General features: G+C 36.3%; 4 protein-coding genes across 4 annotated transcripts; 3 read left to right on the plus strand and 1 right to left on the minus strand.

Moving 5' to 3' along the window:
- The first annotated feature begins 17,171 nt into the window (after nucleotides 1-17,171).
- On the plus strand, nucleotides 17,172-20,042 carry LOC129741359 (trypsin-7-like). The gene is made up of 3 exons (XM_055733083.1): nucleotides 17,172-17,226; nucleotides 17,854-18,587; nucleotides 19,584-20,042. Exons 1-3 carry the CDS (start codon nucleotides 17,184-17,186, stop codon nucleotides 20,040-20,042), a joined length of 1,236 nt encoding a protein of 411 aa, XP_055589058.1. The 5' UTR covers nucleotides 17,172-17,183.
- Nucleotides 20,043-20,262: 220 nt separating this feature from the next.
- LOC129741360 (uncharacterized) lies at nucleotides 20,263-21,136 on the plus strand. The gene is made up of 2 exons (XM_055733084.1): nucleotides 20,263-20,719; nucleotides 20,790-21,136. The coding sequence occupies exons 1-2, from the start codon at nucleotides 20,263-20,265 to the stop codon at nucleotides 21,134-21,136; spliced, it is 804 nt and encodes a 267-aa protein (XP_055589059.1).
- Nucleotides 21,137-21,497: 361 nt separating this feature from the next.
- On the plus strand, nucleotides 21,498-21,878 carry LOC129741361 (uncharacterized). Its single transcript, XM_055733085.1, has one exon. It carries the CDS (start codon nucleotides 21,498-21,500, stop codon nucleotides 21,876-21,878), a length of 381 nt encoding a protein of 126 aa, XP_055589060.1.
- Nucleotides 21,879-34,732: 12,854 nt separating this feature from the next.
- Nucleotides 34,733-40,116, minus strand: LOC129741362 (trypsin-2-like). Its single transcript, XM_055733086.1, has 2 exons — nucleotides 40,026-40,116; nucleotides 34,733-35,460 (listed from the first exon to the last, which is right to left on the minus strand). Exons 1-2 carry the CDS (start codon nucleotides 40,114-40,116, stop codon nucleotides 34,733-34,735), a joined length of 819 nt encoding a protein of 272 aa, XP_055589061.1.
- Nucleotides 40,117-72,089: the final 31,973 nt, after the last annotated feature.

Consider the following 72,089-nt stretch of genomic DNA (forward strand, 5'->3'; position numbering starts at 1 on the left):
AAACATCATCATTCCTGCCAACAGCAATCATCGCCGCTATTGTTTCAATTGCGAATTGATTCAAAACATGCGGAATCAAAACAAACTGTTTTGGTTTTGCTGCAATCGGCAGCAACCTGCAAGCGGCCGATCGAGATGATTCTTTCTGAATTCCACGGACGGATCCGAAACAAAATGGTGAATTGTGTTGATAGTTGCTGAAGTGGACTCGGAAAATGTCTTTCGGACTAACCCAAATTCGCCACGCAGCACAGTGGTTTAAAACTCGAAAAACGTGATCATGGGATTTTTGAAGGCTTAAATGTCAAAATAGCTTTATGGTATGTTCTACAATGTTTCATCATTTTAAAATGCCCATATTTTGTTGTAATATTTTTTCCTAATCAAATCACCTATAAGTGAGATAATTTTTCTATTTTTTGTATTCATTATTTTATCACTATGATGTCTTCAAAAAATTGTAGATCATCTAATTTTAAGAAACTTTGTAGAAGACGTCAAAGCTCTATCTTTTAAAACAACATGTTTTAAAGACATTTTTTCAAAAACTAACCTCAAAAAACGACAAACTCGTTTAACTTTTTTCGAAGCGAGTTTTGAGACTAACTTTGTATGAGAGAGTTGTGACAATCAAAAAACTACACAACTTCGTTGAAGGTGTAAAGTCATTATTTTGAAGTTTAATGGTACTTTTAAAGTGATTTCTTAAAAAAATTGCATGTTTTTATTGTTCAATATCTTTGAAAGTTGCAAACATACAAAAACAAAAATATATACATTGGATAGGACAATCTTTCAACTTTCATGGACATATAGTTTCATTTGTATGCATAAAGTTTAACTACTAAAATAACTTAACTGTCAGCGTATAGCAGTTTCGATGAGTGTATTAGAGAGCATAAGTCGTTTATAAAAAGAACGAACAATAAGGGGCCAAGATGACTTCCTTGTGGCACACCTGAGGATATCTGAAAAGTTTCGGACACAACGGTGCCTATTTTAACGTAAGCTGTTCTATTCACTAAGTACGATATTATCTATTGTGTGAGCCAAGTAGGAAGACCCATCTTCTTCAATTTCTCTACTAACAGTTCATGTGGAATTCTATCGAAAGCTTTTGTGAAATCGATGTAGACTGCATCAACGTGTTGCCGTTTTATTTATCAACGTTGAAGCATAACACATCAGGTTACTCAAAGTTGATCGTTTTTTTTACAAAACCGTGCTGATCAGGTGATAAAACATGTTGAACACTTTGATAAATTCTCTCGTGCATCAAACTTTCCATTAATTTCGGAATACAACTCAGTATAGATATATGTACCTCTGAAGTTCTCGACATTTTGAAGGTTTCCTGATTTGTGTATCGGTGTGACGCAAGCTGATTTCCATAGAGACGGAAACGTACCTTCATTCATAGAGCGATTGAAAAGCAAACTGATGGGCAAGGCGAGTGAAATTGCACAGTTCTTCAACAGCGAAGACGGAATGTCGTCTGGACCTGCTCTTTTGGATGAATCGATGGAACGTTATTTCAGGTAGCCCTCATTTTCCGAGAAATTCTACATTGGCATGAATATTTCATAACCAGACAAACTGTTCAAATATTCATTGAAGTTTCATTGAAGTTAATTGAAGTGTATTGAGAAAACATGTCAAAATTCGTGCAAATCTTCTTTTATCTTTCATATCTTTATTGGAAAGGAAAAAGCCCATAAGAAAAAGATTGAGTCCGTTTCATATGCGCGTAAAAACCCTAATCTTTTGCATCAACCGATTACAATTTAAATCTTCATGATATATCGAGTATGTACTTGAATTTATCACACAATACAATTTTCTCTTAAATCTATAATTTTGTAAGTGCTCTGCGAAATTTACATTTGAGTGTGTTTCGTGAGATATGTGTAAATACCCTCGGCTGCCAAATTTGATTCCTCTCGTTGGATCAGTTATCGAGTGTTTCAAAAATTTGTATGGACCCCTCCCCTCTTCTTATCCTCCAAATGCAAATCGGGAGGGATTTCAAACAATCATAGATCTTACCAAATATCCTCCCAAGCCAATTTGGTTCCAGTTACCAAATTTTGCGCTAAAAATTGTATCGAAGTCCCCTTCTCCTTTCAATCTCTCCACTGGAACAAGAGATGGGTCTCAAATAATCATTGAAAAATTTTTCGTATCCAAATACCCACGTGTGCCAAATCAGGTTCCATTTGTTTGACTAACTATCGAATTATGTTAAAAATAATAAGACAGCCCCTTCCTGCCTTCCTTTTTCCCTCTGGAAAAAAAGGAGGGGTACCAAATATTTATAGAAATATTTCTCGTAGCCAAATCCCCTCCCATGCTGAATTTGGAACCATTCAAGGTTCTCAAGTTTTGTCAATATTTAAATTTTGCTTTGAAGGCCCCCTTCCTGTAAGAGGGAGTGGTCTCAAACTTAAATAGGAACCTTCCTCGGCCTCAAAAGCACCCACCTGCTAAGTTTTAAGAAAATTTGTTCAGTAGTTTCCGAGTCCATAGGGAATAGACAGACGTACAGTAATCCATTTTTACTTATAGATTTGATCTTTGTAATACATTCCGGTTGAGAGATATAGCGAAAGAATTAAGTTATCCCAGGGATCAGGACTCTCACTCTCCCCTATTTTTTCATACCAATTACTTGAATTCTGTTTAACATCCTCAGATCCACTTATTATTCTTTACTTAAATGACTATCTAGAATATTGAGTCGAAAATTGAAACCGAGTCATTTATTCATACTTAAACAAAATGATTTCAACATTGACACATAATTAATGAGGAACACTGTGAGGGATAAAGGTGAAAATTCCTTAAACGTGTTTGATATGTACACGATGTGAGTAAAGTAAATATTTTCAGTGGAGCTTTTCAACATTAGCCTGGATTAATTATGAAATCAAAGAAAAAACGTCCTGGGTCGAGTAAAGTATACTTATTTAAGGTATTTGATTGTTAAAATAAGTCCGTTCATGGGATGAAAATGTTTGCCTTTTTTGGAATTGATTATGGGCACGGTTCAATAGTTTTTGCTTGTTTGAGAAAGTGATTTTGAATGGCATGCTTGGTTTTTAAGAATCTTATTTAAGCAGTTAAATTATAATAATATGAAAATATTCTTCATAGAGTATCAGTCGAGTGGATAGAAAAATATGATATCACATATTTTGTCTGCAACATCAATGTTAACATGTGATAAATTTGAGGATTCGGTCAACAGAGTTTGAACACCACCGAAACATTCGTCAAATTACATCATTAGAAGAGTGATGAGGTACTTCTGTCTCGGGAAAGCTTTCCTTCTGCTGATGAGCAACTGAGAGCGATTTACCGACAAAGGTGATGTTAGCCGGTGGTGCTGGCTGCTGCTGCTACTAAGTCAACTTTTTATCACCAACTCGTCTCAGACATTCTTCGCAAAAAGCTCCAAAAGAAGAACCTCCTGCATGCTTCTGTTGAATTGCAGAAAAGGCAAAAGCCACTTCGCAGAGGGCGGCAAGCGTTGAAGCGAGATCTCGAAAGGGGCACCGGAAGCCTTCAACCGACAGACAGAGTCGTTGCTTTTGGATGATCCGGTAGAACAAGTACATGCATTATTAATGAAATGTTTGCCTTTCTTCCGAGGTGTTGCTCACAATTATACCGATTATGATATGACTGGGTGCCAGCGGAGAAATAAGACACTGCCGGAGGAGTTCCACCAGAGAGGTCTAGCAAGCCGGATCATTTTGAGACCCAGGGCATACACAGAAAGGGGAAGAAAAGAACCCATAGTGAAATTATCTATGTGTCTGCTTTTCTTTTTATTGGCCACGGTCTAGCTCGGTACCGATTCCGGGTGATAAATTCCGTTTTACGACGTTTCTTCCGTGATGACCTCATGCTCCGGTGCTGCTACTGGAACTCAAGATAACTATCATCATAGATTGCATTCGAGACGAGTCTATCCGTTTGAAACTGTTCCGGAAAACTTGCACTTGTCAAAACATTTGAGATCAATTTGTTATTCAGAATTATTCAACGAACAAATCAAATAAGGATCAAACACGGTAGATAGACTTGGAAGCTTCAGTCTCGCTAAATGTATTGACTGGAAGCTTAGATAATAAACAAAATTTGAACCGCTTTAAAATATAATGTTTTTGATGACTCAAGAAATTTAAAATCAAATAAAAAATCACGAATGTTGCAGAATAGGTACTCTTAAGATGAGAAATTTTATTTTGCCAAAACTTAGACAAGTCTCTTTATTTTTTCATGATTTTTTTTTAATTTACCGTATTTGTACATTTTAGATTGGCTGAAACAAAACAGCAAAATTAAAAACAAAAAAAAATATCAGAATTGCACGCTTTTTACTGCAAATCTTCGCATTCAACATTGGAAAAATTATGAATTCAATCGACCCACATTTTCAAAGTGTCCATCGATGGATTCCCTGTCGCGATAACCGTGGTAGCTGTTTGTTGTAAAGGGTGATACGGCCAAATTTGGTCAAGAGAAAACGCGTGTAAATCGGTGAAATCGTTTATTTAAAAAATCAAATTAAATTTCCTTTTCAAGTTAAATTAGTATGAAATTCAGGAAAAATATTCTGTTAGGTTTCCGCTTTTCCAAATCCGAATTGCCGGGCCTTACGCTTAACCCCTGCCATCAGATTTTGTACAGCCACCTTGTCCACCTTCTTCTATTGGGAGGGTTCTTGTCCTTGGGAACCACCTGCATGTTTTTGGCGGCGTACCACTCCATCGCCTTTTTACCGTAATGGCAAGATGCCAAATCCGGCCAAAACAGTACGGAACAACCGTGTTTCTTCAGGAAAGGCAGCAGATGTTTATTCAACCACTCTTTCACGTAAATTTATTGGTTGACAGTCCCAGAAGCAATAAAAATGCTGCTTTTCAAGCCCCAGGTACAGATGGCTTGCCAAACCAGATATTTCTTCGCGAACTTTGACAGTTTCATGTGCCTGAAAATATCTGCTACCATTCCCCTTCCTTTTGCCGTATAAAACTCCTGTCCCGGAAGCTGCTTGTAGTCGGCTTTGACGTAGGTTTCGTCGTCCATTACCACGCAGTCAAACTTCGGCAGCATCGTCGTGATCAGCCTCCGGGATCGCGCTATGGCCGTCGTATTTTGTTTATCATCGCGATTTGGAGTCACTACCTTCTTGTAAGTCGATAGTCCGGCTCGTTTTTTGGCTCGGTGCACGGTTCTTGACGATACACCCAGCTTATTTGAGGCATCTCGGAGAGAGAGGTTAGAGTATCGCTTGAAACTACCGGCAATTCTCTTTGTCGTCTCAGCGGCTTCCGGTTTTCGATTTCCCCCCGATCCAGACTTCCTGGCTGTCAACAAACGTTCCCCACACAGTTTAATTACATTTGTAACAGTTGATTTGGCAACTTTTAGCGATTTTTCCAGCTTTGCGAGCGAGTAGCTCGACTTTTCGCGATGCGCGAGCAAAATTTTGATACGCTGCTCTTCTTTCTTGGACGGCATTTTGACAACTGAATATTGAATTCCTTCTACACACGTACACCTTCAAAATGAGGGGTGATCAGGTTTTTTAAATGCAAAATTGAAAGAAATACGTCAAGTTGATATTGACCATATTTTGACCCTATACCCTTTAGTTGAACAGAACCATGGCTGGCATGCATTTTATATCTATACACATACACACAGTTTGCATATCATCTGAACCAAAGATTATCACTATTTTATTGCAATTTGTTTAATATTTTAATCATTTATCTATGAATCAGTTATAATTTAGATTTTTTTTATATCAAGGCATATCAGGACATTTTAAATACCATTTTTCAAAAATCAGTACAAATTAAGCTTTTTTCAATAATTAGAATGGTCTCTGGACGTTGGCTCCGTACGATTATCCCTAAGGTTCCGACGAAGGCATGGTTTAAGCATTTTAACATGAGTCGCGATTTCATTCGCGTGGTTTCTCGGCTCATGTCAAATCACTGCCGGCTTGACGCGCATTTGTTTCGTATACAACTAGTTACAAGCAATGTTTGTGTTTGTGGGGATGGCTACCACGACATTGATCATGTTGTGTGGACGTGTGAACGGTTTGATCGATCGAGGGCTTGGCTACTCTCTTAGGGCCCGATGTAAACTACCTGGTGTTCCAATTCGAGACATCTACAAATATATCAAACTGTCTGATTTGGTCGTTGAGTCCTCTTCCCCTCTGTCTGTACTCTATCTAATGCTCGTTTCGTCTATTTATTAGAACAAACTTTCATCCGACGGGTCCTACAACACCACAAAGTAGGCTGGCCAGGAAGTCGAAAACCCTGAGGTAGCTATCGAAACCACAATTACAGGAAGCCACCCCCGGACCCTAACGGAAACTGTTCTTGGAAGTGACCCCAGTTAATCCCCTTTTCTTTCCTATAATAAGTTGAATTAACAGTTGAGTAGCCGCGACGATTACGACCCCCCACTTACTAACCTAAAGTTAGGAAAAATACTCCCGGCTCATAAAAACTTTATTTATTTATTATTAAAAAAAGGATGGTCTCTCGAAAATCACGACAAATCCTAAACAATCAGGACACCTGGCACCTCTGATTTTGATTTTTTTTAAGTAGAAGGGCTGCCGAAGAATATTCATTGCCCTCACTTCGTCAGACAAGAGCCAGTGGAAGACGAGTCAAGAAAATGTGCTCGTGGATGCCTTTTCATGATCTTCGGATGTTGTTGGAGGAAATGTTGTTATTTCGGTTTACGATTGGATCACGGTGTGGACGAACAATGAAGGTCTGATGCAGTTATGCCAATATGCCTTATTTTTCAGGATTTTCCTGATTTTTCGAGGTTCAGCCTAACAACCTGATAAGCCATTTAATTTTCCTGAGTTTTGAAAATATGCCTGATTTTTGCGAATGTGACGAGAAATAAGTAGTAAAGAACTGGATTAGATACCATTGCTGAAGTGAAAAAGTGAAAATGTGGCTGAATCAAAGTAATCGAAAGATTTTCTTAAACTGTTATTGAAAAGGGAATAATAGCAAATCTTTCGATTGCTTTGATTCAATAGAATTATTTAACCAAGTAGACTCATATTAGAGTGAAAATTTGGAGCAATGATCAAAAAAAAGTCATCACTTTGAGCGAAATTTCCGTTACTTAAAGAAGCCTGATTTCAGCTGATTATTATTTTACCAGTTTCCTCATTTTTGAAAAAAAAAAAATATATATCGGCAATTTAGGTCCGATGAGAGGGGACGCGGTTGAAAAAGAGCGAACGAGGTTCGCAGAGACAAATTCATCGATCTGGGGACATGCTTATGCTTATGCTTAAGATACATACACAGCCAGATCTTGTTAGCATCCCGGTGAGTAGTAAAAGTACGTTTACTACGCACCTTTACTCGGCCGGGCCCACTGTGCGGTATTGGACGCAGAGACAACTGGAACACAAGGAGGAAGAAACGTGGACTACAGTACCATACGTTTCCATATTTATAATTAAATTTATACGTTGGGAGCACATATGCTAATTGTTTTGTGCTCCTAGACGGTTGTCCTTATGAATTTCGTCCTTCTGAGGATGGAAATGAGGCTTTTTTTTGCACAAAAATCCAAAACTTTATGGTCTTAGTGATTGAATTTAAAATTAGAAAATTGCTTTATTGTGTCGAGTTACATTTCTGAACTCTGTTAGTCATTTATGAAAAATTGTAATTTTGGATTTTCGTGCACCATCATCTCTGGTCTGTGACCTTGGATATAGCGCATTTGCTCGCTCTTGAAAAGAAACATAAAATACAGAAAAAAATAGTGCTCTCACGAAATCTTTTGAAGATTACTATTTGAAAGAGTAATCTTCAAAAGATTTCGTGGAATAACCGTTGAAGTTTTAACTCCAATATAAGTAATAAAAATTTATTGATCATAGTAGCCCAAAATTCAAACGTGTCGTCTTAGCAACAAATAATCAAAAGAAGGAAAGCTGAAAAAATGGAAATTCCTCACCGGGTTCTTTTTCAGCTCTTGAATTAACGTTCGGACATGTCTTGAAGTGCAAATTCGTCAATCATCAGCACCGACAACGAAAAGTAAACAGCCGACCATTGTTCGAAATTCTTCATTAACGGCATTATTTTCGTATGAAACCTTAATACGTGTTCACTGATAGCACACTTTATGTAGCTAGTAAGCTACGACATACAATTTTCAAAAGAATTTCGATGATTTTCATCACATTTCATGTTACCTCACTTTTTCACATTTTAAATTGCCCTCGATCTCTAAGTGCTGCTACTTATAAAAACTCTTGAAATCTGATATTCCACCCTTTCCGGCGATGTGAGACACTAGATTCACTGAACATCTCTTTAGGTTTATAAATTTAGATGTTTCGGAAGTTTTTTTCCAACTTCCACATGAAAGTTGATAGTTTTGGAAATTTTCCACGAACGCGACGGAAAAAAACGCGTGCGCTCCTAACCAGTCAAAGCCTACTTCCCCAAATTCATCGATCTGGGGACATATTCAAAGACTAGTGATTTGGGCTACTATAAGTCGCGGATAATATAAGGTGTTAAAACGACTTTAATCGAAAAAAAACTCTTTTCTTCTTAATTTGAACTCTGACACCATTTTTGATCGAGTTAATTGATTTTGACGAAATTTGGCCTAACATTTTTACATCTTTGGACCAAATTTCAAGATTTTTCAATGAAAATTATCAAAGATAAAGCAAATTTTAAGAACAATTCCAAATTTCCTTTTTTTACGGGAAAAGCTGTATCTTTGTTTCCAGTCATAATCAAGACTTCAAATTTTGCAGAGCTTTAGTTGGATAGTTGAACTTAATTGTGTGAAAATTTCATGGAAAAATATCAACCGAAAGAGGAATGGCAGCTCTTCGAAGTTTGAAGAGAAGGCGCAGCTTCACGCGATTTAATTCATTTTTGAACGCAACTGTACATAAAAAGCAATATCTGTGTGTTGTTTGTCCTCTAAAGACTCAACCGTATTAAGACCTAGAGAACTGAAATTTGGCAAAAATTGTCATTTAGACCAGGAATTATGAAAAATGTTTTCCCCCTTTTGAAGAGGGTCGTCCATACAAGACAAGTATAATTTTATCGATATTGGCGTTATTTTACATCGGATTGTAATAAAAATTTGCACTTGAGTGTTTTGAGGGATATTGACCTTAATATGTATTTGATTGAGATGAAAATTTGTGCAATGATGTTTCGAGGAACTAGCAACCGATTTCAGGTGTCAAAATTTGAGTCAGGGGTCGGTCAAAAGGGCCGTCCATATTAACTGTTCACTTTTTTGTGGTATTGTCGTTTTTATTAGCACATAGAAGATATTAAGGACGAAAAATTGATTTCAATTATCCAATTTTTGGTCAGGGGTCAGCCAAATGGTCATATTCATTGTTCACTGTTTTTGCGATATTGTCATAATTATGCATAAGATTGCGATGGAATTGTTTACATAGAAATTGCGAGGGACGAAAGATTTATTTCAAATGTCAAGTTTTACGTCGGGCGGCAAAAGGAGTTGTCCATATTAATTTTTCATTGTTTTTGCGATATTGAAGTTATTTTGCTATGAGGTGGTGCAAATTTTCAGCACACTAGAGTTTTGAGAGACGAATAATCGATTTCAGATATCAAATTTTGCAAAAGAGGCAATTGAATATAAATAGTCTAATTTTTTTTTAGATTATTTGCGTTGCGTTGCTATACTACGATCGAGTCGATATTTATACAGTACCTTTGAGAATTCGTTTTTTGACAATCTAAAAATGCAAAAATGTGCCAAGTTACGTCATTTTTAAATCCTCTTTTCAAAATTTATCTGGGGTGACTTGAACAATTTTGACGATTCATTGATTGAAAAGCAGGGTTTTCCACCACTTTTATACATTTTTTGTGGTCATGATCTTAAAAAATTTCAAAATAATATATCTTTGTGTGAAACGTTTAGCATCTAACTTCATCTTTCTTAGAAACTTAGTTCAACAAATTTTTAGGATTCCGTAGCTGATCTACAGTCTTTTTTCCGAAGCATGTTTTTAGGCATTTTTTTCTAAGTCTTTGAATAAAAGTGAATGAAGTGTGTTTGAGTGTAAACTCACCGCTCAAGGGTAAGGGAACGAGCTGTCACTTCCCGACGGGAATTTAGACCTACTCGAAAGCGATCTAAAGGAGCTTTCGGGAGAAATACGCTCTGTTCAGAACAGGGAGAAAATGCACACAGAGTAAAATTTATGCTATTTCTCAGTTCATATTGTACATGATCAAATTTGTAAATGTATTGATAGTAAATGATAGGGAACTTTGTTTTGTATTCAATTTCTCTATTTCGCCACTTTTTTAACAACACAGTTGAGAGCACAGTCCAAACTAATCACCCGCCGTGTTAAGTTCGCCAAAATAAAACCCCCCAATCGCTAATCGAAATAAAAGTTGTTGTGTTTGAAGTACAAATTCGCGAGTTTATCAATCGTGTCCGAATAGTGTTCCGGTGCCTAAACATTTGGTCCTTCGAGCCGGATCACCGTCCGGAAAAGTGGTTCTGGAACACAAAAAGTCGGACTTTAAGTGAAGACCAAAAACTGCCCGAACAACAGCAAAGGTGTGAACCATTTTGTGCTCACAAACCCGCCGTAGCGCTACCGGACAATCAAACTAAAAGTGATTGTGCTTAAGGACAATAAAATTGCATTCCATTTTGAAAGGCCACCGCTTGGCTTGGATGCAATTAAGTGCATCGAAAGAAGGGTCAGCCATCGCGATATCGGATCAATTCTACCGGATACCTGGAGCATACTAGCGAAGTGAAGCCGATACCTGAGGGTGATTGGCCAGCAACGCAGCAGAGATCAGCTGATTTACAACTAGCTCGACCCAGCATACGGAGAGACAGCAGCAACCGAAATTAAAAGCAGGAAGTATTTACTGGCTTGGTGCATGCGGCCAAAGAAAGTGCTTTAAATAAACAATTGATTGTGAATTGAGTTTTTGATTGCATGAAGTGTGTGCCCTGTCCGTTAACTACAAATTGGTCTTGGCATTCTTTTGGCATTTTTTACTTTGCAATTTTCACTGGTTGTGCCCACTCGCTGCTGTCAATATCGGGTTGCTAGTCTCGGTAATTCGCGTCGCGATCGGTTGGAACGTTGAGTTGATCAAACTAAGTGCATATACCCTGAGTCAGAAGCACATAAGGTGCATGTCAGAGCACATAAAGGTGCAAGTCAGTAGCACAGAAGGTGCACAGAAGGTGCACAGGTGGTCAGAATTATTCAGTACTGGACGGATTGGGTCCAAGGTGTTTGAGTTTGTCAGAAAATTCAAGTTTGCTGAAGAAATTAAGTTTGAGTCAGAATTCTTGTCAGAATCAAGTTTGATTTGTATGAATTCAAGTTTGAGTTCAAAACTTGTCAGAATTAAGTCTGAATTAGTTTGTGTTGGAAACATTGTCAGAATCAAGTCTGAATTTGTCAGAAAATACAAGTTTGTTTAAGTTTGAGTTGGAAAACTTGTCAGAATTAAGTCTGAATCAGTTTGTGTCGGAATTCTTAAGTGAATATTATCGAAAATCTTGTCTGAAACTTATCAGAATTGAGTCTGAGTCTCAAAATAAGCTTGCGTCAGAATTCTTGTCGGAATATTGTCAGAAACCTGGTCTGAAATATTGTCAGAAATTAAGTCAGAAGAGATCTTGTCAGAAATCGAGTCTGAATTCATATCGTCTGAAATATTGTCAGATATTAAGCCTGTGTCAGAAACAACGTGTCAGTTTAAGGACTTGTATGTAGGTACAAGTCTGAATTCGTCAAAATTTTGAAGCCTGTGTCAGATTACAAAAAGTGTTGCAATGTCGAGAAGTACGCTGAAGGCTTTGCAAAAACGTGAGCGGCAGTTGTATGTAATTTTTGATGGTACTGATAGATTCATCCAAACCTATCACATTGGTAGTGATCGGTGTCAATTAAGCTCGAGGTTACAAGTTATTGATACAGTATACAGTGAGTTTTTCGAAGTACGGAGCAAGATTGAAATGTTGCTGGATGAAGCGGCCGAGAAAGAGCAGAAAGATGCTGATAGCGAAGTCAAAGGGGAGATTGCAAAACAGCGCGAAGAAGAGAACGACAAAATTCTGCAGCAGTTTGATGACCGATACTTTGCAATTCGAGGTGACCTCCTTAGACTTCAAGGCGATAAGGATGCCTTAGGGGTGAACACAACCAGCAACAACCAGAGTCAGTCTGTGTCAGGGAATACGTCCAGAGTAAAGCTACCCGAGATTCGTTTGCCGTCTTTTAGCGGAAATATCAGAGAATGGGTTACGTTCAGAGATTCTTTCCGTAGTCTCATACACGAGAACGAGCATCTGACGAAAATGGACAAGTTTACATACCTCCGTTCCTCTCTGCAGGGTGATGCACAGAAGGAAATCAACAACATCGAGCTGTCCGAGGCAAACTACGACGTCGCCTGGAAAATGCTAGAAGTCCGCTACGAAAACAAAAAGCTAATTGTCAAGGCTCATCTCGACGCACTTTTTGCCCTCGAATCGCTAAAAAAGGAAAACTACGACGGTCTGAACTTCCTCGTCAGCGAATTTGAAAAGAATTTGATGATGTTGCAGAAAATCGGCGAGCATACGGAGTCCTGGAGTACAATACTAGTCTACATGTTGTGCGCTAGACTAGATTCTGCAACATTGCGCCAATGGGAGACGCATTACGGGTCTAAGGAGGTCCCAACGTACGAAGAGCTGCTACTGTTCTTGCAAGGTCACTGCTCAGTTCTTCAATCAATCACCTCTGCAAGAAGTCCACCATCCGAAGCACGTCAGACAAGATCAACAGTTTGCCATACAACCATCCGATCGGATTCACGATGCCCGTTCTGTACCGAAGCATGGCACTCACCGTTTCACTGCCAGAGATTCCTTCGATTGAAGATATCAGAACGTGTTGAAGCCGCCAATCGAAGTCGAGTCTGCCGAAATTGTCTACAGCCTGGTCATTTTGCGGCGAACTGCACTCGTAGCAGTTGTCGATTATGTCAACAAAGGCATCACACTATGTTGCATGCTACGCGATCCTCCGTTCCGAATCCGTCGAATCCGAGACTCAGTCAACAGTCAATAGCACAACCCTCTAATCAAGAAAGCACCCATATTTATCCACAGCAAGCTTATCAACAGCAAAGTCACACCATGCCAATAGTTACGGAAACACACACTCAAACACAAAATGCAACACTCAATTCACCAAATACAACCACACAATTCGATTCGCCAACGCCAGGCACAAGCCAAAGCTACGTAGCACTACCTGTTAAGTCTGCTTCGAATATTCTGCTCCCTACCGCTCTTGTAAAGATTAAGGACCGTTACGGTAACGCTCAGATTGCTAGAGCCTTGTTAGATTCTTGTTCGCAACATTGCCTAATGTCTCAAGAGTTTTCGAACAAGCTGAAGTTGAAAGTAGCGCCTACATATTTGTCAGTTCAGGGTATTGGGCCGGCTCAGTCGGTTTCGACGAAGTCCATACATGCTGAAGTCTGTCCACGTTCGCCAAAAATATCGAATTTCCAAGAAACCATGCAATTCTTCGTGTTACCAAACCTTACACTACATCTACCTTCGACGTCGTTTGATCCTTCGTTCATGTCGCTTCCCGATTCTGAATTGTTAGCCGATCCATTCTTCCACGAGTCAAAGCCGATTGACGTCATCATTGGCGCCGAGTATTACTTGGATTTGATGAAAAATGAACGAAGGAGGGCCACGAAGAATGGTCCTACACTTCAAAATACATTTTTTGGTTGGATACTGTCAGGTAGAGTGGTCGAATCTCATCAACACGTTTCTCACACCTTAGTTGGTTCTACAAGTCGCTTATACGATGCCAGAAGCTGGAAACATGTTGGGTTACGAGCATCAACTCCATTGAAGAATCGATATGCGAAAAGATTTTCCACGAACCCAAAGTCAGAAACGAATCAGAACGTTTGGTCAGAACCCTACCCAAGATTGAGTCAGTTTTATGTCAAAAATTATTCAAAGAATGTGTCAGAAAACCTACTGAAGTACGGCTGATGTTCGATAAAAACAATAACGAGAATCTATTTTCCCATTTCCCTTCCCTATAATTGCGATAATAAACAGAAAACAAGATGAGTTGAAAAAAAAGCTTGATCTCCCTCACCCCATATCGTTTTTAAGTAATCAAATGATATTAAAATAAGTTTAAATTTGATTCAATCCCCATATCGTATTAAGAAATACTCTGAATTATTTATTGTAGCATGCGAGTATGAAGTCTCCTATGACATGGTTGTTTGAAGTCCACATGAGCAATAATCATTTCCATTTAAACCGTTTGAAGAACCTAAACAGAACCTGTCGTTCTCCCAAATACATTGAAGAATCAAACTCTTTGAAGTACCCTAATCTTTTCGGCTGAAGTACTCTATCGGATTCAGAATCTCATCATCTGAAAAAATGCTTGAAGTTTGAAGAACTTGTTACTTATCCATTGAAGGTCCCCATTTTGCTTTCTGAAGAATTTTGACGGTTGGAATAGTACGGAATTAGTACGGTTGAAATAGATCCTCTTCTGAACAACATAATGTCTAAAGAAGAACTATCAGAAAAACAAGCAACAAACGATCTCAGTACAAATCATCCCAACCATTGCATCATTCAGAAAAAGGTTTTTGCTCAAGAAGATCCCAAAAGAAGTAATCGGATGTCATCTTTAAAAAAAGAGGAATCAGATGTAGTAGGGGAGCGCGGAGGCCTAGCGCCTTCGCAACCAGGGAAGTCCCATATTTAATGAACCGTTGCCATACATGTGTTAAGCACCTTTCTTCACATATAGGTCATTCCAACTAGCGTATGAGGAAGGCCAAGCATCCGTATCAGCTGTTTGTCGAACACCATACAGCCCTCAAGCAGCTACACACCGTGGAAGCGTAATTACACTACAAATTCCACACATCACCGGGTAGATCCAGAGGTATTTTGGTCGTATCCGGTCCCGCACAAGCCATCTGTAGTCCATCAGGCATCTAGGGCCCCATAGTTCACACGCCTCGAGCCAAGAAATGAAACTAACTGAACTGGGCCCACTGACACAGCCAGTATAATTCATCACGGACCTCCAGCTAGCTATTCGTGATACGTCACTCGTTGTCCCATCTGTTTTGTCGTGAAACAATCTATCAGCAGCAGAACCTACGAAAATTACCAGTATGGTCACAATGAACGCCTTCAAAATGATGTGGTCCTTACCTTACCATCCAATCGCATAATGCTCAACAGTGTTTCAACCTCGCATACTCCCCCGGGACTAGTGTCGGCTCTACTAGTCGGTTGAATTCACTCCACCAGTATGTTCGGCACCTGAGAAACATCACCAGCATCTGCGACAGGGGACAGGACCGCAACGCAGAAAATCATCCGGAGTCGTCAGGTTTCAACAGCCCACAGAGTCGCTGGGTATGCAAACTCATTGTCGAAGTCACACATTGTTTACCTTTGCCAACATCCATAGAACTTCGTTTCCACGGCTGGCTGTGAATCGATCCATCATTGCACGCAGAAAACAGCTACAAAACAAGATGAAAAATAACATCACACAAGCGCTTGCCAGTGACTAGCACCGACAGAAAATTGCATTGCGGTTGCAATTCTACGGAACAAGAAAGATAATGTATCTTGTTCTTACCTTAGCAGTTCCGGTTCCAACATCCAAAGCAGCAATCGACCAGAATCTACAGGCAAACAATTATTCCCCAGAAGTACTGACAACGTCGTCAGTTCCAGCTGCTCCAGTCCAGTGTTTCAGCTAAAATCAACCACCACCACACTAACTACACTACACTCACTTCAATACACAGTAGCAGAAAACAAGAATGTGCGAAAAAGTGAGCAAAACAAAACAGACAGTTATAGTTTACAGTTAGAAATTTTGCAGAGAATTGAAACACAAAAGCGATAACTGTAAACAAACACCGTTAGAATTTGCTTTGAAATGAAATTTCAAGGCGGGCGGCGTATGTTTGAGTGTAAACTCACCGCTCAAGGGTAAGGGAACGAGCTGTCACTTCCCGACGGGAATTTAGACCTACTCGAAAGCGATCTAAAGGAGCTTTCGGGAGAAATACGCTCTGTTCAGAACAGGGAGAAAATGCACACAGAGTAAAATTTATGCTATTTCTCAGTTCATATTGTACATGATCAAATTTGTAAATGTATTGATAGTAAATGATAGGGAACTTTGTTTTGTATTCAATTTCTCTATTTCGCCACTTTTTTAACAACACAGTTGAGAGCACAGTCCAAACTAATCACCCGCCGTGTTAAGTTCGCCAAAATAAAACCCCCCAATCGCTAATCGAAATAAAAGTTGTTGTGTTTGAAGTACAAATTCGCGAGTTTATCAATCGTGTCCGAATAGTGTTCCGGTGCCTAAACAAAGTGCTTTTAGCTGAACATTGTCTAAGCAACTTATTTGAGTTACATTACAAGATTTCAAAATCTATGAATTTTGTAAAAATCGATAGAGAAACGAGTGACGGTAGTTTTAGTTAGGAGTGTCAAATTGACACTCCAAAGACAGTGACGGTTTAAAATTTCCGGAATGAATTAGAGTTGATAGTGTCATAAGAAGAACTTTAGAATTGGAATCGGAATTTGTTTGTATTTTTGAATCAGAATAAGGAGTGTTTATTTTTAATTTGTTCCATTACTTACATGAATCATTAAGAGTTTTCCGTAAATTTATATCAAATATGGGTTTTGTAGGCTTAACCATTTTTTTTTTTGTACTCATGAAAATGCGAAGTAACGGCTATATTTCTTCGATGAAGTCAATAAATATTGTTTTATTGCCATCGTTTTCTACTTAATATGATTTTCATTGTGAAGAACTAATAAAACCGCATATTTAACTACATTTACCTTGAAACATTTGAAATTGTTTCGTCCATTCCATACCTGTGATAATAATCTCGCTATGAAACATCAAGTGGAATTTGAATGGCATTTAGGGCTGCAAATTTTAAACTGAGGGGTGCCTATATTAGAGAAGCTTAACAGCTCTTATCTTCACTCAGTTTAGTTTGGAACAGTGCATAATGCTTTTTCTGGTGTTAGTTGTTCTTCCAGTCTTGATCAATGGTACGGATTTATTTGACTAGTAATATCGCACGCAGATTTAACGGAAAACTAGGTTATGTTTGATCGTTTTAGTTTAACTCTTTATTAAACGATTTTATATTTTTTCATAAAAATCTGTTGAAAATAATGTGTACCTACATCAAGCATTTTCTTAACTTTATTACAAAAAACTGTTGCACATTTGTTACTTTGTTAAACAAAGGGTTAATGCGGATAGTTTCTGTTTGACCTGTACAAAGATATCGACGATTTTGTATGAACGATCATTATGGTTAGCGCATTAGTTATCACCACAGAGAGCAGGTGTACCAACTTTACAAAGTTTGAGCCCCTTACAATTTGTTTATTTGTTTTAAGGTTTCAAACTCAATTTTTTTTTATCAATCCTAAGCCGTTTCTGTGAATATCTTACTATAAAAGAGCCTTTTCTATCATCAATCTCACTATAAACTTATTTTTAAAATAATCTGATTGGTACCACAATAAACCAAAAAGATTACCAGTGGTTCCTTATTCCGAAAATTTAAATTTTTATCAATGTTTTCGGGAATCGCTCGTTCGAGATTTAATGTCTATTATCCGTGGAATTACTGCAACGTTTTCCATATTTTTTGTTATTATTTTCAGGTTCTCCTTTACAACAAATCGAGTCTTCGCAGGACGTGAAGCCAAAAATCGTTGGGGGTCATTTGATCAACATCACGGACGTTCCATGGCAGGTTTCGATTCAAATCTTCGGCTTCCACTTCTGTGGAGGTTCGATAGTGTCCGAAACCTGGATTCTCTCGGCAGCGCATTGTTTTACGATGGCTCCTAGATATTACACCGTGCGTGCTGGCTCTAACGCCAATGATGAAGGCGGTCAGGTTATTCAGGTGCTGTATTACTTATACCATCCGGAGAACATCGAATGGCAGGTTTCGTACGATTTGGTACTAGTCAAGTTGAAGCAAGAGCTACAGTTCCAAGAGAACGTTCAACCCATCGCGCTCAGTTCCGAAGAGCCAGCGATCGGAACGATGGGTTTGGTCTCGGGATGGGGGGAAACCTTCGATTCAGATGAATCATATGAACTTCTTCGTGCCGTCGAGGTACCGATAGTTGATCGCGAGACTTGTTCTGAAGCATACGTCGAATGGTGGGAAATCACTGACAGCGTGATCTGTGCTGGCAATATTGAGGTGGAAGGAATCGATGCATGTTACGGCGATATTGGAGGCCCTCTAGTTGTCGAAGGCAAGCTGATTGGTGTACTGTCGTTCGGCTATGGCTGTGGCCAGCTAGGCTTTCCTGGGGCCTACGGAAATGTGGCAGCTTCGTATGACTGGATAATGGAAACTACTAAAACCGCTGAAGTTTTGGTTTTGTCTTAAAACCTCTGTTGAATAACTTTAATCAATAAAAATATTTAATGCAAATGAACTTTTAGCGAAATTTCAAACATTTCGTCGAATACCACTCATCATAATTTGACCTCAGCGGCCATTTTGTTCCACCATCTCTTCATCTTTGTTGCATCCTGAGTCGTCCTACCATTCTTCTTCATCTTCTACTTGACAATTGTCCAATATTTTTTGATAGGGTGGAACTGAGGGCAGTGGGGTGGGTTGATTTCCTTTTTGACAAAATCCACCCCGTTGTCCCGATACCACTGTAGTACCTCTTTGCTGTAGTGGCAGCTTGCCAAATCTTTAGATTTAGATTTAGATTTATTTGTGTAAAACATCAACGAATCACATATTGATCCTAATGATAACCTAATAAAATAATAAATTAAAAACTACTTGAATCTACAAAGTTCTCGAACCATTGAAAATTTTCTTCGGAAAGTAGCCCTTAAAACGTCGAAGTCAAAGTACTCAGCGAAGCGGTTGAAAGTTCTCAAAATTCAGATTTTGGTTCCTTAATCCTCGGGGCCGCACACTGAGGGGAATAGCCTCCAGTAGCATAGGAGAGTCGATCCTCGACGCAAGGAGATCTGCTACGATTTAAGCACGTGCAGCGTTTCGACGATTTTGAAGCGTGTCTAAATAAATTAGGCGACAACGGTTTTCGTAACTGGGTAAACGAAACGGATCTAACCAGTTCAAGTGTCGTAGGCAATACCGTATAAAGCGCCGCTGGATAGCCTCTATTCATTCAGCTCCGATCTGGTAAAATGGGCACCAAACTGCAAATGCATATTCGTGTTTTGTGAATAACTTTTGAACGCATAGATGTAAATTGATGAAATTTTCAGTGAAGCTACCTAGAAGTGTAATGTATACGTGTACAGTGTAATGTATACGTGACGTTCTTAATTCCGAGCTTACCTCGCATTATTCAGTATTTCGATGTTACCGGAACGTTCAAACTAGTTCCTTCCTTCGTCTGTTAAGTCGTCTTTGCATTGTTTATCGGTTACGCTGAGTGATTCCAGCCCCTTGGAACAAGTGACTGTCACTTTGAAACTCCCGGAGTCCACGATTTATCTTTGTAGTATCTACATACGGCCATCTTCTCCTGCTGAAGTTTACTCGTTGCACGCTTCGGCTGTTCAGGAGATTTGCAACCTTTCTTCTGTAAACGACACAATCGTTGTTCTGGGGGACTATAATCTACCGGGACCTGTTTGGGTTTATGACGATGAACTAAACTGTTATATACCCACCAATGCATCGACCGAAGCTGAATCAACACTCATCGAAACGATGTTGGTTACTGGACTTAGTCAACTTAATCCTCTACGGAACGCAAATGACCATATTCTTGATCTCGCTTTCGTTAGTGACACTTGTGACATTGAAGTGAATGGAGGTTTCATTCAAGTCTTTTGAGACCAGATGCACACCACAAGCCTTTCGTGCTCTGTGTTACCATTAATAATAACTGTGACGCACACTCTCCAACAAACTACGGTGAATAAGAGTTCGACTTTGCAAGGTGTGACCATACTGTGTTGAATCAAAGTCTGTCTTGATCAACTGGCTTGAGTTACTCGGTGACAAATCAACGGATGACGCAACTGTGCTGTTTTACGAAAAGCTTTTCGACGTCATGAATAGGATCATCCCACGTAAGCGGAGACGTCTCAACACAACCAAACTTCCGTGGTGGTCTTCTGAACTTCGGCATCTTCGAAATATTGTACGCAAGGCTAGAAAGCGTTTTCTACGTTCCAAGTCCCAACAGGATAAAGAAAATCTAAAACAACTCGAAACTCGATACAACGACTGCCAAGCCGCATCTTTTCGTAGCTACATCGACCGAATAGAATTAAACCTGAAGGACAACCCATCTAGTTTCTGGACGTTTGTGAAGAACCGCAAGAACTGTATACCTGAGCAAATGAAGTACCGCGAATTGTCCGCTGATTCTTCCGAGGAATCGGCCAATCTGTTTGCCGACTTCTACAGCAGTGTGAACAATCCCAATTCACCTGAACTTTCTGATGGGAGCAGACAGGGCATTCCTACGCATGACATTACGCTACCATCCTTTAACTTTACGCAACGTGAGACCCTATCTGAGTTGGAGAAGCTGAACGTCAAAAAAAGGTCCTGGAACCGATCTACTTCCACCAGTATTCTTGAGGGAATGTGCAGAATCACTGAAGCTGCCTATTTGTCTGCTCTTTAATCGTTCTCTTCACGAACGGAAGTTTCCTGCCATATGGAAGACCGCCTCGATAACCCCGATACATAAATCCGGTTGTCGTAATTCCGTGGAAAATTACCGAGGAATTTCAATCCTGTGTTGCATAGCCAAAGTCTTTGAGAGCATGGTTCACTCGGTGCTCTATAAAGCCACTCGTCACTTGATCTCTGACTATCAACAAGGATTCTCTAAGAAGCGATCCACTGTGTCAAATCTGATGTGTTACACCAACTACCATCAACCGAAATCGACAAGTGGATGCAGTCTACTTTGACTTCAGTAAGGCTTTCGACAAAGTTCCTCATCGACTTGCCATTGAAAAGCTGGTTCACATGGGTCTTCTTCCTTGGATTACCGAATGGCTTCCATCGTATTTGACCGATCGAAGAGCGTCTGTAAAGATCAATACATCACGCTCGCGTATTTTTGATTTGACCTCAGGTGTCCCGCAAGGCGGGTATTCTAGGCCTTTTGATATTTGTTCTTTTTGTGAACGACCTGACTTTCCGTCTGAAATCCTGTATGCTGCTATATGCTGATGATCTTAAGATCTACAAAATAATCTCATCGGCTCTAGATTGCCACGCTCTTCAATCTGACATCGACGAGCTTCTCCTGTGGTGCTCCGAAATGGGATGCAGTTGAACATAAAAAAATGCAAGTCCATAACTTTTAGTCGCCGTCAGTCCAATGTCTGCTTCGAGTATAGTATCAACGGTACCAGCATCGATCAAGTCAGCTCCATGAATGGCGTCATCGTTGATAAAAAACTAACGTTCAGCGACCATATCAGTGCCATCACAGCGAAGGCTTTCTCTGTTCTTGGATTCGTAAGGCGCAATTCACAATCCTTTCAGGATGTATACACTCTTAAAGCTGTGTACTGTTCTTTTGTGAGAAGTGTATTGGAGTACGCCGCTTGTGTGTTGTCTCCTCACCATACATCTTGGAGTCTTCGAATCGAAAGAGTGCAGGTCACTTCCGTGGAACGACCCCATCAATCTTCCGGATTATGAGAGTCGGTGCATGTTGATAAATTTAGAAACTCTCTCTTCCAGACGTGTAAAACTTCAACGGCTTTTTGTGTTTGATCTGATTACCGGCATCGTGGATTGTGCAGCTCTACTTGATAAAGTATGCTTTCTTGCACCACCCAGACATCTGCGAGGAAGACTTTTAGCACTAGGCATGCACCGCACTACTTACGGACAGAATAATCCTCTGACCAGCTGTTTTCAGTGTTTTAATGTTGTGAACAATTTGTTTGATTTTAATGTGTCCAAAACGATGTTTAAACATAGGATCAAGAACCTTAGATATTAAGATCAGTCTGTGGGAGATCATTGACAATGTTTTGGGCAGAATCTAGAAAAATCCAGAAAAACTCCAGGGGAAGACCCAAAAATACCTGGAAATTAACCATGCGACCAAAATTCACATGGCAAATCGTTGAAGAAGTCCAAGATGATCCAATAGTAAGCTACAATTAGTATAAAAGTGAAGATGATTGATTCCATAAAGTGAGAGGAATATGAGAGGTTTTTTCATACTCAATCCAAAAATATGAATAAAGGAAGTGACAAAAAAGTAATTTTTTTTTTGTTTCGATTATAGTCGTTTTACCATCTTTATGGCATTCGCGACTTTATCAACGTTGCAGTTGGCGGAAAGTTATTGAAAAACTTATCCGGTACAACTGTGTTCGATGTTTACTCTTGGGCTCGAACTCACGGACATCTGCTCAGGAAGCAACTGACTTGCCAACTGAGCTATATCTCAAGCCCGACAAAAAAGTAAGATTTTCCTGACTGGTTCGTCTAACTGATTTACAAATAGGTCTGATTTCATTTCCTCAAAAAAAGGAAAGCTATGTTAAAAAATATGTTGTTTTTGTGCCGAAGGAGGACAAAAAGGTAAAATTTGTTATAACTTCCACCAAATTGAAAAATTAAGTTATTTTGAAAGTCAAGCTGCAGAGCGTCAGGAATCATCATTGGTAAATCAACAAAAAAAAACTCAATGTTTAATAACAAAAAATAACGAATATATTCGCCTGTTCAGAAAACATACTATTTTATTAATCTTGGGCTCCCAATTAACCACAAAGCTGTATAAAATAGCACTAATTTGGCATTTTAGTGCCATATAGAAAATGTCCTGCAGATACTGCTAGCTCTGTATTCAAAGTAAGGGCTGATTAAATGCCATAATTGGCCTGCAATTCAGGTTCTATACGGCCTATGGAAAGCTGTCAAAAAATTTTCAGTGGGTACAACCCACTGCAAAGTGGTCCAGAAATTAAATTTAGCGGAAAGCAATTATAAGCGTCTTTCCCTTTAGTTTGATGCATTCGATGCCATTTAGGGTGATCCTAGAAAAATCAGTTTTTCCCGGATATCTTTCCAATGTGATGTTTTATCAAAATCATTTTTGAGTAACATTTTAGATAATTACAATAAGCATCTTTTGTTGAAAACGGATTACAAAAATTTGTTTTTGTTTTGAAGTTATAAGGAAATATGTGTTGAAAAATAACTCCTTTGGAGCTTCAATAACTCCAAACGGACCAAGTCAAAAAAATTTTTGTTTATTGTATTTTGAAGTTAATGTTATATATCTGAAGTTATTTTTTTAGGATTACTGTTTTTAGGTGGTAGGAAATTAACGAAAAATCGCCTAAATCTGAATAAAAATAGAGGGAATTCGTACATTTATTCTTCAAGAACTCAGAAACTACAGGACCGATTGATGTGAAACTCGGCATGGAGTAGTTTTTTGAGCAAAATCATGATATCTATGTGTAGAATCTTCCAGATTTGCAATTGAAACAATTCGCACTTTAAACGCACAATAGATTTTATTGACCACTCAGTTCAACGTACGGAAAGCTAACTGATTTTATTCAAATAGATACACGCTTAACAAACAATATTCATTTATCCATTGCGGTACACACTTGCATTCACAGAACCAAAATTATTATTATTATAAACCAACTCTACATTCCTTCTCCAGTCTTTAAAAAAAAATAGTAGTCCATGCAATATGGAAAATTTTTCTCTGTCAGTCTATCAAGAATATCTGGCTGGCAATCTAGCATTACGTTTTGGGCGAGCCGAACGAGCAGAAGTGTTGATCGAATCCTCGCAAGTGTCTTCATCCTGGTCCGTTTGCCCGGTACCTGATTCTGGTAGAGGTATACCCCCGCTTCGTGATGGTCCTGCTGCCTGGGCTTCTGAAGAAGGATTCAAACTCAAGTCAGAACCTGCAAAGAAGACTAGGTCATTATTCATTGTTTAGGTATTGAAAAATAGATTAGTATTTATTGGATTAACCTAGACTTACAAAGTTTCTTTTTAGGTAGTAGCTCTTCAATACATTCCTGTTGATTTGGCCACTTGCGTAAATGTGATACCGGTCGGTGATATAAAACTCCTTCCTCATTTTGCACGACTGTGTCGGTTCCATTTCTTTCGACGACTTTAAATTTCTTGAGTTTGAATGTTGGTTCTAGTTTCCCGGTTTCGTAGTTTTTTAGCATAACAGTGTCACCAATTTCGATATCGGATAGTTTTGCTCGACGGCGTTTATCAGCATACAGCTTACCTTCCATTTTTTTTATTTGATCTTGGTCGCGTATCCCATCGTCTCGATATAAGTGAGGTTCCGTCCGCAATGATGGTAAAAGGTCTTTAACCGGCCGCCCCGTCATCAGTTCCATAGGCGCTTTTCCCGTCATCGAATGTGGCGTGGTATTGTACATATGAACATAATTTTTAAGTGCCTTCCGCCAATCCTCATTGGTTGCTTTAGCTATCTTTAAAGCTCTTAGGATGCCCCGGTTTTGACGTTCTACGAGGCCATTCATTTGTGGCCAGTAGGGAATCGTACGCACTAATCTTATATTTTTATTCAGGCAGTAGTTCCCAAATGCTTCGCTGCAAAAAGGTGGCCCATTATCACTCCGAATAGTTTCTGGGTACGTTTGTTCAGCGAAAATTCCTTCAAGGGCATCAATTGTTTTAGTAGCATCCGTGCCTTTCATCTCAATCACTTTCAAGAATCGGCTGTAATAATCAACTAAAACAAGAAACGTTGAAAACTCCTTCGCAGAAAAGAAATCTATCGCCAGTTCTTGCCAAGCCCTTTCTGGCATACTCTTTCGAAGCATTGGTTCTGGAGGCCCGTCTATTCTAACAGCAGCACATCCGACACATGTTTGTATTCGATCGACAACGTCATTATCCATGTAAGGCCACCAGAGTTTCTCTCTTAGAATTCTGCGCATAGTGACGATGCCTGGGTGGCCGCGATGAGCAATATCCAACGCCTTTGGTCTTAGAGATCTTGGTAATACTATGCGATCGTTTCTAACAATTATTTCATTAATGATACCAAGTTCTTTGGCGAATGCTGAGTAACGAACAAGACTCGGATGCTATTCTTGTGAACTTATAGATTTCATTACCTCGCTCAACGTTGCATCTTTAGAAGTTTCGTTTTTAATTTCCTCCAATGTAATTGCAGACATCCCCTCTCCTATGGCACACAGGAAATGCTCCGACGACTCATCGAAAGAGGTTTGTGATTCAGTACAAAGTCGTGATAAAATGTCCGATATGTTAGTTGATCCCGGGATATGTTTTATGTCAAAGGTATACGGTTGCAACCGAAGTGCCCAAGCTTCTGCTCGAGAACAAGCACGTTTACCATTTTGGTGCTTTCCTCCGAAAATGTACTCAAGAGTTTTGTGGTCGGTATACACTGTAAAGTTGGTGCCAAAAAGAAAGTGGTAAAACTTTTCTACCGCCCAGACGACGGCAAGTGCCTCACGCTGAGTTTGAGGGTAGACTCGTTCAGCCTTGGTTAGTCCCTTGGAAGCAAAGCTTATTATTCTTGGAACGTTTTGTATGTTTCGCTGTGTAAGTACGGCTCCGAGCCCCACGGGCGATGCATCTACATAGAGCTCTATAGGATCTTTTGGATCGAAAAATCCAAGTCGCCGCACAGTGTTTGATAGTTCGTAACGCAAATCGTTAAACGCTTTGGATTGATCTTCTCCAAACACATTGATTTCCCCTCGAACATATTTCCGCAAAGCTTCAGTTCTTGTTGACATGTTAGGAATGAAATGCCCCACAAAATTAATTAAGCCTAAAAAGCTTCTAACTTCTTCTTTAGTTTTTGGCATTTGGAAGTTTTTGATAGCGTTAATCTTTTCATCGGAAGGGCTGATACCTTTTGAACTAACCGTGAAACCAAGTATTTCTATTTCAGTCATTCTAAATGAGCATTTCTCTTCATTAAGCTTAGCATTGTTCTGTTCCAACACATGCAAAACTTCCTGCAGTCGAGAATCGTGCTCTTCTTTGGTTCTGCCCGCTACTATTATATCGTCGATATACACTATAACACCCTCAATACCGGCAAGCATTTCCGTCATAACGCGCTGAAAAATCTCCGGCGCGCAATTTATACCAAACATGAGTCTTTTGTATCTCATAAGCCCTCGGTTTGTCATAAATGTTGTGATTGGTCTTGAATCTGGGTGTAGCTCAATGTGGTGGTAAGCCGACGTAATATCTAATTTCGAGAAGACCTTAGCTCCATTTAGCTTATTCAAAAATGTATCTATTTTTGGTAGCGGGTAGTGCTCACGTTGTATTGCCTCGTTTGGATAACGCATGTTAATACAGAGCCTGATTTCTCCTTTAGCTTTCGGAACAATGACCATCGGAGAAATCCACTCCGGGGGTCCATTGGCCGGCTCGATTATATCCTGTTCTAACAAGTCTTTTATTTTCCTATCTACTTGTTCTTCTAAAGCCACTGGAATCCGCAAGTACGAGATTTTACGAGGAGGAACTGAGGGATCTATCGACAGTTTAACTTGGATATTCGGGAACTTTGGAAAGCTAGATGACTTCAACTCGACGTTCTGGACATCGAGGCCTATTTTGAGGACTTTTAAATCTTCCGCAGTACGTTTACTTAGCAAAGATTTGTGTGCCCCTTGAATTACGAAGAATTCAGCATAGCATTTTGGTTTATTATCGTTCACTGTGATCCATGCTTCGAAACTAACAAGTACCCTCAACGGCTGAGGACTGGCATATGCTGAAAATTGCTTTTCACATCCGAATCTTTTTTTGAAAATTATTGCATTATTTTTTAAAAGAGAAGACCAAACTTGTTCTGTAACTGTATTGATTGCCGATCCTGAATCGATCAAAAATTGCACTGGGAAGGTATCTATGAAGCAAACAATATTTTCGCTATTGCATGGTTTTTCCTGATAAGAGAACAGAATGAAATTAGGATTTGAATTTTGTCATTTATTTCAATAACTTAGTTCAATTTATGACGGCAGTATATAAACATAATTTGTATAGTAAAAGTGAATACTTATTAAAACTTTATTACTCTACCTTAGGTGACAAATCTCTTCTGTATTGACGAGCTGGATTGTATTCTGTTTGCTGATCCTCATTAACAGAGTTTGCTTCCTGTCTGCTTCTTGGCTTCTGGATTCTGTTATAAGCTCTTCGTCGTGATCTACATTGCTTTGCAAAATGCCCTCGGAAACCGCATTTATTACATTTTGCAATCCTAGCAGAACAGTCGCGAGATTCAGTATCATGTCTATCGGATCCACATCTCGAACACTCCGATTGGCTTTCCTGTCCGCTAAAGTTTCTCCGAGCATCAGAAAATTGGCCAGAGTTTGAATATCTCACACGGTTCCTTGCTCCTGACGTCCTCTGGATTGCTGATACATTTGATGTTTCCGCTTCATTTTTCAATGGATGCATACGTTCTTTTTGTATCGAGAGAATTTCCCGATTGATCGCATAGTTAATTAATTCATCCAAACTCATAGTATTTTCTAATCCTTTATCCCTGACGCGCTCGTCCCTTGCTCCCATTGTAACTTGTTGTAAGATTTCCTTTTCCTCTCTGTCGTGGAAATCGCACCGGTTAGCTTGTGTGCGGAGTCGCAGAATAAATTGATTGAATGACTCCCCGTAAGATTGTTTAAGTGCCCGGAAAACTTCAAGCTCAACTCGTTCGTTTCGCTTACCCACGAAGAAATGATTCAAGCGTTTAACTGCATTATCGTATTCAGGTATCTCCGAAGGCATCAATGGCACTTTTAAAGGTTCCGGATAAATTTCAGTTTGTACTGGTCTGCAGTTGTAGTAAAAGTGCTGAAGTTTCCGCCCCCCTCGGGCGAGTAAGTATAAAAGTTTCTCGTGTTGCGATTGAATTTGCTTTATTTCGAGAATAAGTTCGAAGGCCCGATGCCACTCTTCCCATTCCCGGCGGAGATCCGATGCATCTACTGCACCATTGAACGGTTCTAGTGGCCACTGATCCATCTGAAACAATAATTTGCTGCTAAATATTTGTTACTTTTTTTGTGATACGCTTACTATTTGCATTTATTTATCGAAAATAAAAAGAATCGTTCTTTGTTTGTTTCATTTGTTTTATTTGTACATCATATCCGGAGAAATTTACTTGTTTTCTATTTCAATTTCAATTTGGAACTCATAACCTCAATAAGCAATCCTTCTCATCTTCCTTAATAACGCATTTATTTGCAAAGTGATTTGTCCAATAATATGACACTTTCAGCTCTACGGAAATCAATTCCGGACTTGCTTTCACTGCTCTTCAGTTTTCTAACTGGACTTGCATATTCTTACGCTTCGGTTGAAAATAACCGGACTCGCATAGCTCTACAGAATTAAATTCCGGACTTGCTTTATCTGCTCTTCGGTTTTCTCGACCGGACTAGCATTTGGTTCCTTCCGCCACGAAAATATTCTAACTCACCAAATTTAAATTTTCTTACAGTGCTACGGTTAATCGAACCGGACTCACTTTTTCATAGGCTCTTCGGTTTCCGACCGGACTTTATTCAATTCGCCATTTTGTTTTATTTCATAACTTTCAAGGTTTTGCCGTTTTAGACTCTTCGCGACAGAATAACTGAAAAAAATATTTAGCCTAGAAGACTCACCTTGTTCTATCCTACCGGCTGCGCCAAATTGTAGAATCTTCCAGATTTGCAATTGAAACAATTCGCACTTTAAACGCACAATAGATTTTATTGACCACTCAGTTCAACGTACGGAAAGCTAACTGATTTTATTCAAATAGATACACGCTTAACAAACAATATTCAATTATCCATTGCGGTACACACTTGCATTCACAGAACCAAAATTATTATTATTATAAACCAACTCTACACTATCACCCTTATTCTCGTTTACGGCGTATCTGCCGTTCGTTCGAACGGATACTTTCGATCGAATTCGAAAAAGGTATTCTTGTTTTCGTACGAATGTGATACGTTTGATTCTGGTGTTGCCTGATTAACTTCGAAATTTCGAGGCAGCCCTGATGTGTGAAAATGACAGTTTTAGATATGTTGTGATAGAAATTTGTTTATTTGAAGAACAGAAAACCAGATCAGCAATCGTCGAGGATTCCGATGCCAATTCCATCGCCAGCAGCAGCAACGAACGCCTCCCGATATCAAAGCTGTGCCGTAAATGGTGTGTCTCCGGTTACAAGAAAGTGTCCTCATAGTCAGAGGATAGTGAGAATAGTGCCACTTCGATTGCTTCTGCTGCAGTAAAGTTCCCACACCGGAAGGGAAGATGATTGCGAGTCTCAAATAAAAATTTGATCATTTTTTTTTTACAAAAATGCTAATAAAAGCCACATAAATTGTATTGTTTTGAATCTTAATCGTTCTTAACTTTCATACGCCTTATGTCCGCAGCTTCAGACTTCCGTTTGTTTGCCGGTGGTATAAAAACAAAATCGCCCGAACAAATTTAACCAACGATAGTTTTCGCAATATTTTGCATAACATCAACCTGCACCGATAATGTTTGTATAATCAAATTGTATTTTTCATTTCTGTCTTATTTCCTCCAATTTAACTATTTCCCCTACTTCAATAACATATATATTTTGCATGGAGTTAAACGGCACCTTTTGCTTTAAACGCCTTCCGTTCGCAACATAAGACTTGCGTTTGTCAGGCGGTAGAAAAAATACGTTCGATCGAAAACCAGAATGCCTTGTTTCGTTCGTACGAGCTATGTTCGAAAAATCGAACTGTTCTCATTCGTTCGAACGAAAACGAGAATAGAAAGTTGGCTAACTTTCGAACGAATGTCGTTCGATCGAAAACGAGAATAAGAGTGTATGGAGTTTTGAGTTCGTCACAATCAAGGAAGAGAGGGCTCCCATACAAAATAATCGTTAAATACGTTGAAAAGCGGTGAAATTCAATCCATTGACAAGTGATTATCATCAAGTGTTGTGAAAATGCATACATTTACAAGTCCAGATACTTTGAAGTACACAAAGGCCCCTCCCGCCAAAGAAAAGGGTGGTCCCCATCCACCCCATATAAGGAAAACACCAGGTAATCCTTATCAGGAAACAAACAAGACAATTTGAATCGAATAAAAATGCGATTTTTTATAACATAAAATAACCCTGTGTAGGAAACACATAAGGTTTGTCTAGTGTTTTTTTACTAATGGATGGAGACCCCCTAACATTTTATTGTTCGAAAAATTATAAATTGATTAAAGGTTATTAAAACGCATGGTTTGATGAGCATTTTTCCTTGAGACACCATTTGTCTATATCTTAGAGTCTCTTCGTAATAAATTTTGTCACGTGTTCCGTTCTGGACAACTGTGCATTCTTCACTCAAAAAACTACTCCATGCCGAGCTTCACATCAATCTGTCCAGTTGTTTCTGAGTTCTTGAAAAACAAATGTACAAATTCTTTCTATTTTTATACTGATTTCGGCTATTTTTTTTTTGTAAATATTCTACAACGATTAAAATCATTAATCAAATCATTAGGGGGTTTAAATAAGGGGTAAATATTTAAAAAAAAAATAGTTCAAAAATAAAAAAGTTGTCAAAAGTAGGAACGTTTACAGTACTACAGTACAGTACGTGAAAAAAAAAAAGTAGTGCTGCCGATAGAAAAAGGAATCCGAAAAACAGTTAAAACATCACTAGAACTGGCTCAGCAAAAGGAAAGTTTCTCCAGAGCCATGCGGTCTAGACTTTTTGTCCGATTGGGAAGCACGTGCTTTACCAATTCATCGGGTTGGATCTAGAACGCACCTTTGAAGCTTTCCATAAAAAAAAGCCTTTGGCTTAATTTCAACACCTGTAAATTTTCTTCTACTAAGCATCTGCTTTATCTATCCGTCATTTCATTCCAATCTTTAATTCTTCTATCAAGATTTTTTCATCATAACGTTCACCACAATGCCATTAAACCAGCATTTAATAATTAATCAACGATGACTAATCGTTAAAAAAAACTCCATGAATTCCGCAAAACGAAAATGGCTGAATCAGGAATTTGACAAAAGGTAACTGCCTAGGTTTTTTGAAACACGAGGTTCTTCGACTTTCACAGTAAGTAGGCGAGGAGTGAGCGGGGCTCTCAATGAGTTTGTTTACAAAAATAAGATTATTTGCTCAGCTTTTCTTTGGTTTGTTGGTAAACAAACTCCATGAGATCCACAGTTGCAGAGCCAAAATGGCTGAATCGAGAATTTGATATTCGGTAACACCTTGGTAACACCTACCATATACAAAGGGCTTACACGAAATTATTGCGACATAAACAAGGCATAACTTTTTTACCATTGCTGGGTAGAAATCAACCAAATTTTGCGCACTTTCTAATTGATGTTTATTGTTTACATGCTGTCAAGTAGTGATTTTCGATTCAACGAAAATGGAGATGAACTAACGCGAGTCGAGAGAACAAATTCTTTCCAAACACCTGAAATTTCTTAATTTGTCGCACCGGCAGTTGAGAAAAATGATGAACATTCACCATTCAACCTTCTCTTGAGTGTTGAAGCGATTCCAGGGATGGTTGACGTTGGACCACGGCAAAGGAGCTGGAGGAAAACCGGGACCGGAGAACAAAAAGACGGTGAAAGAAGAAAGGTGAAGCGGAATAATAAAGCTAATCCCAACGTCTTAAGTCGTGATTTGGCTGAAATTATCGGCATGTCGTAGAGCTACTTCAAGAATGCAAAGAAGAGAGTTGGACTACATACATACAAGGTACAGAACTTCTCAAACGTGATGAGCGACAAAAATCGACGGCTAAAACTCGGGCACGGAAGCTCTACGAGAAGATGCTGAGGTGACGACTTTGGACGACGAAACGTATATGAAAGCCGATATCAGCAAATTCTGGGGTTGGAGTATTTCACCGGAAAGTGCGATGTTGACTCTGTTGTGGTATGAGCCTACTTGGTTGAATGATTCAACTGAATCAAAGCAATCGAAAGATTCCTTTTAATTCAACCACGGTAAATGAAAAGTTCATATACCAGTATTTCGATAGCAACTTACTACCTTCTTCAATCGAAAACGTTCACTGAAGAAGGTAGTAAGTTGTTATCTAAATACTGGTATATGCACTTTTCATTTACCGTGGATGAATTAAAAGGAATCTTTCGATTGCTTTGATTCAGCAATGTTGACGAAAAATTTAAGAACAAAAAAAATGTCGTAGTTCGCCTTCAAATATCTCGTTTGGCAGGCCATCTGCTCTTGCGGATTGAGAAGTGAGCCTTCCGCGACAAAGGGCACAGTAAATGGCGCGATCTACAAATCTGAGTACCTCGAGAAGCGCTTTTTGCCGTTCTTGCAGCAGCACGGCGAAGCTGCGCTATTTTGGTCAGATTTGGCATCAAGTCACTATTCTAAAGATTTCCTGAAATGGTATGAGTCCAATTCTGTGCATATTTTTTCCAAAGGACATGAACCCGCCAAACTGTCTTGAGCTGAGTCCGCTGGAGCATTATTGGGCAATAATGAAGCGGGAACTTCGAAAGAGCAAGAAGACAGTCAAAGACGAAAAGGAAAAGGTAAGAAAACGGTAAAAACTGAGAAACTACTACCGGATGACACTGTAAAGACTTTGATGGAGGACATCAAGCGAAAATGGGTTCAATTTTATACTCAAGGCTCCATCGATAAACTTTTCTTTTGATTCTTGGAGTAAATATATATATTTTATATATACTCTAGAATTTATGTTTGATTTAAACATTCTAAGAAAATTGACATTACATTTTCGCTGTCGCAATAATTTCGTGTTCGCCCTTTACACACCTTGGCCAAGACAATAGACACATTCCACCGTGACGTGAAATCGCTTTTCCTGACTTTTCAGCACTGTTATCATTCTAGAAGTCAACCAATTTACTTGAAAAAGAAAAAAATTGTAGCAAACCGTCGCAAATTGAATTACCTTCAAAATGAACATAATTTGGTCATTTTAAAATTTAAGTTGTTTTTGTTGTGATTAATTACTTTTGTGACGTGAATTCACGCTAGAATTACCCATTTCCGACTTAAGAACATACATCTTTGATTTCCTGTTCTCTCTGTGGAAATAGAATATTGGTGTCTTCGAATGAGTTGTAAAGAAAACAATTACCCACAATTTGATGTACGTAGCTTTTCGATTGAACAACAACGAACGAAGTTATGCTTATTTGAAGTTGTGACGTGAATTCACGCAGTTCAAACAGAACAGGGTAGTTGACTGAATTCACGTCACGAATATAAAGTTATACCTGTGGTTATACTGAACCATTCTTTGGAGCCTTCAAATTTCATGTACACTTTCAAAAACGATATTCTGTTGTTCCGACTTTAAAAATCATTAATTTTCATTATCAGCACCTAACTTTTTCCTTATTTTGATTGGCACTTAAATAGCAACATATTGAGGGATCATATGTTAAAATTACTACTGTCTTCATTTAAAGATTCAACAAAAAAAATTTTTTAATTTTTTTTCAATCTTTTTGTATTTTTATTTCAAAATAATGAACTTTTAAAAAAAAATCAATTAAATAATGCTCGATTTGTAAAAATCCGACCATCTGGAGGGTCAAAACAGCTTTCAGAGCACATTTTTCATATAAAATTTAACAAAAAACATATTTTGTGACGTGAATTCACTCATTCGCGCTGTTGTAACTCAGCTAGATTTCAACCGATTTCTATAAATTTTAGAGTTTTGGAATCCTCTTATCATTTTCAAAGAAAATCTCATTTTTTTATTTAAAAAAAAGTCAGAGTTTTCTCGTAAAATTAAAAACTTCCCTTTTTTTGTGACGTGAATTCACTCATTTGCGACTGTTTTTGTTCGCTTTTCAAACCAACTACATTGGATATAAACAAGATCTTTTTTCTACAAAATGAAGCCGTGTTTTTTGGCTTCTGAACATACTAAAAATATTTCCAAAAAAAAAATCATCCATATATTAAAATTAATGATTTTGTAAAAGTTGTCAAAAACACCACTTTTTTCAACAAAAAAACTGATTTTCAAAATCATCTAAAGCATGTGTAAAAAAACTTTTTTCTCTTTTTTCCGTTGGTTTTGTGTAATTTGAATTATCAAAATTATGAACAATTTTGAGATTTTTTGATACGCGAACGGATAAAAATCACTTTTGAGCGGTACAAGCGCGTGGAATGTGTCAATAGTAGCTAAACAAAGAAACAAAAGCTATAACAGACGCGTTTGACATAAGATGACTTTTCAATCCGATAGCATTTAAGGAATTAAAATAAGATTGCGAAGAGAAGTTATAGCATAAGTTTTGCAGTTGAGGGTGGAACACATTCCAGAATTGACCATTGAAGACTCTATGTGGGTTTAGGAAATATGGTCACTGCTACAGTCAAGTGTTGTATACTTGAAAATATGTTTGTATTCGATTATTGCTATTTCTTTATTATAATTGATTATGGTTACTCAACAACCAAAGTTCAAGCGGTCTTGGTAGATTCCATTATCCAGTCATACGCAGCTGCCACATTTCCGTAGACACCGGGAAAACCTCGCAGGCCACAGCCAAAGCCCCATGACACTACACCAACTAGCTTGCCTTCGACAACTAGGGGGCCTCCACTGTCGCCGTAACATGCACCGATTCCTTCCACCTCAATATTGCCCGCACAGATCTCGTTGTCAGTGATTTCCCACCAATTGACGTATGCTTCATAACAAGTCTCACGATCAACTATCAGTACCTCGGCGGCACGAAGAAATTCAGTTGATTCATTTTCAGCAAAGGTGTCACCCCATCCCGAGACCAAACCCATCGATCCGTCAGCTGGCTCTTCTGAACTCAGAGCAATGGGCTGAACGTTCTCTTGAAATTGTAGCTCTTGCTTCAACTTGACCAGTGCCAAATCGAACGAAATCGTGTAATCGATGTTCTCCGGATGAATTATGTAATACAGCACTTGAATTAACTGACCACCTTCATCATTGGCGTTAGAGCCAGCACGCACGGTGTAATATCTAGGACCCTTCGTAAAACAATGCGCTGCTGAGAGAATCCAGATTTCGGACACTATCGAACCTCCACAGAGGTGGGAGCCGTAGATTTGAACCGAAACCTGCCATGGAACGTCCGTTATGTTGATCAAATGACCCCCTACGATCAGTGACTCTACATCCTGCGTAGACTCGATTTGTTGTAATGGAGAACCTGAAAATAATTTTATGAAAAAATATGAAAACGTTACAGTAATTCCACAAATAATAAACATCCAATTTCGGACGAATGATTCCTGAAAACATTGGTATAAATTTTCGGAATAAGAAACTTGTGGTAATCTTTTAGGTTATCATGGTGCCCGACATCATATTCACAATAAAATTTATAGTGACATCTACTGAAAGGTCGAAGAAACATTTTTACAGCAAGAGGTACTCACAGAAATTTTAGGAAAGGCTAAGGATAAATAGAATATCAAGATTTAACCTTCAGGTCGATATTTTCACCCCAAAATTGAAGCGGAGCTCAAACGTAGTAGAGTTGGTACGACTGCTATCTGTGGTGATAACTTATGCGATAAATATAGTGATCGCCGATGCCTTTAAACAACTAAAACAGAAACTATCCGCATAAACACTTAGTTGAACAAAGTAACAAATGTGCAAAGAGATGTGTATTCAGATTGTGGAAAATCATATTTAAAACATAGAATCTCAATGTACACAATATTTCCTATTTTTAGGAAAAATGAAAAATCTTTAAATGGAGGGTGAAATAAAAAGATCAAATAAAGCTAAACTATTTTTAAAAATTTACGTTCGATATTTCAAATCAAATGAATCCGTACCATTGATCAAAACTGGAAGAACAACTAACACCAGAAAAAGCATTATGCGCTATTCCAAACAAAACTGAGTGAATTTAAGAGCTGTCAAGCTGCACTTATATACCTTGTTCAGAAAATTTTGCAGCCCTAAATTCCATTCAAATTCCACTTGATGTACTCACAGCAGGGCCGAGTCATCAACTGTATGTATGTTTGGAAGTAGTATTTCAATTGTTTCAAGGTAAACGTAGTAAAATTTGCGGTTTTACTATTTCTTCTCAAAGGAAATCTTGTAAATCACCTTAAGTTGAAAACGATGACAACGAGGAAACGGAAACGGAAATTCAATCAAATCAAGAAAAAAAAGGTGAAATAACTTCCGTCTTCTTAAATTTGTTTTATGGTCTTTCAATCTTTCAGATATTTGATTTTTTATCGAAGTTTTCATAAATTACTTCAAACTTTATTTATTTCTCCCTTAGGGTTTTTTTTGAAATTTGACAAAAGTGACAAAAGAAGAAATTGATATTTGTTCCAGCCCAATTAAAAAGTTAAAAAAGGAACATCAAAATCTTAAACCGTGTATGGCGACCGTGAAAATTGTTTCTTTTCCGACTATTGAAAAGCCTACCAATATTCTTATTTATGAATTCAACGCGAAAATAGAAACCATCCAAACAATCACTATGTTTGTTCACCGGGATCGAAACATTTATGCGCATCATTGTCCTCGCACAATCACATTTTCCAAAGTGGCTTCAATTTATTAAACGATTCCCGTTAGTGCGACACTATATGGTCTATGAATTATTGAAGAGGAAAACTGTCTTGCGGATTGTGTTGGCATCTTTTGTATCATTTTAAAAGTAAATGTACTAAACTCTGGTTTTTACATTTTATCATTCTTTGCTGCATTAAAATTGTATTTTGTTAACCTTTTATTAAAAAAAAATTGAAAAAAAAATCGAACAATGAGTGATATTTTTAGTTCACGGCGACTTTAAAGCCAGATACCTTTAGACATAAGGTTCCGTCTTGCAGAATATAGACCATGCATTTCCGTGTTGTTTATGAATGCTTTTCAACTAATCATAATTCTTCGCCACAATTGGCACAAACGATGATAATCCCATCCGTTTACCTGAATGGTTTGTCTAGACAAATATCAATAAATCAATGAGCGTTTCTAATGGATTTGGATCGGGTCGTTGATTCGTTCAACGGGAATCAATTTGATTAAAAAAAAACTTCGTTTTGAGAATAAATCAATTAATACATAAATCAAATATTTAAAAGATATTTCTAAAACCCGATGAAAATTAATCGTAATTCGTTTCAAAGTAAACTTGATTGAATATCACAAAAACAGTTTTTTTTTCATTAACAAGAATGGAACAACAACAACTAAGAAGTAAATTCGGATCCAAAAAAATTAAAGCCATATTAATGATTTCGAAACATAAATAATGCAATGAGTATGAAAATAGATTGTGGAACAAGAAGTTGTTGAAAAAGACAATAATCTGATGGATTCAAAGTATAATAAGCTACCGCATTTTTGGACTGGTGATTAATTATCATTTATTACGCCTTGATTGACAGTAATCCATTTCAAGGCATGTTGCACTCAATCGCGGTCTATTGATTCTCGTGATATGCGTGGTATGAACGAAATTGGTTCAATAGGATGTGTTATTTTATTTGAAGTTTAACCGTTTAAAAAAATATTCGAATTAAGGATTTGTGATAAGCAGTGTTCGGCACAAAAACGCTAATCCGCTAATCGCTAATGAATCCGCTAACTTTTTGTTAGCGGTTTAATTTTGCCGCTAAGTTTTGATTGAGCTAGCGAATTGAAAAGTTTCGCTATTTTTGGGTTCCGCTAATTGAAGACCGCTAACTCCCATTATATTTCAAACTCACGAATTTTTACTAATTTCTTATGGTGTTTTGGAGGAACGCGTACTGAAGTCAGACGATAGAAGTGTTTTCATTCATCTCACACACCAGCTGAGTGCCACACAAATTAACTTCTCATCTCCTAAAGCACTTCTCTCCGCAACTTCAATAGAAGAAGAACCCAATTACATAAAAATAGTAATAATTTGTTTTTAACTTCCTTCGATCAGCTTATTGATTTTTAAATGGTTAAGATATTTACTTTTGAAATGTTTTTTTTACAAATTCTGCAGATCAGTTAATTTAAACATAAGATAATATAACCATAGAACTAATTGGAATTGTTTAACTGGCCATTGGCATTAGACTGAGTGAATTGGGATTATTTTTCAAATTTTCTCAAACCCTGAGGTCTAAAAAGCTTAGTTTCAGTTCAATACTAATCGACGACTTTTGCAGAATTTGACAAAAAAAAAATGTCGATGATCGTGACTTAGTATTTCTTCAGACAATCGAGTCCTAGCGTGTTGAATGCAAGAATGTCTTTAAGCATTGAGGGCATTATTCAAAAAATCATAGATGAGTTTTGAACTAAAACATAGGGTTTTAGATCTTTAGATCAGGGTGTGAGAATTTCCAAGACCCCAAATCGACTCAGTCTAAATAGTTAATTTAGCCTCCGATTAAAGTACAGAGAATTCAGTTAAAATAGAACTGCTCCCATCGTAAGAAATATAGATTTCTATCTTGAAAGTTTGAAAAAGATAAAAACTAATGAAACATAATAAAACAAACTGGACTGCGTGAAGTATTTGAACCAAAAGAAATAAGATTCAGCCAAAATTTATTCTAAAAAATTGGTGTTTATAATGTTGTTGCTAGAAGTTTAAATTAACTTTATTTGTATTTTCCGGTGTAACATATGTAGTGTAAACCCAAATAACATGAAATTAAGAAAAAAAAACAAAAATACCTATTTTTTTATGTACGTTTTTTGGACAACAGTTAGCGGTTAGCGATTAGCGCTTTAAGTTTAAGTGATAACTTTTCCAGCACATTTAGCGGTTTAAATTAGCGAACGTTAACTTTGAGTGAGTTAGCGATTTAACTAGCGGCGCTAATTTTTCTATTAGCGATGCCGAACACTGGTGATAAGTAAAATTAGAACACGAAAGCATGTATTACTAAATTTTACTACAAATAAATTCTAAATTCTAAATTCTTGAATTCTGGACCTGGTTGAGAAATGAAAACGAAAAACCTGGAATGATACTTATCCCATCTGTAGTCTGGACAAAATATTCTTTATGTGAAATACAAATTTCAAAGTTGTTTTGATAGCTTTTGCAGAAGTTTTCTGTGAATTCTTAAGATGTTTCATACGACGTAATGGGAAAACGAAAGAGTTAGAATCATAACTTTACCATAATTAAAAACACATTCAACAATCTGGGAAATTTGAAATTTTTCTAATTTAGCTCAAATAAGAGAAAAATTTTACACGTTGAACAACAAATTCAATCGATTATTTTGTTCTTGCCAGTTCGGCCATTTATTTCCGAAGGCAATAATTTCTTCAATTTTGAGAATTAAACTCCAAATAGTCAAATTTGTTTTGAAACACAAAACTATAAAAAGTTTTGATAGAAATAAATTAAATAGTATTGGTTTCAGTGATGCAATAGAGTTATCTTTATTTTTTTTTCGGGATTTTGAAGAGTTATCTTTATTCAAATTTCGTCAGTCTAGTCATTATATTACTACACAATTCATGAGCGATTGCTATTGCCGCACTTTCCACTTATCACATTCCCTATCCAGAAAAATACTTATTTCTGAATGATTAAACGAGAAACTACTCATTTCTGTTAGAATATTCTGAGTTATCCACTCAGAATATCTGGCAACACTGTTGAGTTACCACCCAGTTTGAATCGTTCAGGTTTACCGTGTGATGATTTAGACATTTGTACTGTGCTTATCATCATCATATGTCATCAAGAATCATCGATTTATTATTCAATTGCGAATTGGCGCTAAGAGAACAAACCCAAAACAAACTGTTCTGTTTCTTCGACGGCGGTTGCTTCTGGATCGAACAGATCCTCATCGATTGGCCTCCGGATTGGCCTCCCCCTCATGTAGATTTTTTCCAAGTAACCTTTTCACCGTAGTTTCGGGAAATTACTTGATCTTAAAAGGGGTTTAAAAATAAGTGTTAATAAGCAAGTCAGAAATTTGGCTCGCCTCCGACGGAATTTAATTCTCAAACACGCTATGTTTGAGAAATTTTGTTTTACAACACTATATGATATTCAAGAATTGAAACTAATTTCTAATTTTATATTTCGATTTGCAATTCAATTACCCTTTTGAATTAAAATTCTAAACTTGACATAAAAAAACCTTAACTCTTCTTTAGAGGGGGTGTTATTAAGAAGCGTAGCTAAACAAGAACAGAGTTTGAAACGAACCAATTTAACTTCAAAAGTAAATCATCAAATGTCGAATACTGGTTTTATACATCGACAAATTAGACACCATGTAACTGGCGTTTACCTCTTACGATGGTCCAAAGAATGTACAAAACAAATCAAAAATCTAATATTTATCCTCTAATACATTACTTAAAATTTTGAATTAAAAAAAATCGTTTTTGTTATCATAAATGTTATGCTGATAAGAAATAATCTTCAAGAAACCAATTTCAGCCCCAATGAAATTTTTTTCTTGTTCATCTCAATGCTCAACATCACATTTAAAACGTTTTGATGAATTACACAAGGCCACAAAATTTACATTTTTCCGAGGTGCAATAAATTTTAAACTTAGTTTTGACTAAGTTGTGCCCTAAATCTAAATATGAAATTTTCTTATCAGCTTTTGATATTGAAATAACTTTTGAAAATAGGTTAAATTATTTAGAAAAATTCAGCACTTTTTTGAGAGAACTTTTAAAAAAACACATCTAACATTTGAAAATAAAAGCTTTAAATCAATTATCAATTTTTCTCAAGACTTTCAGTAATTTTGAGTTCATCGGAAATAGTTATAGAAGTTTTCTATTTGTTTGCATTTCCTCATTCAACGTATTTTAAAGAAATTTTCAAGCTAATTGAATTTTTGGTATTTTTTATACATACATCTAATCGTTTTTCAGGTTCCAAAAAATTTCCTTAATGAAATAAAGTTTTTTTACTATCTGCATAGTTGTCGAAAATACTTGTACCTAATGATAGTACTAAATTCAAAAAAAAAACTGTTGAATTTAACTTTTTCGATCATGCATCATCATCATCATCATCAAAATATCATTCCTTAATTGTATGAAGAATAACAAATAAAATCAGATTCCGATTTTTCTTAAATGTAGGTTTTATATTTTATCAGTAATCAATGATTGATTTTACTTAAAACTAAATGTGATAGTTCAAATTCGACAAATGATTCGAGTTCAGGACGATAAAATCTACCAATTCAATTATTAAAACATAAGCACTAAATTGTTTCTCCTTTGAGTTATCAATTAGATTCTAAAAGTATGTTTTTATGAAGGTAAGGCGTGTTTATGGCAAAAAAATCCTTTTAAATGGTTTTATATTATTTTATTCATCATATTTTGTTTGAATTTTCAAATTAATTTACAAAATTTTGCAGAGCAGTTTTTTTAATTTTTCAATACATTTACCGAATTTTAAAGTCAAACTATTAAATTTTTTAAAAATATTTTTGATAAGTTTATTTATGTTTTTCAATGCTGAAAATTTGGTGTTCTAAAAACATCATCTCTTAGATCATTTTTGGCTAAATTTTAATTTCGAACCTCAAAGCATATTTCAACAAACACACTTTAAAAGTCTTAATTGAGCAAATTTTCAAAATATTTTTCGAAAAGGTAAACTTTTTGGTTAATCAAAGGTGTGAAGATTAAAATATTTAAATTTGAAATTTGCAGAAGATACTTTTTTGGTGTATCTTTTCCAAAATCGAAATAAGAGATAACGACTGTTAAATTTTCATAAAAACTAGATAATTAACTTCAATTAGATGTAGACTATCAAATGGAGATTCTACATGGTTTTATTTCAAGAAGAAATCTCAAAATTGCTATAGAGAAGAATAAATTTAAACTGGAATCGATCCTTTGTGTTTAGTAATCTTTGATAATTACATCTTATGATCAAAATTTATTGATACAAAACGTTTCGACTACTTGAAATGTAGATTATTATAAAGACAATAAAAATATTGTTTTCCACTTTAATTTTTAGATTCGCCATATTCACGGTGAAATTTTTTTTTGACCGTGATAAAATCGAAAAACTACTGTAGTGACAAATTTGTTGCCTAAAACAAAAATTATGATAAATTAATGAATATTTGAGTCGAATAGAGAACTGAAAACAGAAAAAAGAAATTTCATTACATTACATCACATCACATTACATCACATAATATTATATTACATTACATTACATTACATTACATTACATTACATTACATTACATTACATTACATTACATTACATTACATTACATTACATTACATTACATTACATTACATTACATTACATTACATTACATTACATTACATTACATTACATTACATTACATTACATTACATTACATTACATTACATTACATTACATTACATTACATTACATTACATTACATTACATTACATTACATTACATTACATTACATTACATTACATTACATTACATTACATTACATTACATTACATTACATTACATTACATTACATTACATTACATTACATTACATTACATTACATTACATTACATTACATTACATTACATTACATTACATTACATTACATTACAGGGCTTGTGATATACCTCAGTTGGCAAGTCTGTTGTCTCCTGAGCCGATGTCCGAGTTCGAGCCCAAGAGTAAATATCGAACACAGTTGTACCGGATAAGTTTTTCAATAACGATTCGCCAACTGCAACGTTGATAGTCGCGAATGCCATAAAGTGGACTATAATCGAAACAAAAAAAGTCATTACATTACATTACATTAAAATAAACGTCAACACTAGGGTAAAAGTTTAACGCTAAAATCCCTTTCTAAATAAATGTACAACAACACTTAACTGTAAATATTTGCATTTTTTTTTTAGTTTAATCCATAGGTCCATAGTCTCGAGTTTAAAGCTCGTAATATTTATCACCAGTGAGTTATAAATTATAATATCTATAAGTCTAAAATTAGAGAAAAAAAACTATTTATCTCTTTAAACGTACATTGAAGAGATTCAAAATTGATCACTTGTGAAGAGATTTTATTTTATTAGGTCCAAAAATTCAAAAATACCAACAAGAATACGAAACTGATTAATAAAAAATAAAACATTTGCCTCCAATGATTTGAATTTAAAACATTTCTGAACTCTGCACGCCTTTGGAAATGGAGCAATGTCTGTTTCAACCCTAAATCCCCCTACAATTATCTATTAATTCAGAAAAACGTGTTCGGATTGAAAACTTTCAAACCAAATGAGATCTATCGTGTGTGATTTTTCCGAGGAATCGAATGAAGTCGGTTTGAGCCATCGCAAGCATCGCAAAATGGATAAATGGCTGTTTTACTCTCAATTCTCATACAGTTTTCAAATATTTCAGAAAAATGCATGTTCGGACATGACTATTTTAAACCGAAAATACTTCTCTTGTATCGTTTTTTTTTTTATCGAAAATTCGAATGGAAGCAATTTGAGACACCGCACACTTCGGAAAATGGAGTTATGGCTGAACTATTTGAAAAATTTAGGGGAAACCTAAAACAACGTTCATTTGATTTTTCGAAAAGAGTCACACATGATAAATCTCATTTAATTTAAAAAAAATCAAGTCCGAACATGTTTTTTTTGAATAATTGAAAAATGTAGGGGAATTGATGGTAACAACAACCCTTGATTACTCGAAAAAAAAATTACACAAGAAAAGTCTCATTTGGTTCAAAGTTTTCAAGTCACTTGTTTCATAATTAATCGGTGGTATTTAAAATCAGTCATTACTACATTTTCTGAAGCTTTTGGTGGCTCGAACAGTCTTCTTCGATTTCTTGGGAAAAATCATACAAGGTGGTCTGTTTGTGTTCAAAATGTTCTAGCCCACACCAGTGTTTTTTTTATTGTTTACAAAATATAAGGGAATGAGGGGGTGCAAAGGCACTATATCTCATATATTCATAGGTTTGAATACCCTCTAAGCTGAATGAAACTATGATTTCAGAGTAGTCGATAATTCCTTTGAATTCAGCCACAGTATTTGAAAGAGCCAATTACTAGTATTTCACAAGCTACTTGCTAGCGTCCTCAGTTGGTTATCGAAACTATATCTCCGTTCGAAAACTCGTGTGGCGTCTGAGGCTAAGTCCAATAGATTCTCCAAAAATTTTCAAAGTATATTTTCAAAAGTATATTTTTTGGAAAGTATATTTTCAAAGATTTGGTCCGTTTATGAGGGAAGATATTGAATTTCTTCGAGGTTCAAACACTTTTTTACACATTATTTATTTATTTACATAGTATTCCGTCTCACGACATAACTTGACGAACATAATTCCTAAAATTCACTCGGTTCATAGCAACCGTTCTCCAATTTCTTGGGCACCCCACGTTCGCCAGATCACGCTCCACTTGGTCTAACCACCTCGCTCGTTGCGCCCCCGCTCGTCTTGTTCCTACCGGATTCGTAGCGAACACCTGTTTTGCAGGACAGTCGTCCGGCATTCTCGCAACATGTCCCGCCCAGCGTATCCGGCCAGCCTTCACCACCTTCTGGATACTGGGTTCGCCGTAGAGGCGCGCGAGCTCGTGGTTCATCCTTCGCCTCCACACTCCGTTCTCCTGTACGCCGCCAAAGATGGTTCTTAACACTCGTCGCTCGAATACTCCGAGTGTACGCAGGTCCTCCTCGAGCGATATCCATGTCTCGTGCCCGTAGAGAACAACCGGTCTAATGAGCATCATATACAGGTTACACTTCGTGCGAGGGCTAAGTCTTCTCGACCGCAGTTGCTTGTGGAGTCCATAGTAGGCACGACTTCCGCTGATAATTCGCCTCCGGATCTCACGGCTGGTGTCATTGTCTGCGGTCACCAGTGAGCCGAGATAGACAAAGTCTTCGACTATCTCCAGCTCGTCGCCGTCGATCGTGACCTTGTTATTACTGGACAAGCGGGTTCGGTCGGTCTCGGATCCGCAGGCCAGCATGTACTTCGTCTTGGACGTATTAATCATCAACCCAATCCTTCCTGCTTCGCGTTTCAGTTTGCGGTAGATCTCATCCACCGCCGCAGATGATCTGCCGACTATATCAATGTCATCGGCAAAGCAGATAAGTTGACTGGATCTGTTGAAAATCGTGCCCCGCATTTCGCCCACCGCTCGTCGAATAACACCTTCTAGCAATGAACTCGACAATTCATCCGAAATCCGCACACAGCACTGCGTTCCATCCATCGTCGCCTTGATCAGTCTGATCAGCTTCCCGGAAAAGCCGTTCTCGTCCATGATTTTCCATAGCTCGTTACGGTCGATCGTGTCGTATGCGGCTTTGAAGTCGATGAATAGATTATGCGAAGGGACTTGGTGTTCACGGCATTTTTGGAGGATTTGCCGCAATTTGAATATCTGGTCCGTCGTAGACCGTCCCTCCATGAAGCCGGCCTGATGACTTCCCACGAATCTGTTTGCTTGTGGCGTTAGGCGGCGGAGTAGGATTCGGGACAACACTTTGTAGGCGGCATTGAGGACAGTGATCGCTCGGTAGTTCTCACAGTCCAATTTGTCGCCCTTCTTGTAGATGGGGCATATTACCCCCTCCTTCCCCTCCTCCGGTAGCTGTTCTATGTCCCAGATCCGGATTATCAACCGATGTAGGCAATCGGCCAACCTGTCCGGGCCCATTTTGATGAGTTCAGCTGCGATGCCATCCTTCCCAGCCGACTTGTTTCTATTCAGCTGGCGAATGGCTTCCTTAACTTCACTCATCGTTGGGAGTGGCTCCTCTTCGTCGTTGGCTACGCCGGCGATGTACCTTCCCCCACCGTCTTGATCTCCTGCATGTGCGCCGTTCAGGTGTTCATCGAAGTGCTGCTTCCACCTTTTGATCACCTCACGATTGTCCGTCAGGATACCCCCGTCCTTATCCCGGCACATTTCGGCTTGCGGCACGAAGCCTTTGCGGGATGCGTTGAGTTTCTGATAGAACTTTCGTGTTTCTTGGGAACGATGCAGCTGCTCCAGTTCCTGGAGCTCCTCCTCCTCCAGGCGGCGCTTTTTCTCCTGGAAAAGTCGGACTCGCTGCATCTTCCGCTGTCGGTGATTTTCCACATTTCGACGGGTGCCTCTTTGCACTACTGCCGCCCGCGCGGCATTTTCTTCGTCCATCACCCTCCTACACTCCTCGTCGAACCAGTCATTCCGTCGAGATCGCTCCACATAACCGATGACGTTCTCCGCCGCACTGTTGATGGTTGTTTTGATGGTATCCCAACAGTCCTTGAGAGGGGCTTCGTCAAGCTCGCCCTCTGCCGGCAGCGCTGCTTCGACCGATTGCGCGTAGTCTGCCGCGACCTCAGGTTGCTTCAGTCGCGCGATATTTAACCGAGGCGGGCGCCGGTTTCGCGTGTTGTTCACTACGGAGAGTTTTGGGCGCATCTTCACCATCACCAGATAATGGTCCGACTCGATGTTGGCGCCCCGACAGGATCTGACGTCGATTATTATTATTATTATTATTATTATTATTTATTTGAGACCTTTTAACCACCCGGGTCATTCGGGTCTAGTCTGACGTCGATGATGTCCGAAAAGTGCCGGCTGTCGATCAAAACGTGGTCGATCTGTGATTGCGTTTGGTACGGTGATCTCCAGGTGTACTTGTGTGGGAGGCGGTGCTGAAAAAAGGTACTACGTACGGCCATTCGTTTGGAGGCGGCGAAATCAATAAGTCTGAGGCCGTTTTCGTTGGTCAGCTGGTGCGCGCTGAACCTTCCAATTGTCGGTTTAAATTCCTCCTCCTGGCCGACCTGAGCATTGAAATCCCCGATGACGATCTTGATATCATGTTTTGGGCAACGGTCGTATTCACGCTCCAGCTGCGCGTAGAATTCGTCTTTGTCGTCACCGGTACTTCCGAGGTGAAGGCTGTGCACGTTGATGATGCTGATGTTGAAGAACCGGCCCTTGATTCTCAACCGGCACACTCGTGAGTTGATCGGCCACCACCCGATCACGCGCTTTTGCATCTTTCCCATCACTATAAAAGCTGTTCCAAGCTCGTTTGTGTTGCCGCAGCTCTGGTAGATGGCACGACCATCTGGGTACGTTCGTACCGTGGAGCCCTTCCAGCATACCTCCTGCAGCGCTACGATGTCGAATTTGCGGCTCTTCAATTCGTTGGAAAGCACGTGGGTACTGCCCACAAAATTTAGAGATCGGCAGTTCCATGTTCCAAGTTTCCAATCGCTAGTCCCTTTTCGTCGCGTGGGTCTTTGCCGATTTCCATCCGAAATTTGTTGTTCGTTGTTCGTTGCTTATGTTTTATGTAGTCACAGGCTCGCAAGGCCCGCAGCTAACCCCACTATCTCGCAGGAGGACCGTCGTGATGTTGCTGTTTTGGGTCCCGAACACCACCAGGACGCTGTTGCACTCCGCACGCCGCCCCTAACAGGGAGAACAGACGCGTACGAAGCCACCTGACTCAGTCTGCATGCGACCAAAGTATCCACCGGGGTTGGGTACCCGATCTCCGCTAAGGTTGCTCGCACCCCAGCTAGCACCACGGGGAGGTAGAGAATCGGAGTTGCAGACAAGAGGTGATATGACCACTACCCGAGGGTTGGGTGTATGGGGTCTCGAGTTGCACATTGTCTACTTCACTAGCCAACACATTATGTGTGGCTTTAAATAAATGACATTATGAAGTCCATAATATACACATTGTTGTTAGACTTGCTGGTTTCGAGATAGGTATAGCTAAGGAATCAAGTCACTTAAAGGATCAGGTGTCCTAATTTTCCACTATAGTTCTAGGTCTGCGGGTCGTCCATACAAAGAATTTGATGTTTTCGCGAAATGGTCATCACATATGGGTTTTAAAGCGCTTTAATCAAACAACTGTTAAGGACAGATTTATGAAAAAAAAATCATGAACTATCTAATAAATGCCATATACTTAAAACTTAAGATAATAGACAAAAACTTACACGCCAGTTAAAATATAGAACGTGATAATCTTAATTTTTTTATTACAATAGCATACAGAAATTTCCAACCTGCCAACATAAACAAAAGATTGAAAAAAGTTCGAAGTTTATTGACACTTAAATAAATGTTTCAATGGTTGTCCTTTGTTTCAGCGTAAAACCACCGAACACGACAAAAGTTAATAAATTACAGAAAAAAAAAATCTCACCGAAATTCGTTTCCCTACTAATGAACGCTGCAAGAAATCGATCAACTGATGAATTATCCCGCTGCCAGGAGGAAATGACGGTCGGTCGACAGCAGCGGGTCTGATAAATTCTTGATTAAAACTGGTTACGAGGAGACATTCGATTCCTGGGGCCCGATCACGCATCGGTATGTAATGTGCCTGTCACACGTCACGTGGGTGTGATAATTCACACAAACTGATGGATTACCGAGCGCAGCGAGTGAATGAGCAAGGGTGGTGGATTTCGTGACCGCACCAACTCATTCATTCATTCATTCATTCAACTGTGGGTGGAGAGGACATTTAATTAAAACTAAATGAACCATTATTATCATTGTGGGTGGCCTCTTATTGTAGGAGTAGGAGTGGGCTGGAAGAACACAAATTGTTACAGGGTCCGGGCTTGGGGTTGAATGATAGTAATTTGACGGTCTACTCGAACTCATGAGCGGCAATTTAAAATGAGACTCGTTGGGTGTTTTTGCATGGACAATTTCCGCTTCACACTTCTTGACTGCCGTTCTGTAAAAGGTATGCCAATAATTTTATTTATTGTATTACATTCCATTTTAGAAAGCTCATTTTAAAACAATTTAATGTGGGGGGTTCGTTTATTTGAGGCTGTTTTTTGTTGGTTAGCTTTGTGTTATATGGTTTTAATGACCATTCCGATAGATTGATAGCGCAAAAACTGGCACAGACCATTCTAATACATATCATAAGCAAAAACCAGTTTAATAATATAAATTTCTCTCATAATTCCATTAGGTTCCCGCAACTATTTAGCAGCAATGATTTATGCAAGCCAACAAATCCATTAGTACTCATTTATATGTGATTGTTGAAGTGCTGAATATTCATCAACCACCTCTGGCTGGCTGCACGAGTCGAAAGAATTATGTTGATGGCGAAACAAATTGGCTGGCTGAATGGCGACAAAAAGCAGCAGCAGCAGCAGGAAGCCTTTTGGGGAGACACACAAAAAAAATCAACCCAACTTGACATGGTGACCGCAAATGTGAGGACCGTGCGAGTTCAACTGCCTGTAAACAACGGCTCAACTTCAATTCAGCAAAAGCAGGGAAAAGCATACGATTCCCATTCATGGCAGGAACTCTGACTTTAATCCGTTTTGCTGGCTGCCGAGTTGTTTGTGACACTGTTGCTTTAACATATTCACGTACCCACCGACCCGGGAGCGGCCGATTACATCAATGAAGTGTTGCCGCTGTTGATGGATCCCGAGGAAGGTGTTATGATTAATGAAAGCCGGAAGAAAGCGCAAAGGATTATGAATTATGCATTCTGAATACGTTATTTTTTTGTTTTTTTTTTTTCAGATCGTCTGAAGATGTCTCTTTAACAAAATATAAATGTTATGCATACCTTCAAGTTATTTCCGCAATCTGAAATAAGAGCATTTTCAATTTGTTCTGTTGAGTTCGAATTACTTTTTAAGAAATGTTTTAAAACATTTAAACCAAACGAAGAGAAAGTATTTCATTCCACATCATAACCTTTGTCTGAGTTATTTCGAAGGTTTCAATTCATTACTTTTCAGAAAATTTCTGTTCCAATTATTATTACTGTACCCATCCTCCGGCTCCATCAGAAAAAAAAACGGCTCAGCGAATAATCATGTTTCGGAAATATGATCCCATTTGGTACTCCCTTCAATAATGATTGACCTCGATGAGGCCTCCCTCGACCTCCAACCAAATCGAGCCCGGGGCCAAAAAAGGGCTTAGTGCAATGTGCTCCGAATGAAGGTAAATGATGGGCTCTCATAGCATGAGGTCGAACTTATCCTCAATATTCTACATTTTTTATCCTTAAAAATTCAATTAATTTCGGAGAAACGAAAACTTTTTGACGAACTCAAACATGATATTACTATTGAAAAAAGTAATACAAGCGGATAAGAAATATGGTGAGCAATAAAAAAAACTTTCTAAAAAACATTACTATGATTCTAAAATAAAAAACTACTTGAATAATCCACAACTTATGTGGAACCTAATAAACGAATTGATTTTTAATAAAACAAGGAAAAGTGAATCATCAAATATACCATCAATCTACATGGAAATTTGGAAATGTGATGAATTTGAAAAACTAATTATATGATCTCACATCTTCGAGGATATTTTCAAACTTTTAAGATGTCTTTACGAGGATCTCCAGTTGAACAAGTTGATTCAGTAAAGTACTTGAGTTTGTTGACAGATGATAATATAAAATGGAACGTGAACACAAAACACGTATGCGATAAAAAAACACCGATTTTTTTTGCTTTGAGAAAAATACGCTCAATTATTAAGGAAAATACCACATGGAAAATTTATTTTGCTTACATACGCTCTTCTATTACCTACATGAATTCCATATGGGACAGTAGTGCCAATATTAATTTGCAACCTATTTGAATATTACAAAAAAAAAAAGCAGTCAAGAAATCTTCCTATCTTACATCCGACTGCACTGCTATACAACTCAAAACTATCTTTAGATATACTTAATTTGTTCGAATTATGCCAATACATATATCTACTGTGATATACAAAGTTGTGAATAATCCCATTGAACACCAACTAGATTCTACTCTAACATCTGACTCCCATAGCCATAATACTCGAAGCTCAGCACACATTAATCTTTTAACTAGAAGATTACGCACTTCCTTCGCTCAAAAAAGTGTGTTGTAAATAAATCAATTCGTATATTCAACTCACTACCAAGTGAACTAAAAACTATTATCATATTCTCCAAATTCTAAAAAAAACAACTAAAATTATTCTTAGGCTTCAATAACTTACTTACTTACTTAACGATCCCGCGCCGATCCTCCGGTGCATAGGGCCGTGGTAAAAGACCTCCACTGTTGACGATCCGGAGCCAGGCTTCAATAACCTTAAACGATACTCAGCACAGAAGGGTCCTCGCAATTCTACGAAACCATTTATATTCAATATTTTACTATTTTTAAATCATAAACTTTAAGTGCAAATCACTTCCCATTTTTAAGCATTTTATAAATTTAGGAAGGAAAATGAATTTTAATTTTTTTTTTAATTTAAATTTTATTTATTTACTGGGAATATAAAGTACCTAATAAAGTTTTAAATGCCGAGTGTGTCCGATTAAAACGTTCAATTAATAGGCGAGTACTGAATATTGTTTACAAATGTGAATTTACTTCTTCCGCTAAATATTAATTTGAACCGATTTTCATAAATTCCAGCCTTCAAGAACCAACTAATTTCATATTTAAGAAATTTGTCGTAGAGGAAGAATACTTATTTAAATTCTGTTCTGAATTGAAGATGTTTACGTTTTACGAACTTAATACACGGTTAACGTAATCTATAAAACTGTGATTTAATTTGAAGGTAACACATTAAAACTCTGTGCTAAATTAAGTTGAATTGTAAGATTCATTGTTTTTTTTTTCATCTTATATGTTCGCAAGAGACTCCGAAAGTTAATGTGAGCATTGACTGAATTGAACGGTGAAGTTCTACCCAGTGATATAAACCTTCCAGAGTTTTTGAACTTCTGCCAGACATTTTTTCGGGTTTCCAGACTTCCAGACTGTTCAGGATCGCCCCTGATGGCATGGATCGATAGCATCAGACCTTTCATTAGAAGAATAAAACAGCACTCATTCCGAAACATTAACAATACTTTAGTGGACTGAATTCTTTACAACTTATTTCTAAATTACAATACCGACACAAACTTGTCCTTTTTGGACTTCTGACTCAAACTATGGTCCCTTTTGGACCTCTGACTATGGCCATGCTGGCCTCTGACTTGGCCGCTCGGGCCTCCGACTTGTTACCGTGATAATCTGTCTTCGCTGGTGGTTGGTTGGAAAAAATGAGCGAGCCTTGGGGTGATTTTGGCTAGACCCTTCGGAAATAGCTCTTCGTGGCCGAGGAAAAGCCGATTATTTTGGCGCGCATCTTAACCGTTAATGAGCGCAGCATCGCCATGTTGCTACTGGGTCATTTCGTCTCTTAGGGTTGTTCATGGAGACCCGTTCGTTCCAGAACACAGACTTTTAACATATCTTCCAGACAATTCCAGACTTTTAGGTCAGGACAAAAAATGTTCTAAGAAACTACGAAAATTCAAAATGTTATATGACAAGACAGGAAATGATAGGAAATTATGAGTTATTAATTCAGAAGTGTTTGAAAACTATTTATTATGGCAAACGGTTCGAAGATCTGATAGTGACAGCAGCAAACGATTCGTGGCTATGTGCCACATTCAAATTTAGCGACCAAAAAAAAAGTCACCACTTTGAAAAGTAAGCTATCCAGACATATTTGGACATTTCCAGACATTTTTTTCAAAATCTTCCAGACTTTTTCGAAAAACAGTTGACAACCCTAGTTCTACCCGCAATATTCTCGCAATGAGATAAGAAAAACATTTGAGCTATTCGCAACAAATATCTTAGTACTTTGGTTTCGTTTCTTTCACTTTCTATGCAAGGTGTATTTCGTTTACTCGCTCTTAAGACATAGTGAATTGATCAAATTAAATATGAGTGTGGTAAATTTTCCTGATAAATTAACTACAAGCTTTCCAGTTAATCTCTTATTTTGTATATAAATCAAATAACTTTTCAAGCTGTCCTTTAAACTCGCTTGATATCCATGTCAATGCGTTCGGGCTATCCTCTCAACTCACCTATGGAATCCAAGCTGTCCTCTCAACTCGCTCGATATTCTGAATACCATAAGTAAACTGTCCTCAAGACTTACTTATTATTGCAATTTTCTCCTTATCCACTATCTACACACTTGAAATAAGCATAGACGTATTTCAAAGTTTTTCTGTTTAATTTTAAGGATCACTTGATACAAATTATTTTATTGTGAACCTTCGTCAACATTTTTCTTTTCAAATGTGCAGACCGGACTACCGTTCCGTAGCGGCTCTACCGAGTCACTTGATCGTATCCAGCTGGGGAAACTGAGCGCCGTCCCTTTTAGCTCGCTCACCCGCTCGCACTCACTGACTCACTGGCTGGGCGCGTTTCCATTCCATATCCAAAGAATTCTCTCTCCACTGCAATCCCTCTGATTGGACAATTAAACGAGCATTATCTACTGAATCAAAGCAATCGGAATATTACCTTTAATTCACAAACGGTATAAGACAAGTTCAGATACCGGTATTTCGATAGCTGTCGCTGCTATCGAAATACCAGTATCTGAACTTTTCTTATACCGTGGTTGAATTAAATGGAATTTTTCGATTGCTTTAATTCAGTACAATAGGCGATGAAAGCCCTGCCAAATTTGGGTGATGGTTTTGCATTAGTGCAAATATGATGCAGCTAAAATTTCACCCAACTTTTGACAAATCTTATAGGTTTTTCTTAAGAAGAGAAAGAATAACTTTTCGCTTTCATCGCCTATTATTCAACCAAGTAGACTCACGACACATATTAGAGTTAATAGTGGCATCCCTGTTCGGGCAAAACATGTTTTTGAAGCTGAAAAAGTGTATCGCGGGGTTACGGAAGAATGCTCTGTTGAATGAATGTTTACATATTGGACTCACTCCTCCTGTTAGTCATAAAGTGATAGTGAAAGAAAAAGGGCCAGTTAAATTAGTTAAAAAACTTGAAATTAAGTTCATAAAAGACAATGTTGAGAAGGTGTACGCACAGCTAAACATTAAAGACTTTAAAGTGCAACGCAATTCATTTAAAGCTGGCAAAGTAGTACCTGGTAGCAGAGCAGTGCGAGGAAAAGTGGAAGAAAGGTGTGCTACGAAATAAATTAGACAATAAGATCGCTCTACTGAAAAAAGGTCTGAACTACGCGGTGTCGAGGAAACCCAGGATGGACCAAATAATCATCGATGTAGAGACGGCTATCAGGTCCAGCAAGCAGTCCCCGTTCCAGAAGGGTTGCGCCAGAGCTGAAGTGGCAGATGTCTTGAAAAATGAGAATGTGGAGATCCAGATAGCGAAAGATCTTGAAAAAGGAGGTGTTCTACGTCAAGGCGGATAAGGGAACTTCAGTGGTCATCATGGACAAAACGGATTAAATATAACCAGTGGATACAGGCCAAAATCGATGAAGGACCATACCGAGTTCAAAGAGAACGAGATCATGGTTTCTGTTGATATTTTAGCTTGATTTCCAAGTGTTCCCATTAAAGAGAAACTAGTCCAACTCATCGAGGCACAGTAGGAGGCATTTTCGTGCAAGGTCTTGCAGTGACACAGGGATGTATTTTATCACCGTTGCTTTTTCTCATTTTCATGGATGCCCAGACAACCATTTGGTGGGTATTTCGAATTTGCAACGCAAATATACGTGCAAATATACGTGTAAACATATCGTATAGAATGTAGCAAAACCAGTATATACGTATCATTTTGGAGGCCATATAGGTACATTAGCAAACATATTCTTGATCTGGATTGTATTAAATTACGATTTGCACGACTTGTCATGCACATCATTTGCGACTACCCTGATTCTTTTTGGAATATACTTTGACAATTCACATCATCATATAGATGATTGAGGTTGTAATATACGACATTTTTCGTAACAATATGGAAAGTTTGACGACTTATTTGGTCGTCTTTTGCGACTTGAGTGCAGGGCTCTCATTTTCCGTCAGTTGAAAAAAAAATATTTTTTTTGGGATTTTGAACCAATTGGTTTATTCATCACCAAAAAAATAATAAAAATAGGATTGTTTCAAATAAATGTGTTTTTTTGCTGTCAAATTCAAGTTTATATCGTACACATTTATTATTTGCCTGATTGCTGATTTTTTTTCCACGTTCATGAATTCATTGTTAGCGCCTGGACTTGATCCCCTGACGATTCGATCAGCAGCTCATGATGGTTCCTCGACGCTATCTGGAATATATAAATTCAAGGGGATTTGCTTCAAAGGCATTAAACCAAAAGCAAATCGTACATTTCTATAACTTAAATCTTTTAAATCGTAGAACACGTCATCGATGATCTAAAAATAGACCAACATTTTGAAGCCTCCTTTAATACGATTCCAATCATCGATGTCCCATTATCATAAACGATTTTATTGAACTATTTTGTATTCTTTTACGATTGCCAGCAAATACGTTTTACGAAAATCAGACATGCGAATTAATTTGCAAAGGTATACGATTGCATGCACATTATTACGAATCAATGCAGTTATATACGTTTTTTATTTCGAATTATTTTATGCATAGCACGACAAAATCTCTCAATCACGGCTGATCACCGTATATCGGTCGTTTCACGGATTTCTTGCGAATTGTCGTACACAAAGGTCGAGTTCATATGTACATAAATACTTCTAGTCGTAATAAAATCATGCAATGCTTTTAAATACGATAAAGAATATGCATGGACCGCACATTGTAGGTGCAGATATACGGAAATGAGTATAAATAACATTCTATACGATGTAATCTGTAAAAGAAAATACGACTTCTGGTTGTCTGGGTGAGCTTCAAGGCAGCAGGTCTCAGAATCAATGTAGGAAAGATCAAGTTGATGGAAGTCAACACAAAAAAATATTTCCAATTTCGTGTTCCCTGAACAACAGGTTGAGAAAGTGGAGTGCTTCCAGTATCTTGGTAGCCAGATAACGCCTGATGGTGGTATCAAGAAAGACATCGAAAAATCTGTGATAAAATACACAAGTTACCTTATGTGCTGGTCGACGGGGGAAGAGTGATCAATCGATCACCATGTTGTTGCTTGTTTAAAACATATCCTGCCCAACAATTGAAAGTTTTAAAGAGTAGTTATTCAACATTAACCGAATTATTTATAAAATGATTCCAGCATACCTGCATCCTAAAAGCAGCTGCATCCATTTCTCTGTGGAGCTAACAAGCTGCTGTATGCGATATTGGTAGGTAGCTAGCTACAAACGACGACGAAAATGAGAATGTGTGGGTGGTCCCTTTCAGCAATGCGGTATTCAATTATCCTCTGTATCGAGAGCTGCAACTATAGCTGGGCTCTTTGGGGAGTTTCGTTTTGGCGTCGAACATTTCGGCGAGCATATCTCGCTACCCAGAGCCTATTCCTGCACGCGGTAGTTATGTCGGCCGGCTCTTCCGAATGACAGTTGATTGGAACCTATCACTCATCTTTCAATTCCCTGGTATGTCATCATCTGTGCCGCGCCACCGTCATCATCACTAGCACCATCATCAGCGGCTGAAGCAGTACTACGACGTTTCGTGAGCGATTTTCTGTAGCGGCATAGTTGCATTTGGCATGATATCTGCCTGCATAGGTTCTACATAGCTCGGTTCGAAATTTCCATTCGGTTGAATGACATAAATCATCAATGTTTATGAATACCTGTTTCTCCCTTGGGTGGTTGACAGTGGGTGGTTTGTGGGTGGATAATGTGCTGGTGCAGCGCTGTCTGACTAATGAGCGAGCTTTTCAGGTGGATGAAGATTTTTGAGAATCGATTCAGTTCCAGAAGAATGCTTATTGTGCAATGTGATGGGCAGGAATTGTACCATTAATGTAGGTATCTTACGAAATACAATTTTGAAAAAATCTGAACTTGATGACAAAAATGACAAAAAATACAAAATTCACAGGAATAACGCAAAAAATGACAAAAATGACTAATATGACAAAAATGGCAAAAATGACAAAAATGACAAAAATGACAAACATGACAAAAATGACAAAAATGACAAAAATGACAAAAATGACAAAAATGACAAAATAACAAAAATGACAAAAATGACAAAAATGACAAAAATGACAAAAATGACAAAAATGACAAAAATGACAAAAATGACAAAAATGACAAAAATGACAAAAATGACAAAAATGACAAAAATGACAAAAATGACAAAAATGACAAAAATGACAAAAATGACAAAAATGACAAAAATGACAAAAATGACAAAAATGACAAAAATGACAAAAATGACAAAAATGACAAAAATGACAAAAATGACAAAAATGACAAAAATGACAAAAATGACAAAAATGACAAAAATGACAAAAATGACAAAAATGACAAAAATGACAAAAATGACAAAAATGACAAAAATGACAAAAATGACAAAAATGACAAAAATGACAAAAATGACAAAAATGACAAAAATGACAAAAATGAAAAAAATGACAAAAATGGCAAAAAATTCATTATTATTCAGCTACATTTGATTCCAAAAAGAAATCTCTTTAGAAAATACCTGCTCCTTAAATCTGTATCGAATGAAAGGAATTATTCATGTCCATAAATACCCGGAACATGATTGAAGTTGATACAGATGAATATTCCTTTTGCCGGTGCCGCATCAAAAATTTGCATTTATCCTTTAACGTGTCCCAAAAGTATCGAAGCTTTTGATATTGGCATTGTTTGGCTTCGCAAAAGCTTAGAATAGAAAACTCAAACTCATGAAAGAAGGACGATCTTTAGTCATAGCCCGAGCATTTCGGAGGACCAGGGCACAGAAATCGAATTCATAAATATTCGATGAACCCTGGACAAATAGGACCAATAAATTTACCCAAACAGACTAACATTTTTACCCGAAGATCTGTAACCAATAAAAGACCCAAAGTATTGAAAGTTACGGTTCCAAAGGGAAGGGGAAGACTCTTTTATTTATCTTCTTTTTATTTTGTACCATCACACAGCCCCGAAAATGCACTCAAACTGGTTCAGGCAGGACCCAGCAGACATGGCCAACGGGATCCCAAATCCCCGACATGGTTTCGCACCAAAACCCAAAAAACGCACACCCACCCACATTCGGGCTAGCTGTCTGCAAGTTGTTGATGGTTTGTGTCATTTATTGATAAATATCCGAATCCCACAATCAATTATTGTGGGAGACCCTGTAAAAAAGAAGATCCAACCCTCGGCAGCTCAGGGAAGCATCCTTCGGGTTTCTGTTTCTGGACCTGGATGAAGGAAAGCAGACAGAGGAGAGACGCTTCCTGAAAACAGTTTACAACTTCGATCCCTCAAGAGGGTACTTTAGGAGCCCCCAAAACCGGATAAGCAGGATGTTCGTAAATATCGACATCTCTAGATTGTGTTGCCGATTGATTTCCGTTCAGTTGCGAGACTTTTTCGGATGAGTTCAAACCTATTGGGAGCATTTGTTTGAGTAATAGAAAGAAAAGATGGCATCCTATTAAAAAAAATATAATCTACCTATATACTGCAAAAATCAAATATTACCAAGGTTCTTAAAAACACGGACCTTTTGAATTTCAATTCACACCTGAACAGTAAGGGAAAAACAAAATCGAACAATTTTTCTTGGCGTTTTCATCATTTGTTGGTTGAAATACATAGTATATCATTGGTATTATTATTATTGTGTTTTTCTAAAATGATGTAAAATTTAAAGAAAAAACATAAGTAGGGCTTTCATTTGGCAGAAGTTGGGGGCTGTTCACTAATTACGTAAGCACATAGGGGGGGGGGGGGGTTTCACATTTGCTTACGATCTCTTACTAGGGGGGTAGGGGGGCTTCCAAAAATCTTACGTAAGAAATATTACATTATAAATTAACCACCGCCACAGCCATACGGAACCATATCACTCAGGTTCGTTTTACTCACTACCTATATGTTGGTTTATTTTGATGTTATGTTATTTATCTTTTAATGTCTTTGAATTAATAAAAAAAAATAGCAGATTCTATAAAATTTATAGAGAACCAATTCAAACCAACATGCCATCAAAAACACTAAATCACATAACTAAAAAGATCGTTGCTTTTCACTTTCCATCATAACAATCTTTTTAACTGAGAAATTTATAGAAACAACAACGTGTGATTGTGACACCACGATTTGAATCCATCATATTTCGAAAATGACTTCATCCAGAAAAAATCTTGAAAAAACTATATAAGGCGCTTTAAATAATGAATTTCTAGACAGTTTTTTTCAGTGATACACACTACCAACTATAAATTTTACAAAAGATTTACCAAAAAATCCAAAAACTTTAACGCTTACCGCTGAATAAATCTGAGCTTTTACGTTAGTTGACAACGTGATTGGCGTTAAATATTTTTGTTCAAATTCTAGTAGTATAGAATGATATTTTTTTAAAAGATTTTAACGACTTTCAGGTAAATAACATAACAATTTTTAAAAAGTACCTTGTGCTAACCTGATCTCTCTTTTTGAAATCGGAATTTAGATTTTATATTTTTTATTCGATTATGGAAATTGATTTAAAATTATTGTTACCCCAGGCATGTCTTGAATAATGTTTTCTTTAATCGTTTATGACATTACATCTGTTGTTTTGTATACACTGTAAATTTTTGCTTCGATTTCCAGCAAAAAAAATTGCTGGAAACATTCAGCAATCCAAATTTTTGCTGGAAACCAGCAATCGATTTTCTTATTGCTGGATTTTTCAGCATTCGGTTGTGTTCTTGTCATTTTTGCTGGAAAATCAGCAATCGTGCTGGACTTTCCAGCAATTGGTCTAGTTTGCTGGAAAATCAGCAATCGAGTTGTCAAATTGTAGTCTGTTTGTTTTCGTACGCTGGAGCAAGGTGAGACTCTTTTCCACGAATTTGGTTTATGTTAATACTATTTTTTTAATTTTCTTCTATATTCTAGCAACCAGACATCAAGTCAAGGGTGAGTTCGTATTGGAAAATGGATTTATTGGATTCATGAAAGGTATTAATCAAATCTCTATTTCAGGTGGCGAATAATTATCACATTGGCACAAAGCTGCCACCCCGGAGTCGGTGTTGGTATATTGACAAAACATATGTCTCTGCTAATTTATTTAATTCATAATAAAAAAGGAAGAAAATAAATGTTGTTTATTACTTATTATGTGCACAGCCAGTTTCAATTTATGGATTGCTGATTTCCAGCAATTTGAATTGCTGGAAACCAGCATTGATGTTTGCTGATTTTTCCAGCAATTGATATTGCTGGAAATTTTGCTGGAAAATTTCCAAAATAGTGCTTACGTAATTAGTGAACAGCCCCTTGGTGCAGTGTAGAGAATATCAGAAATTAAATTCTGTCAAAAACGCGTGCATTAATTATTTATGTGATATTTTTTAAAATTTCTGCCATTTTGGTGATTTTTGTCATTTTTGTCATTCTAGTCATTTTTGTTAATTTTGTAATTTTTGTAATTTCTGTAATTTTTGTAATTTTTGTAATTTTAGTAATTTTAGTAATTTTAGTAATTTTAGTAATTTTAGTAATTTTAGTAATTTTAGTAATTTTTGTAATTTTTGTAATTTTTGTCATTTTTGTCATTTTTGTCATTTTTGTCATTTTTGTCATTTTTGTCATTTTTGTCATTTTTGTCACTTTTGTCATTTTTGTCGTTTTTGTCATTTTTGTCATTTTTGTCATTTTTGTCATTTTTGTCATTTTTGTCATTTTTGTCATTTTTGTCACTTTTGTCATTTTTGTCATTTTTGGCATTTTTGTCATTTTTGTCATTTTTGGCATGTTTGTCATTTTTGTCATTTTTGTCATTTTTGTCATTTTTGTCATTTTTATCATTTTTGTCATTTTTGTCATTTTTGTCATTTTTGTCATTTTTGTCATTTTTGTCATTTTTGTCATTTTTGTCATTTTTGTCATTTTTGTCATTTTTGTCATTTTTGTCATTTTTGTCATTTTTGTCATTTTTGTCATTTTTGTCATTTTTGTCATTTTTGTCATTTTTGTCATTTTTGTCATTTTTGTCATTTTTGTCATTTTTGTCATTTTTGTCATTTTTGTCATTTTTGTCATTTTTGTCATTTTTGTCATTTTTGTCATTTTTGTCATTTTTGTCATTTTTGTCATTTTTGTCATTTTTGTCATTTTTGTCATTTTTGTCATTTTTGTCATTTTTGTCATTTTTGTCATTTTTGTCATTTTTGTCATTTTTGTCATTTTTGTCATTTTTGTCATTTTTGTCATTTTTGTCATTTTTGTCATTTTTGTCATTTTTGTCATTTTTGTCATTTTTGTCATTTTTGTCATTTTTGTCATTTTTGTCATTTTTGTCATTTTTGTCATTTTTGTCATTTTTGTCATTTTTGTCATTTTTGTCATTTTTGTCATTTTTGTCATTTTTGTCATTTTTGTCATTTTTGTCATTTTTGTCATTTTTGTCATTTTTGTCATTTTTGTCATTTTTGTCATTTTTGTCATTTTTGTCATTTTTGTCATTTTTGTCATTTTTGTCATTTTTGTCATTTTTGTCATTTTTGTCATTTTTGTCATTTTTGTCATTTTTGTCATTTTTGTCATTTTTGTCATTTTTGTCATTTTTGTCATTTTTGTCATTTTTGTCATTTTTGTCATTTTTGTCATTTTTGTCATTTTTGTCATTTTTGTCATTTTTGTCATTTTTGTCATTTTTGTCATTTTTGTCATTTTTGTCATTTTTGTCATTTTTGTCATTTTTGTCATTTTTGTCATTTTTGTCATTTTTGTCATTTTTGTCATTGTTGTCATTGTTGTCATTGTTGTCATTTTTGTCATTTTTGTCATTTTTGTCATTTTTGTCATTTTTGTCATTTTTGTCATTTTTGTCATTTTTGTCCTTTTTGTCATTTTTGTCATTTTTGTCATTTTTGTCATTTTTGTCATTTTTGTCATTTTTGTCATTTTTGTCATTTTTGTCATTTTTGTCATTTTTGTCATTTTTGTCATTTTTGTCATTTTTGTCATTTTTGTCATTTTTGTCATTTTTGTCATTTTTGTCATTTTTGTCATTTTTGTCATTTTTGTCATTTTTGTCATTTTTGTCATTTTTGTCATTTTTGTCATTTTTGTCATTTTTGTCATTTTTGTCATTTTTGTCATTTTTGTCATTTTTGTCATTTTTGTCATTTTTGTCATTTTTGTCATTTTTGTCATTTTTGTCATTTTTGTCATTTTTGTCATTTTTGCCATTTTTGTCATTTTTGTCATTTTTGTCATTTTTGTCATTTTTGTCATTTTTGTCATTTTTGTCATTTTTGTCATTTTTGTCATTTTTGTCATTTTTGTCATTTTTGTCATTTTTGTCATTTTTGTCATTTTTGTCATTTATGTCATTTTTGTCATTTTTGTCATTTTTGTCATTTTTGTCATTTTTGTCATTTTTGTCATTTTTGTCATTTTTGTCATTTTTGTCATTTTTGTCATTTTTGCCATTTTTGTCATTTTTGTCATTTTTGTCATTTTTGTCATTTTTGTCATTTTTGTCATTTTTGTCATTTTTGTCATTTTTGTCATTTTTGTCATTTTTGTCATTTTTGTCATTTTTGTCATTTTTGTCATTTTTGTCATTTTTGTCATTTTTGTCATTTTTGTCATTTTTGTCATTTTTGTCATTTTTGTCATTTTTGTCATTTTTGTCATTTTTGTCATTTTTGTCATTTTTGTCATTTTTGTCATTTTTGTCATTTTTGTCATTTTTGTCATTTTTGTCATTTTTGTCATTTTTGTCATTTTTGTCATTTTTGTCATTTTTGTCATTTTTGTCATTTTTGTCATTTTTGTCATTTTTGTCATTTTTGTCATTTTTGTCATTTTTGTCATTTTTGTCATTTTTGTCATTTTTGTCATTTTTGTCATTTTTGTCATTTTTGTCATTTTTGTCATTTTTGTCATTTTTGTCATTTTTGTCATTTTTGTCATTTTTGTCATTTTTGTCATTTTTGTCATTTTTGTCATTTTTGTCATTTTTGTCATTTTTGTCATTTTTGTCATTTTTGTCATTTTTGTCATTTTTGTCATTTTTGTCATTTTTGTCATTTTTGTCATTTTTGTCATTTTTGTCATTTTTGTCATTTTTGTCATTTTTGTCATTTTTGTCATTTTTGTCATTTTTGTCATTTTTGTCATTTTTGTCATTTTTGTCATTTTTGTCATTTTTGTCATTTTTGTCATTTTTGTCATTTTTGTCATTTTTGTCATTTTTGTCATTTTTGTCATTTTTGTCATTTTTGTCATTTTTGTCATTTTTGTCATTTTTGTCATTTTTGTCATTTTTGTCATTTTTGTCATTTTTGTCATTTTTGTCATTTTTGTCATTTTTGTCATTTTTGTCATTTTTGTCATTTTTGTCATTTTTATCATTTTTGTCATTTTTGTCATTTTTGTAATTTTTGTCATTTTTGTCATTTTTGTCATTTTTGTCATTTTTGTCATTTTTGTCATTTTTGTCATTTTTGTCATTTTTGTCATTTTTGTCCTTGTTGTCATTTTTGTCATTTTTGTCATTTTTGTCATTTTTGTCATTTTTGTCATTTTTGTCATTTTTGTCATTTTTGTCAATTTTGTCATTTTTGTCATTTTTGTCATTTTTGTCATTTTTGTCATTTTTGCCATTTTTGTCATTTTTGTCATTTTTGTCATTTTTGTCATTTTTGTCATTTTTGTCATTTTTGTCATTTTTGTCATTTTTGTCATTTTTGTCATTTTTGTCATTTTTGTCATTTTTGTCATTTTTGTCATTTTTGTCATTTTTGTCATTTTTGTCATTTTTGTCATTTTTGTCATTTTTGTCATTTTTGTCATTTTTGTCATTTTTGTCATTTTTGTCATTTTTGTCATTTTTGTCATTTTTGTCATTTTTGTCATTTTTGTCATTTTTGTCATTTTTGTCATTTTTGTCATTTTTGTCATTTTTGTCATTTTTGTCATTTTTGTCATTTTTGTCATTTTTGTCATTTTTGTCATTTTTTTCATTTTTGTCATTTTTGTCATTTTTGTCATTTTTGTCATTTTTGTCATTTTTGTCATTTTTGTCATTTTTGTCATTTTTGTCATTTTTGTCATTTTTGTCATTTTTGTCATTTTTGTCATTTTTGTCATTTTTGTCATTTTTGTCATTTTTGTCATTTTTGTCATTTTTGTCATTTTTGTCATTTTTGTCATTTTTGTCATTTTTGTCATTTTTGTCATTTTTGTCATTTTTGTCATTTTTGTCATTTTTGTCATTTTTGTCATTTTTGTCATTTTTGTCATTTTTGTCATTTTTGTCATTTTTGTCATTTTTGTCATTTTTGTCATTTTTGTCATTTTTGTCATTTTTGTCATTTTTGTCATTTTTGTCATTTTTGTCATTTTTGTCATTTTTGTCATTTTTGTCATTTTTGTCATTTTTGTCATTTTTGTCATTTTTGTCATTTTTGTCATTTTTGTCATTTTTATCATTTTTGTCATTTTTGTCATTTTTGTCATTTTTGTCATTTTTGTCATTTTTGTCATTTTTGTCATTTTTGTCATTTTTGTCATTTTTGTCATTTTTGTCATTTTTGTCATTTTTGTCATTTTTGTCATTTTTGTCATTTTTGTCATTTTTGTCATTTTTGTCATTTTTGTCATTTTTGTCATTTTTATCATTTTTGTCATTTTTGTCATTTTTGTCATTTTTGTCATTTTTGTCATTTTTGTCATTTTTGTCATTTTTGTCATTTTTGTCATTTTTGTCATTTTTGTCATTTTTGTCATTTTTGTCATTTTTGTCATTTTTGTCATTTTTGTCATTTTTGTCATTTTTGTCATTTTTGTCATTTTTGTCATTTTTGTCATTTTTGTCATTTTTGTCATTTTTGTCATTTTTGTCATTTTTGTCATGTTTGTCATTTTTGTCATTTTTGTCATTTTTGTCATTTTTGTCATTTTTGTCATTTTTGTCATTTTTGTCATTTTTGTCATTTTTGTCATTTTTGTCATTTTTGTCATTTTTGTCATTTTTGTCATTTTTGTCATTTTTGTCATTTTTGTCATTTTTGTCATTTTTGTCATTTTTGTCATTTTTGTCATTTTTGTCATTTTTGTCATTTTTGTCATTTTTGTCATTTTTGTCATTTTTGTCATTTTTGTCATTTTTGTCATTTTTGTCATTTTTGTCATTTTTGTCATTTTTGTCATTTTTGTCATTTTTGTCATTTTTGTCATTTTTGTCATTTTTGTCATTTTTTTCATTTTTGTCATTTTTGTCATTTTTGTCATTTTTGTCATTTTTGTCATTTTTGTCATTTTTGTCATTTTTGTCATTTTTGTCATTTTTGTCATTTTTGTCATTTTTGTCATTTTTGTCATTTTTGTCATTTTTGTCATTTTTGTCATTTTTGTCATTTTTGCCATTTTTGTCATTTTTGTCATTTTTGTCATTTTTGTCATTTTTGTCATTTTTGTCATTTTTGTCATTTTTGTCATTTTTGTCATTTTTGTCATTTTTGTCATTTTTGTCATTTTTGTCATTTTTGTCATTTTTGTCATTTTTGTCATTTTTGTCATTTTTGTCATTTTTGTCATTTTTGTCATTTTTGTCATTTTTGTCATTTTTGTCATTTTTGTCATTTTTGTCATTTTTGTCATTTTTGTCATTTTTGTCATTTTTGTCATTTTTGTCATTTTTGTCATTTTTGTCATTTTTGTCATTTTTGTCATTTTTGTCATTTTTGTCATTTTTGTCATTTTTGTCATTTTTGTCATTTTTGTCATTTTTGTCATTTTTGTCATTTTTGTCATTTTTGTCATTTTTGTCATTTTTGTCATTTTTGTCATTTTTGTCATTTTTGTCATTTTTGTCATTTTTGTCATTTTTGTCATTTTTGTCATTTTTGTCATTTTTGTCATTTTTGTCATTTTTGTCATTTTTGTCATTTTTGTCATTTTTGTCATTTTTGTCATTTTTGTCATATTTGTCATTTTTGTCATTTTTGTCATTTTTGTCATTTTTGTCATTTTTGTCATTTTTGTCATTTTTGTCATTTTTGTCATTTTTGTCATTTTTGTCATTTTTGTCATTTTTGTCATTTTTGTCATTTTTGTTATTTTTGTCATTTTTGTCATTTTTGTCATTTTTGTCATTTTTGTCATTTTTGTCATTTTTGTCATTTTTGTCATTTTTGTCATTTTTGTCATTTTTGTCATGTTTGTCATTTTTTCATCTTATTTATGAATGTCACAAAATCGGTTTTATATTATCGGCTTAGGAAAGCTGTTTTTTTATTTACGATAACGTCTTATCAGAAACTTTCACCATAAAAACGGCATGATAATCAAGTGCAATGATATGCTGAACCCGAAATAATAACCATCAACCTTCTGCTTTGTTTGAGGGCTCCTGCCAAACCAACCACACACACCCGCATAAAAATTTATAGAGCTCCCGTAGGAAAGCTCAAAACCATAAAGCAAACCGAAAACCTCATAAAATCCGCAATATCTTCTCGTCGTTTTTCCTGGTATTTTTTTACTGGTTCGGAATAAGCATTTGGATTTATAAACAATTTTTTATCCGAGAGCTTCCATTTATTTCGATGCGTTCTGGCGAAGATGGCCATTGAGAAAAGCGTGCTGAAACTGTTGGAGGTGCTGAAGCTTTTCCTTTAAGCCAACAAAATATCGCTTTTCCCCCGTGCGTGAAAAGTCAACCGGAACCCAGAAAAAAATTGAGGGAGGGCGCCGGAAACAAAAAATCAACAAAAGCCGATGCCGATTGCGTGTGCTTTGCGTATGCGATAGATGGATGAATGTGTGTGGGTTTTTGTGAGAGGAAGACGCGTAAAGTCGTCGAAAGACGTCGAAGGCTGACTGGGACCCGTGTTATATTGGGAAAATGGGAGACTGACTCCCCCAAATTTGCTGGAAGAGGGAGGTTCCTCCCGAATGCCAAGAAATTACGGTTTTCCCAGGCTGTCTAGGGGCCATTAGAAGACAGGAAAAACAACAACGATGGTGTCGTTGTTGAAATGGCACAACTGTGGGATTTTTTTTACTTACAGAGGCGTAACTAAATTTTAATTTTTTGTCGGGCAGCTTTTTTTTTTAAAAAAAAAGCCTGGACTGAGTTCGTCTCAAATTTTTCACTAAATATCCAATTTTTACCAAAACCAAACTGCTTGATTTTAAATTGGAAGTATGAAAGCCTTTTTCCAAAATTTCTAATTTCAAATTATTTTTCAACGGGCAAAGGTACGCGCCTGTGATATTTTATCCGTAACAGCGGTAGCAAAAGCTGAATTTCAAAAAAGGGGGAAAACTGAGGGAACGGATTCACCATATCGGAGGCAGAGCTTAGGATTACGATATCCGAGCACTTATTCTGCCCCAGCAGAAGACGAATTGAAAAAAAAGAAGAAAATAAACGAGCTTACGTGAGCCGGTGCAAAGTCAAAGCAATGAAAATGTTGACATTTCAACCGCAGACGTGAATCAACACAGCGCTAGATTGTTATTGTTGTTGGTTCTATTGGTTCGGTTGCCTAGTCTAGTGGAGCGTCCATTGAATGCTGTGTTGTTGTGGGTATTTGGAAAAGCCTTATTGCTTTCGCTCTGATTGTAGGCGATACACACAAACTCACACGCACAAACCCGCACCCACACAAAGCTCAATAAGCGTCTTGAAGACACATTTGTGTCGTTCAGCCCCGCTTCTCGGATTCAATAATCGCTTATTTTCGGATCCCGGAGTCGGAAGCAATCACGACGAACCAATGAAGCGCAGATTTGGGAAACGATTTAGCAGCAACAACGGATGAAAAAAAAAGCGGAAAGTATTACCCTATCGAATGATATTTGGGAACGAAATGAGGTATTTATCCAAATAACATCTGGTTTTGGGGATCCGGGTACCATTTCTTGACTGACTGCCTGCTAGAGCAGGGAGTTATATTTTGCGGGCATAAAAAAGTTTAAGGGCTCTATTGCCTTTTTCATTTGAAACTAGAAGTATAAAACTTTTACGATTAATAAATATTTTCTTAACATCACAAAAGCACTGTACAACACAAAAATGTTAAAAAATTTCAAAGGGTAGGTTATTGAAAATTTCTAATTTATATATTTTTACACGCTCCCACAATTTTTTTGGTAGTTTTTACTGCCGGAAAAAGTAATCAAAATAAAAAGATGTAATATTAATAGATTTTAGACACCCTGATTGACTTAGGCTGAAACTCCGGTGAATCCGTGCACCCTTGGTGGATAACCTAGACACATACATACAAAAGAATTCAATAGACGTCATAAATAAAGGCAAATGTTTGAAACCATATAAATTAAGATAAACTGACAGTTGGTTTCACCGAAATTTCTGTTAATATGACCGAAATACCAAAATATTTACCGTAAACTGTAAAATTTGGCTATGATAATCAGTTTATAAGCCTTATCGGTGAAAATTATGCTCTTTAATGAAGAACATTTCAAAATTTTGATAATATTAGATGGATTCAAATTTGAAGAAATCAAAAACGTTGAAAATGAGCGAGTAGCATTTTATGCAGAAGCATTTCCATCACATGTCATCATCATTCTAACTGCAAGCTACACTTGCACACCACACTTTGTCAACTACTTTGGGGTGGTGAGGTCAACTCCATTTGACAGCACCATTTGAAAAAAGTTTATCGGTGCTAAACAAATTCATGTCGTTTGATGGATCAAATCCTACCCTCTTATTTTCAATGTCATATTATTCCTTTTAACTTTCAATCTGTCTAAGGTCACCAGAATTTTTTATGCACGTATCCGGGCCAGACAATTCCGGGTAATTTTATTTAAAACCTGGTAGAATCCAGGCATTTGATTTCAAAATGGAAGATCAAAAATCCGTGAAATATCCAGGCAAATTTGATCAAAATTACTCACGAAATTACTTTAAAAAAATCTAGAAAAAAAATTGAAAAAAAGCATTTCATCAAATCCCATCGACAGATCTAAAATCGTATATAAGTTTTTCTAAATACCTTTCATGAATATTTTTATAAAACTAACTATTGGCTTTTCTAGTTGATGCTTTTCGGTGAATTTAAAATCAAATAAAAACAATTCTTTTGACGTTTCGGCCTACTACCTTCAGCCATCCTCAGAAAACTATATTATAAACAAAAACTTAAATTAATACAAAAAATTCTTCACAATATTTCATCACAATTTCATTGCACTTTTGCACTTACAATTTGTGCTTCCTGAACGGCTGTTGGCGATAAAAAAAATTAACAATACAATCTTCACGTTCATTTAAACGTCGTTAACTTATACATCTTAACTTATCTTTAAATCGATTATCTTAACTATTCCTATTCTCTACAAATGTGTTTTTTTTTTATGTTTGCATCGTCAAATAAAATGAGTAAATCAGGCAAAATCCGGACTGTTCCCAATTTGTATATTCCATATCCGTGCAAACCCGGATAAAATCTGCGATCTGGCCACCTTAATTTATAATTATCAGGATTTTGGAAAGCTCTTCATAAATGAACATAACTTTAACCGAAAAATCCAATAAATTGATTAAGATAGCCGAAAAAATGTCGGTAGTAATTATCGGAATTTCGCTCACATTAACAGAAATTTCGGTAAAAGCTACCGGGTTTTCGATTGAAATTACCGGTTTTTCGATTAAAAAAAAATACGAAACTTTCGGTATAAATTACAAACTTTTCGGTTAAAAAATCACCGAACTATTAAGTTTTACTTTTGTAAAAACACCTATTTTCGTTAGTTGTTGCAAGTATTTTGGTAAATTTTACCGATGATTCGTAAAATTCTAAAGAAATATTAACGGTATTAATTACAAGTTTTTTGGTAAAATTTTCTGATTGTTCAGTAATCGAACTTTTACGGAGAAAAAATCGGAATTCTTCGGTAACATTTCAGTTGAAGGCATTTCGGTAATCATTTCACGTATTTCGGTTAACTTTATCGATTCTCCGGTGTATATTACCGAGCTTCTTTAGTTTTTTGGTTAACATTACCGGGCTTTCGGTAATGATTTAAGGCATTTCGGTTCAACAATACCGGTTGTTCAAAAATAATGTCACGTTTACAACTTTCAAATATTTTGACAAATGATCTAAGATATGAACAGCCGAAAAGGTTATCGATTTATCATAGTAGCCAAAATTTACCGAACTCAGTAATTTTTTTTAACGAAGTCCTAATATTTGGAACAGATGTCAAATATAACAGACCTTTTTCGGTAAAAAACACCGAAACTCGGCTGATCATATTAAGACCATCTTTTAAATTACTGTCCAAAATACCTGCAATTATTACCGAAATACCTGTAATTACAAACGAAATATCTGCAAATATTACCGAAATACTGTGATTTTTAAATGTTAAAACTGTAAAAGTTCGGTACTATTTACCGAACAACCGGTGATTTTTACCGAAATATCGGTAGTTATTTTTGAAAATCTGAATTTTTTTAACCGAATCGGTATTTTTGCCAAAATATATGAAGCTATAACCTACATAATTATCAATCGGAACAAAATCCATTAGTAGTCTTATTTCCACTAAAAAAACAAGAATGATGATAATTTTACAGAACAAAATAGTCAATAGGATGTCCATACTAACCAAAAAGTTGAAATTTACTTAAAAAATTCTACAAAAAGTCATGGATAGTTTTTTTTAACCAAAACGAAGCTTTCAAGACCTCAGAGTTTAATAAATTCAATAATGACCCCAAATCGACGTAGTCTAATGTCACATGGCATAATTCACTTCATTTCACAACACATCAGTGTCAACTTGACGCTCCTAACTAAAACCAATAGACATTACGAAGTTTCTAAAACTATGATTTTCTTATTGTGGACGTTTTGGATTCTCAATCAGAATATTATTTAAAAACAGTGCATTTACTTAATGTCCTACGTTTCAGCCATGATCTTGGCCATCATAAGGGAAATTCTCAAAAAAAGTATTGTATTTTGAAATTATAATCTGTTTAACATTTCAAAAAGTGTTCGATTCACGGAGTGTGTACTGTTTGTATCTATTGCATTTCTTATGGTTGATTTTTTGTTGGATTTTCCGAACCTGTTTTTAAAATGAATCACTATCAGTTTTTTATAATTTGTTTTGATTTAGAACGTTTAGCACGTACCTGAATATTTGAACTCTATGATATTTTTATTTTGTCTGTCTCCTAGCGTACACTGCTTGTTGTCTGTATTATTTTTTTATTATCTGTGGTTTTATAAAGTGCAGTTGGATTCTGTTGTGTTTTTCTGTTGTGATAGTATGTGGATGATACTGGTTTGTTGAAGTTTTGTTCGGATCAGTTGAGTCGGCGTTTGTTGTTGAACGTATTTGGCTGGAGTTGTTTTTTCGCCTCTGTGGATTTCTTTGTTTGGAGAGAAGGCCTGCGTAAATGAAACTCACACCTTGGACATCTTTGCGTGAGTTGACTGCATGCGGCTCAGTGGAAGTGTGGAAACATTATAGCATATCGAGTTTGTGAGGTTTGTAAGTCCAATCCACGATGTCTACGTTGTCTAGATTGAAGCGGTGTTTATAAGTGATACAGTGTTTTAGAAGAGCGTTTTTCTCTCCCAGTTGTTTTATTTCTGGATCTGTATACTCACGACCAGCCTTGAGTAGTTTTTCGAGACTGTTTGCATTCAACTTGTGCCGTATAAGCGCTGCTCGATGCTGTTCTCCACGTATCTCCCAGGGATTTCTGTATCGAGTTTACTTTGCTGAAGAAGTTTTTTTACGGCGTGTGTATTCCTTTCTGCTATTTTGATTGCTGAATATTGATTGTGTAGAGCTTTGCTGATTCTGTGACTTAAGCCAGGTATATGTGGAAGCGAAAAGTATGTATGTGATTGAAGGCGGTAGAATTTGTGGTGGCGATAG

This window comes from Uranotaenia lowii, chromosome 2, assembly GCF_029784155.1.
Source record: "Uranotaenia lowii strain MFRU-FL chromosome 2, ASM2978415v1, whole genome shotgun sequence".
In the NCBI taxonomy this organism is placed as follows: Eukaryota; Metazoa; Arthropoda; class Insecta; order Diptera; family Culicidae; genus Uranotaenia; species Uranotaenia lowii.

What these genes read in the sequence shown, in the direction of transcription:
- LOC129741360 (XM_055733084.1), top strand. Translation starts at nt 20,263, where the DNA reads ATGAATAGGATCATCCCACGTAAGCGGAGACGTCTCAACACAACCAAA. An exon ending in ATCCTTTAACTTTACGCAAC is followed by an intron (nt 20,720 to 20,789) that starts GTGAGACCCTAT and finishes TACTTCCACCAG; the next exon opens with TATTCTTGAGGGAATGTGCA.
- LOC129741361 (XM_055733085.1), top strand. Translation starts at nt 21,498, where the DNA reads ATGCAGTTGAACATAAAAAAATGCAAGTCCATAACTTTTAGTCGCCGT.
- LOC129741359 (XM_055733083.1), top strand. Translation starts at nt 17,184, where the DNA reads ATGCTTTTTCTGGTGTTAGTTGTTCTTCCAGTCTTGATCAATG. An exon ending in TCTTCCAGTCTTGATCAATG is followed by an intron (nt 17,227 to 17,853) that starts GTACGGATTTAT and finishes TATTATTTTCAG; the next exon opens with GTTCTCCTTTACAACAAATC. An exon ending in CTAAAACCGCTGAAGTTTTG is followed by an intron (nt 18,588 to 19,583) that starts GTTTTGTCTTAA and finishes CGTTCAAACTAG; the next exon opens with TTCCTTCCTTCGTCTGTTAA.
- LOC129741362 (XM_055733086.1), bottom strand. Translation starts at nt 40,116, where the DNA reads ATGAGGGGGAGGCCAATCCGGAGGCCAATCGATGAGGATCTGTTCGAT. An exon ending in AACAGAACAGTTTGTTTTGG is followed by an intron (nt 35,461 to 40,025) that starts GTTTGTTCTCTT and finishes AATTATTTTCAG; the next exon opens with GTTCTCCATTACAACAAATC.